Genomic DNA, 60,948 nt, shown 5'->3' on the forward strand with positions numbered 1-60,948 from the left:
CCGGTGGAGTATTCGTATACGGGGTTGTAGATTATGGGGAGGAGGGTGATTCCGTTCATTTCTTCCTAATTGCCGTAGAAAACGGGCCGGAAGATACGGCTTCGAGCGTTCCGGCGCATTATTTTCTACAAGGAGTTGGATTGGAGCGCGCCAGCCTTGTGCGGCGCCGCATCTTCCGGGCCGTTTTTTTACGGCAATTATGAAGAAATGAAGGGAATCACCCCCTCTCCATAATCTCCCATCCTGTATACGAATACTCCACCTGAAATCCGTACCACCTCAGATTCGTGGGGTGATGAATTTAATCAACAGTCCTGGTGGTTCTAGTCCGACCGTAATTTTTTTTCGTTGGCGCCCGCCACCTGCTACTACTTTTTTCAAGAGAGGAAAGCACATGTACGCGCGTTCCCTCGCGTGCGTTACACGTGGTTGGACGTAGTTTCACGTGGGAGACGGAAACGAAGGGACCAAAGTCGGAGAGATGACCACCACTTTCCTCCTTCTTTACGAATAGATGGGCTTTGGGTTAATAATACGTTAGGATAAGAGTTATATTGAGGACCATGAAGAGAATGCCGTGACAGCATTTCAGAAGCAAAACCGTTTTTTTTTTCCTCAACAAATCCTGAACAAGAAGTATCGCATGGTTCAACGAAAGGAATTAGAGCTGGCTCACCTTCGCCAGTCACCTTCTCGGCAGCAGTTTCTTTTTCACCTGATTCCTCCTCGCTACCCCACTCAGATATCAACTCGCAGTCAAACAGGAACTAAATATTCTTATGCTAGATGTGAAAATTATACCATATAGGAATTTATAGTGACGACTCCACCTTAGTGCACCTTTCATAATCAAATTGTCTTCGAAATGGATCGCAGATCACTTTGGGTAGATTGAATAAATGCATACACCTGAGCAGAAAACTTTGAAAATGTGCAAGTGTTAAAATATAAACGAAAATAGGAACCTATAGTGGATTCTTACGGCATCCTGCATCAAAGCTATCAGCTCGTTCGCCTTATTCCGACGTTCTTTTTCATTGCAGAACAGCTCGTATCTTTGACACCATATGGCTGTGTTATATCCACCTCTGGAATAGAAAATGTGTGACAGCTCAGTGGTTTATTTGAGAGTGGAGAAGCTCTTATCGGTTCACGGTCCCTAAAATTTTCTCTGTTACATTCAAGTTCACGGAGAAATTTTCCTGTCACTTCAAGACACTTTAAGACTGCTAGTAGATGCGGAGCCTCTCTTTTTTCTGTGTACCTATTAATCGAGACGTTTTCAGTTTTGCCGTGTCGCATCACAGGCGAAGGGTACAGAGCGGCAACACAAAGCAACAAATGCGAGTTCTGACTCCCAAACGACGCGGATTCGGTTTTCTTGCCGCGAGCCCTCTACCCGCGTCGTATTGCGATCTCGTGTGGAAAATTAAACGCGTCAAATTGACTCTCTTCATACGATTTCTCACGTACAAATATAGAAGTTTTGGAAGGATTATGGATCCTCAGTGAGGTGATAAGTGTCTGACAATCCCTGTTTAAATTTGAAAGCAATAGAGAGGTCAGAATGGTGTTGAGAATTTAAAAAGCTCTCTAAAGGAAGGTAAGCTGTGCTTTGATGTCATGTGTTTCTTATAAATCATGATTTTTCAATGAACCAAGCAGAACTGAAGATATCTGTTTGGTGATTGGAAGACAAAGTTGTAGACCTTGTGCATAGCAGAGTCAAAACGACATGAAGTACGCTGCAGTTGCGTAAGGCTTCCCCTCGAAGATGTGCGGTGAAGGCGAAGCATATCGGTCGAGATAACGGTTAGGATCGAGGGAGGACCCCGTTACCACCGTAGATTGCTGCAATTCGCTATGGTCCCATCTCGATCCCTACTGTTATCTCGACCGCCCTGCCTCGAGCGCAACCGCTTTCGCGACCGCAGCGACCGCTTCATGTCGTTTTGACCCGACCATAATACCACATCTTGCGGAAAAATTAGAAAGCCGCAAGATAAAAGAGGCGGTTTTGGGACCAATGAACTACAAAAATGAAGCTGTGATGGAAATATCTTCTAAGTGTAACTCTATTGCTAAGTTTTAACAGAGGTGTTCCATATCTGAACTACATCGTGCTGAGAATTTTTAATTTAATGTTTCCACAGCAAACACACATTTCAATACTTCAAAGGCATAACCCCACGAATCTGTAGTGGTACGAATTTCCGGTGGAGTATTCGTAACGGGATCGTAAATTATGGAGAGAGGGATGATCCCGCCCATTTCTTCTTAATTGCTGTAAAAAAAACGGCTCGGAAGATACGGCTTCGGACGTTTCGGCGCGCTATTTTCTACAGGGAGTTCGACTGGAGCGCGCCAGCCTTGTGCACGCGCCACATCTTCCGGGACTTTTTTGCGGCAATTAGAAGGAAAGGAACGGAATCACCCTTTTCTCAATACCCTACGATCCCGTATATGAATACTCCACCTGAGATCCGTACCACCTCAGATTCGGTGGGTGATGCCTTTAAGCCGCACGACGGCAGAGGTAATATAATAGATGAATTTGTTTCACCACATTGCTACGGTTCATCCTATGGCATTGACGAAAAATAACGACATTAAGGAACTAAGATATTATATTTTGAAGCAGAACTGGGTCATCAACGGGCAAACGTTCATGTTTTACATGTGACAATCTATCGAATCTATTACAAATCTCATAATTTTAGCTCACCTTCTCCATAAACACTCGTACGGTTCACATTGGCAGCTTAAATCATATGAACATGATTTGCATTTATTTATTTTGGTTCTTGTGCAGAAATCATCGTATCGGTCAAATTCTCGAGAGCACCAGTCGTCATCCGGATAGCTTATCATCGAACAATGTCGCTGAATGTGCAAATTTTGTCGTTTTCTCCTTTCTGAGAGGAACTCAATTTAATCTCTAATTATAAGATCTACAAGAGCATACCTTGAATACGAGGCAGAATGGTACGAGATGTAATGGAGGAGTGTCGTCAGCGCATGCTAACGCGTAAGCATCTACTTGTCCGAAACAGATCCGATCACGCATCAACTCATTTCTGGAACAAAAAACATGATCATAACACTTTCTCCTAACAACATCAATCCCGGTTTGTGGAATACAGATTTTTCAATCAAAAAAATTTGAAATTGACATGTATAAGAACAGGGTCAAGCGTGCGTTGAGAATCTTTTAAAGGCAGCATACCACGAATCTGGGGTGGTACGGATTTCAGTTGGGGTATCCATATACGGGGTCGTAGATTATGGAGACCAGGATGGTTCCGCTCATCTCTCTCTGAATCACTGTAAGCAGCCGGCCCCTGAGTGCTGTTTTATGCGATGCCTTCTATCGCAGCGCGCCACCTCTGTACGCATAGCGTCCCTCACTGCCTATCGGGGCAGTCCGAATTGATTTTCGAAGATATTCGTTACAAGGTGCTGCGAGGCGGCGCAAGGCAGGTGGAGTATTCGTATACGGCATAGTAGATTATGGAGGGGGCGGGGGGATTCCTTCCATTTCTTCCTAATTGCCGTAAAAACCGATCCGGAAGATGCGGCGCATGCACAAGGCTGGCGCGCTCAAGTCGAACTCGTTGTAGGAAATAGTGCGCCAGAACGCCTGAAACCGTATCTTCCAGGCCGTTTTTTTACGGCAGTTAGGAGAAATGGACGGAATCACCTCCTCTCCATAATCTACTATCCCGCATACGAATACTCCACCTGAAATCTGTACCGCCTCAGATTCGTGGGATGCTGCCTTTAACAAGGGGTCACAAGAGGAGTCGAAGGAGGATGGGGTTTTAATGCTTGTCAGAAGAGGAGAAAAAAGAAGAAAGCAAGGAGAGAAAGGCAAATGAGTAGTCGATGTGAAATAAACACATATGAAGGGATGCAAAAAACCAGAAAAATAGATGGCGTGAAGTATTTCTCGAAGATTTTGCTGGCATAATTTCACATCTTTTGCTCCGGAATTATTTTGGTAAAATACTAAGCAAATGAAGGACATCGAGATTAGGATAAATGCAAGGGGTCATGAGAGGCAGAAAATGCAAGTTCTTAAAAAATAATAAAACAAAAATTCAAAAAAATTCACCAAGAAAATGGAAAATATTGAGTCATGTCAGTCATAAAACGAGTGAGTATTATTCACAGTCAGCTGTTAATTTGAGGACAAAGCATCAAATAACGAAGTAAATATAGTGCATTACAAATACATCATACATTTACAAATAACCAGTCTGAACGTACGGCAAAAGCAGGACTTCAGACTTTCTCTGGTTTTCCCTTCGCTCGCCATCACTTATCAATAAGAAGTAATAGCAGAGGCATTTTCTGCAGAACTAGGATTGCGTTTTTTTTAACAACATCTTCGTTTCTTTTTTTAAAAAATAAATTTACGCGAAAAATTGTGTAAAATCAGGATTCTGTTTTTCTAGCAACGTCTTCTTCTTTCTTTTTTTATTATGAATAAAGGCGTAAGATTTCATAGTTTTCTTTATAAACGCGTCAGTTCTACATTTTGAGAATATTCAAACTTTAGCTTCAAACCCTCCTTCGGTTCCTATATAACAATTTAAAAGCACTACCGAAGTATGTGTTTTCTTCCTGTTTTCCCTCAACAGTTATCACAGAATGATGTTTTAGCGTAAAATGACGTGAACGACATCAACGTACTGATGAAGATAACGTTCCACGTCAGATCACATAAACATCTTGCTACTATTTAAGCATCCGTTTGCATGCGTGTTTCCACTTTCTGAAGAAGGCATGTTACCAAAGGCAAAGGTGCAAGAAAATAGACACGAGGAGTAAAAGGAGGTGAAAAGCAGCGAGCGCAGTGGCCACGTTTATGAAACCGTTCCAACATTCCATTTACCTTTTGCGAGATGCACACGAAATTACTGCAGGAAAATATTGCAGTATGGCACAACAATTACGCCCTGTTGGGCCCGTTGCACTCAATTTTATAACTATCCTGCGCCGGCGCACCACTTCGATGCCGAGGGACCCGTCCCACACACCACACACACCACGTCCACCACACACACACACACCCTCATCGTATTGATTACAAAATGTTCGACCAAATTCTGTTAGGGTTACATTGAAGCATTGTTACATGTATGTATAAGCATGTATAAGCCTGTATAATGTCCCTGTTGGTGCAAACTTTTGCGTTTCTCCTCAAAAATTATTGGATTTGAATGGTTGGTTAGATTTTTCTTTCGTAGCTTTTTTGAACCATTTTAGCTCTGGACGAACTAAAATGCTCGACTACATCCTGCTCGGCCTCTTACACTGGAGCACCAATGGTGTAGCGGTATCATTGTACCCTCCCACGGTACAGACCCGGGTTCAACTCCCGGTTGGTGCAAACTTTTGCGTTTCTCCTCTAAAATTATTGAATTTGAATGACAATGTCATGAAAACGTTCCTTTCTGCGTAGCTGTCACAGTTCTATCGTACGAACCCGAAATTATAGCTCGCAGAACTTTAGAAGCGTTTTGGATAAATGCAAAAGGTCCAAAAATGAATAGAAAGGAAGAGTGCTTAGCCGTGACCAACGAGCTGGCTCTTTATCAAGACCGTTTCGTTTAAACATTATGTGGTCTGATCTACGGGTCATATGCGGGTCGCATCAACTCATCTTTCCATTTAAAAATTAATTTGAATTTAGTATTTTCAGCGGAGCTGACAACTAAAAGCTCGACCACACCTGCTGGGCTGCTTACACTGGAGCACCAATGGTGTAGCGGTATCATTGTACCCTCCCACGGTACAGACCCGGGTTCAACTCCCGGTGGTGCAAACTTTTGCGGTTCTCCACTAAGGTAGTTTAAAATCATTGATTTGGGCTTTATTTTCGGTGTATTTTCTTTAACTTTGTTCATTCTAGCTTTGAAGAAAATGCTACCACATCCTAGCTGGGCTGCTTACACTGTTGCACCAATGGATGTAGCGGCATCATTGTAGCCTCCCACGGATACAGACGTTCAACCGGTTGGTGCAAATGCTCTTACGTTTCTCCAGGCTCTGACGAAGGCGACAACGCCGAAACGTTAGCCGTAATAAATTTTGTTAACAATCTTGACTGTTGCTTAAATTCGACTATCAACAAGTTGCTATCTCTATGCCAAGATTCAAGGAAAGTTGAACTTTCGCACTTCTGAATTTGAATGGTTGGTTAGATTTTTCTTTCGTAGCTTTTTTGAACCATTCTAGCTCTGGACGAACTAAAATGCTCGACCACATCCTGCTGGGCTGCTTACATTGGAGCACCAATGGTGTAGCGGTATCATTGTACCCTCCCACGGTACAGACCCGGGTTCAACTCCCGGTTGGTGCAAACTTTTGCGTTTCTCCACTATGGTCGTTTAAAATTATTGAATTTGAATGGTTGGTTGGATTTTTCTTTCGTAGCTTTTTTGAACCATTCTAGCTCTGGACGAACTAAAATGCTCGACCACATCCTGCTGGGCTGCTTACACTGGAGCACCAATGGTGTAGCGGTATCATTGTACCCTCCCACGGTACAGACCCGGGTTCAACTCCCGGTTGGTGCAAACTTTTGCGTTTCTCCACTATGGTCGTTTAAAATCATTGAATTTGAATGGTTGGTTGGATTTTTCTTTCGTAGCTTTTTTGAACCTTTCTAGCTCTGGACGAACTAAAATGCTCGACTACATCCTGCTCGGCCTCTTACACTGGAGCACCAATGGTGTAGCGGTATCATTGTACCCTCCCACGGTACAGACCCGGGTTCAACTCCCGGTTGGTGCAAACTTTTGCGTTTCTCCACTATGGTCGTTTAAAATCATTAATTTAAGTATTTGATTTTTCGGTGTATTTCTCTTTCACAGCCTCTGCGAGCCATTCTACCTTTGAACGAACTAAAATGCTCGACCACATCCTGCTGGGCTGCTTACACTGGAGCACCAATGGTGTAGCGGTATCATTGTACCCTCCCACGGTACAGACCCGGGTTCAACTCCCGGTTGGTGCAAACTTTTGCGTTTCTCCACTATGGTCGTTTAAAATCATTGAATTTGAATGGTTGGTTGGATTTTTCTTTCGTAGCTTTTTTGAACCTTTCTAGCTCTGGACGAACTAAAATGCTCGACTACATCCTGCTCGGCCTCTTACACTGGAGCACCAATGGTGTAGCGGTATCATTGTACCCTCCCACGGTACAGACCCGGGTTCAACTCCCGGTTGGTGCAAACTTTTGCGTTTCTCCACTATGGTCGTTTAAAATCATTGAATTTGAATGGTTGGTTGGATTTTTCTTTCGTAGCTTTTCTGAACCATTCTAGCTCTGGACGAACTAAAATGCTCGACCACATCCTGCTGGGCTGCTTACACTGGAGCACCAATGGTGTAGCGGTATCATTGTACCCTCCCACGGTACAGACCCGGGTTCAACTCCCGGTTGGTGCAAACTTTTGCGTTTCTCCACTATGGTCGTTTAAAATCATTGAATTTGAATGGTTGGTTGGATTTTTCTTTCGTAGCTTTTCTGAACCATTCTAGCTCTGGACGAACTAAAATGCTCGACCACATCCTGCTGGGCTTCTAACAGTGGAGCACCAATGGTGTAGCGGTATCATTGTACCCTCCCACGGTACAGACCCGGGTTCAACTCCCGGTTGGTGCAAACCTTATCGTTTCTCTATTATGATCGTTAAAAATGATTGAATTTGAATAACCCATGTGCCTTTAAAAAGAACTATCACGAGTGGTAGTGAGGGCCTCACGGATAGAATTTCGTGGCTGCTCAACAGAATCCTAAATCAGTTACTGAGATATGTTTCTGTCCATCTCAATGATTCCAACAGCTTTCTCAGACAACTTCGCAGTACTACGTTCAAACTTGAATGCGTCGTAGTGCCTTTTAACGTTACGTCGCTCTATGCGAACGTTTCAAACGGCGTTGCGATGCAGGCTGTTTACGAATTGATCACGTAAATCGCTTAGTATCCCAATGTGCTCCTTTCTCCTTAACCATATCTCTAAAATGGTGATCTAAACCCTGACTTGTAGATAAATAGACCGATTTTAAGCGTTCTGGATTGGGGAGTAGATATCATAAGAGAATTCTTCAATTTCTGGCGCAGGAGAACGAAATGTTTGACGTGTTATCCGCAACGTAAAAGACTGCGCCAGATTTCACTGACAATATCTTGCCGATTTTTGTTTTTTTAATTCAATATTTAGACCCAGACAAATGTGTTTTGTTTTGTTGTTCTCTTGGTGCACCATTGGTGTGTGAATAAATGGCGAGGGTCTTGTTAGTGAAAGTGGTAAACAAATGATGGACATAGAGATTAGGATGAATGCAACGGTTCATGAGTACGAAGACAGAAAAGAGAATGTAAAATATACAATGCGTTCTGAATTAAGCCTTGCGGCCTTGCTTTGAAGGCAGCTCACCACGAATCTGACGTAGTGAAAGAATCAATGGCAAAACCTAGAGAAGGAGTTGTAGATTCAGGGGTGGTTCCGCTCACTTCTCCATAATCCTCGTAATTCTTACGACGATTTCAGTTGCTGCGTACTACCGTTGGGCATGCGCCGCACACAATTGCGAATAGTCGAAGATTCATTATCTTTTCACCAGCCTATTCAAGTAAAATCAATGAATAGGTTTGGAAGTTCTCCAGTTCCTACGTGGAAGGTTAGAATGCTCCTCTATGTATACGTTCCGGTCCCCTCAGCTGCGAAGCCTATTCATACGCTTCCCTCGAATGTGAAGTTCAGAAGACCTAATTAATCTTCAACCGCTCGCACGTGGATGCTGCGCGTGCACAAATGTGGAGCGTTGCAACTGGGATCGTCGTGAAAAATGGAGTCTTTCACGCCGTTTTCTTTCACTACGAATAGGGAAAGATGAGTGGAACAACTCCTGATCCCACAATCCACGACTCCGTATAGAGTTTGTCCATCGGAAATCCATACCGTGTCAGATCCGTTTAATGACTTTAAAGCGAGTTGTTTCAAAAAATTACACCAATAAAATGGAAAACATTGAGTATGAGAGAAGAAATCAAAACGAACAAGTATCCGGTATCCGCAGTTAGCGGCAATTTGAGGAGAAAACATCAAGTAACGAAGTAAATGTAGCGCAGCGTAAATAACAAAAAGGAGACGTGGAGACAATGAAATGGGAAAACAATGTGTTCTAAATGGGTGTTGCTGAATGAAAATTTTGATCCTCCTGATAATTTTACTCGCTATGAAAACCACTAAATCTAATAATGTAATTTTATATAAAAGAAGAAGTAACTAGAGGTAACTTCGAAGTGAGCACTATGATGTCGTAGGAGGCAAATCTCATTTCTGTCATAGCTTGAAAATTTCTCCGGCACTCCTTCATAACAACCATTTAAATATATTACGCACTCGACTGTAGGGCTTTTGATGCACTGCCAGCCGATGGGCTACGTTGGTGTATTGTCGTTTTTATTGCGATGGTAAGGGATCTATCTGACAGAGATGTCTGAGTTTAGGAGTTTAAAAAGCACATTTCTCATCCAACAATGACAAATTTTGTTATTATCACCCAAAAAAGGAATTTCTATGCTGTAATTGATCGAAAAAAAGACATCTGCAAGTGGTATTAGCGATAAAATTATCATCTTATGCAACCGCCGCACTTTTATGGCACCGAAATTTCAACCGTGGTACCGTAATCTCGCAACGACAAAAGTGCGAAATTTCAGATTTTCGGCTGCGCGCCAAAATCTGCATGAGTTCGAACAAAGACCAATAACTCAAGTCTAGAAAATGAATCCGTTTCGGAGTCTTATGTAGAAAAGGGTTTTTGCTATTTGAATTCATTATCACTTCCTTCTAAGCGGTTGCCGTTTTCTCGAAACCTAGTCCAGAAGAGGAAAAATTAACTGAAATTCTCAACTTCTTCTCAAATAGGTTTCATAGCGCGAATGTTCTTCTACAAAGAGCCGATACCCAGCGTCCTCCTCCACGTTTTCTTTAGTCCATATTATTCTTTTTTTGCTTAACCTAAGAAAATCCGACCAGTGCAGCAGTGATTTCCAATCATAGTCTAGGCTTATCGCTAAAATAGCATCAAAATAACACCTACATGCGGAGAAAAGTGCTTCCGTATAATTTCAGGAAAATGCTGGTGAAATGTTCTTATCAGTAACTTTTTTCGGTCCTGCAAAAACCGAGATTCCGTCGTGAATCGAACCATTCCTCGTCTGTTGTTCCAATTTTTTTTCTTCTCTTCAATTCTATTTATTACAACTAATTTTTCACTGCAATATGAGCGGCTATTCTAGAAAGAATAAGATGAGGTCGTTTTCTGGAGGGTTTTTTCCCCAACTATACGTTTGATCCTGACGAACATTCAGGAGAGAGGAAGAATTTGTCCCGTTCGTTTTTTCCCTTAGGATCGAAAGCAGATAACAGTTGTCATATTTGTTCCGTAATTTACTCAAACATTCACCTAGGATTGCAGAAGTAATTAAGATCCTTCGGGAATCTGTTCGCTATCACAATAATGTCGTTCTCGTAATGTTCTTCGTCACTGTCTCCTTCCTTTTCACCCTCTCCTCCAAAATGTACGTCATCTAAACAACGAATATATTAAAGTGCATATTAAGATTATGGATGGGAATAGGAAAACATGAAGCAGATGAAGGTAAAAAAAAACTTTGAAATCATGCAAATTATGTGTCCAAATAAAAAAGGAGGTAAAAGCAACACTCTAGTAGAAGAAAATTTGCTTTGGCCTACCAAGACCTCCGGCGGTAAGCTGCTGTCCCAAAATAATTGTCGGAAACAATAGTGAAATAAGAAGCGCAGTGGATTTGATCATGTGAATGCTTTCGGACGCCGACGTGAAAAGAAACGGGTTTGCGCTGCGGAAATGGATTCAATAGAATCTGTTGTCTAAGAGGTCTCAAGGACATAATGCTCAGGACATAATTGGTTTCCGAAATTCTAATCCTAGTTAACAACTGAGATAGATTAAAGTATGCTATCCGAAAAAATTAAATGAAAAATTTCGGTTTCATTCATTGATTTTCATTCCTGCGAAATCCATTTCTTACGATTTTTGCGTTTTCCGTATTTATAAAGCGGGAGTAGACCGGGCTATTAAGGGCAATATTCGTAATGCTTTTAACGGATTTGAATCGATCACAATAAAGGCTGCGTAAAGAAATGATGTAAGAAAAGACGTCACAAAACGTTTCCTTCTTAAGTTTGATAAACATTACAGAAGATCACGCTTCGGAATGAAAAAATAGTGAAATATTTGTCATAGTATTCTGATTGCAAAAAATTACAGAAGAAAACAAAAGTGATCTATGTTAACCGGATTCTGGTGAAGGCCGACCATCTTTGTGTCAATGGGCCAATGTGAAGGAAGAAATGCTTCAAATTTCTGATTTTTCCTGCTTCTTCTGGCAATTAGGATGTGGATGATTGAATTCAAAGCTTACTGTCAACTCGGATGAATTGCTCTCTGTTTATTTTCGCTAAACTCGCCCTAAGGAATTCCATTTCATTACGTTCTTTTCCCATTGTTTTTTTATAATTCAAAAAGGATTGTCCTGAACTGAGGTTGCCTCAATATAACTTCAACGATTTTTACACCTAGATGGTTTGATTTGGATTGCACTGTTGATAGTGCATAAAATATCATGTCGTACTTTATTTCTCCTCGTCGTGTTGTAATCAAAGAGGGAAATGAGGGCGCATAAATAAACAATAATTCAACACACGAAGATAGCGAGTTAAGCTTTATCATGCGAATTACCTACAACGGCTTCTGTTGCAATGCGCAACCTTTGCACCCCACCCCACATGCAATTCGTCGAAAACCCATTCGGACGAATCGCAGGCGGGGCACGGCGCAAAGATTGCGCATTGCAACAGAAGCCGTCGTGAGGAACAGCTCCGGGGTCGTTCGTTTCCACTGATACAGGGGGAAATGGACGGGATCACCCCCTTCCCCACAATCTACGACCCCGTATTGGCATTGCCCTCCTGAAACCCGTACCACCCCAGATTCGTGGGGTGATGCCTTTAAAGCCGCCGTACTATGTTCCTTACATTCTCCTCCATCCAAACTTGCTGTGTTCTCGTCTTTTTCAAAGATAAACACGTTATCAACATCCTGGAGATAAAGTCCAGTGTTGGGCCTTTGTCTTATTTCCCCCAAAGAATTTCCTACTCTCCGTGGAGAGTTAATTCATGATACTGTTCTAGCTGTCACATGGCTCCGTCTTGACTAAAATTCAAGCAAACCAAAGAATAGGCTGTTATGGGCACCGGAACGTGTACATAGGAAAGCGCTACAACGTATTTTATAGGACCCAAAGCGGTTCCCACGCTGGTTTTTAAAGACCATTAGGGAGTTAAGGAGAGATGCACGGAACCATCCCGGATCCCGCAATCCAACAACCCCGTCTCTAGCTTTTCTGGCGGATTCCCTCACCTCAAAATTTATCCTACTAATCCAGACAAAATCCCATGAATTGACATTTAATGCATTGTACAATTTTGTATGACACTAATCGAGGTATATATAAGTGTGGCAAACACATATATTTGGAGAGAACCAAAAACAAATAAGCAAAGCAAGTGTGAAGTGTTTTGCCCACAAAGATGACCCCAAAAGCTTCCGTTGGATCTCAGAACAGCAGCGTACGTCTTATAATAGCTAGCGCTTTGCACCACGTTCAACGTCTTTCACTCCTAATTTACACCTTTGGTTTACTTTCTAATTCTCCACAAAAGAGGATTTTTCATTTCAAAAGGGACCGAAGAGAGCAACCATCACGGCCACACAAAGCGAGGAGTGCTGCTCCTCAAGCTCAAAATAAAGCCCCTTAGAAACACACGACCTGCGACATCAAGAATGAACACCAACGTGTATGAACAAAATCCACCGCAGGAAATAATTCCAAATACCGCTGTTTTCGTCAACCATCAACGTAGCATCGCCAGTGTACGCATCCTGGTCGGACAAGCTCAGCTGCTCAACCTTTCTGTAACCGTGCAGAATAATGACTATAGAATTCCATCAAATGCCGCTTCTCGCACATGTTAGAAAATTCTTCAATTGAATCATTGCTCTATGAGAAATATCATAGTTGAAATGTCTGGCCTATGTTATGTCTGTAGCATTCCTCTCTCACAAAAATTGAAATTTGTTGTCCCTTTGTCCGTATATATACTGCGTGTATCGATGTAATGGTTCTCTTGTCGCAATAAACGTTGGACCATCCGCGAGGGCCAAATCACAACCACGGACTCATTCACCAAAAACCGTCCATGTCATGCTCGACACTGGAACCGATTGTACATTAATTAGTAACGATCTAGCCACCCATCCCCACCTGCAGGACATCAATTCCCTCAAACTGGCCATCAACACATTCGGGTCACAAGAGCCAATGAAACAGATCTGCGAGGTCACCTGACTACAGATTTCGGACGCACAAGGAACAGCCAATAAGATCACAACAACCAAGATCGACACTGCCACGGAACCGATGTTGCAAAACAGCCTGAGTCAGATAGACAAAAAGTTCTTCTACGACAAGAGGATTCAGTTGTCAATCACTTTTGATGTTCTGGAAACACGACCACAAATTCTGCTTGGATGCGTCGTCTTGCACCTATTTCTTGAATGGGGATTAGGACTTCAGAAAACGCTCATTTCGGAACAGAAGCTTATCTCTTCGAAACTGGGACACCTCGCGTCAGGGCAAAACTCCATTCACGGGGAGGAAGTAACACGGTTTCTAACATTGCGGTGAAACCAATGATGAATCGCTCGGAATCATGATGATCCGCAGTGGTGAGAAGACTTTCTCACGTTCGAATCATCAGAAGTTCACAAGTTCATGGGACCGTGCACCGAAGAGCGCAAAAAACTTGACCCAAAGGTTTGGCATTCTTCTGAACTATTCAAAAAAGGAAGATAGATGGCCTTTCTCCAACTAAGGTTGCATCCATGGGACAGAGATGCCGCACGATTTTTGTTCGTACGAGACATTACACAATCAATTTCACCAGCGAATACTGTCACTTACATGTTTTTTTACAGGTTTACACGAACTCGGGTGACTTGGCCTGTAGATAACTATGTGATGATTTCTGAAGCTGTAGCAATTTGCTTTGAGTTTTTCTTCACGTTCCTTCTACTGCGAATAGGAGTCACCTAGCGCCACTGTTCTCCATCGTTGTTCGCCCAGCAAAATTGGTCTGAAAGCGATGTGGTGTAGCGCCGCAGGGAGCCAAATCTCGCCACTATTGAACAATAAGACAAATACACAAATAAATTTTCTTCTTTTTTTTGAACGAGTGCGAGGAAAAAATCTATGTTTTTTTTTCTTCCTATAATAATTTTATTTCCGTTTGTTTGTTGTTTTAAAATTCCGAGCAGGCTAAAATTTTCTTTTAAAAAAACATTTTCTTTTTTTTTTTTTCTTTTTTTTTCTTTCTTTTTTTTTTTTTTAAATTTCCAAAAACATGTAGGCCGGACACGAAAAAATCCTTGCTTTTGGCAGTTGATTGACAAAACATCTAGAGAGAGAAGAGAATCGCTGGAAGTGGAAAAACGCTCGTGTTGAAGAGTATTTGCCCTGCACACATCTTTGGGCTTGATGTGGATTTTGCGAGTTGGTCTGCATCAAAAAAGTTGTATTTGGTTAAAGTAGTGAGACCCGTTGTTATTTTTTTTCAATGAAAAGACATTGCTGGAGACGAATATGTTTGTTTCACATGTCGCTGCTTTAGTACGAAAGGACTTGCGTGAAGACTGATTGTATAGTGAAGGTATGAGTGTAGTCGTAAATATTTCATCTCGAAATCTAGGAGAGAAAAAATCTAGCTCATGGCTAGCTACGCAGTTAATTTATGACACCTTTGAAACTTAACAGACACTGCCAATTTTGGAGTGGAGGACCTACATCTGTCTGTTCGTAGCACACTCGAGGAAACATGTGCCCTGATTGGATTGATTTGTTCTAATGGTAAACTGGTGACAGGATTTTCCGCTGTCCTCCTCGGCTGTAATTTTTGTATACTTTTTGTATTTTTATTCTTCTTTCTTATTTCTTTGTACTTTTAAGGTACGAAGAATTATTATTGGTGAGAATTGTAGTAATTGTGATATAGTGCGCCGGACGATTTCTGCGGGAGATTTAGGCTCGAAGACTTGAAGACCGCGCCAACGACTCCTCACGCTAATGATGCACCAACAGGTATCACGACAATCCTCCGAAGGAAGAATCTTGCCGCCAGCCCCACACGACCCTCGGTGAACGAATTCTTCTTTTTTTTTCTCTTGTTTCAGTATATCTTATCCATTGATAAACGTTGGTTTAATGTGAGAACATCGAACTCAAATCTAACACTGTGTATGTGATTATTTTAAACATTCGGTTGCTATTTTGTTGCTGCTATTTTTTAAAGTTTTTTTTTAAACATTTTCTATATCCACCAATAATTTCAATCTAGCAGAATGAGCCAACTATCCAACGTTATAGGTCAAAAATAGAGGGATTCGCTCAGTGATTGGATATCGTACAATACTATCATGTTACACGTAACACTACTACATTGCACCCAAATTTTTCTTACCTAACACTGGAAAAAAAACAAAAGAATTTTTGTAAGTCTCATAAGCCTAAAACATGACGGTCGGCACCGATTTCCTCTCTATGGACAACGAAATAGGTTTTTTCAACGAGTGTAGTTTCTCTAGCTCAACGAATTTCAGAAGTCTCGCAGAAACGCTGTCTGGAAGAATTATGAATTAAATTTCTCTCTCATACTTATTATACTCGTATCTCAGAGACACTGATTGGCAAAATTCCAGCACGGATGTTCCAATTGAGTTCTATGCCCATCTTAAAAATCCTCTCATTAAAAAGAATAACTTTAATGTTTCCAAGACAGGTAGGTGAAAAAACGTGATTTCTTTTTTCGCTGAACAGTATTCCATAGTTAGATACTCTTGTTATGGTCACTCATCCGTCCCTCTACAATTAATTAGAAAGGTTGGACATGATTCTATTTGACTGTATGGCCCCACAAAACGGACTAAAATTTTAATGACGCCCTTATAACTAGCTATACGCAACTCTCTTAATTTTTTCATCAGATTCGTAAATTTTCGTTAGAACCTTTAAAATAAGACCTGCACGATGTTACAAAGATTTACCAAGAGGAACTAACTTGTGGTTTACAAAGATTAAGAACCCCCAATTTTTGAAATACAAATGAAAATTCAAAACAGCAACTAGAGTTTTCTTCGTTGAGTAGCAAAGAAAACCACGAGTTTCTGAAATGGTAGACTAAAGAATAATTGATGGCTTTTTTCAAAACTAAAAATACAGACAAAAGTAAGAAGCGCTGTCAAATTTATTTATTTGATTATTTACTTATTTATTTATTCTCATTAGCCAATGCACCAGAAGAAAAAAAAACACACTTTTTCAGTCAGAACATTTTCAAAAAATCGGCAACGTTGTTGTTAGTGGAACCTTACGCAGTTTTTTTTTCGTGTTGGTTGCACAAAAAAGAGGTCGTTCTCCTGCTTCAGAAAGTGAAGAATCCTAACATGACATCCAATCCAGAGTGCTTAAAATCGGTCTATTTACCAATCGCTTAGACAATTATTGCTCGGAAATCAATATTCAAACACTGGCATATGTTAAATTTCTTCAGTTTCATCCTGAATATTCTGCTGTGTCCGCCTCTAACAACATCACGAGGTAAGAGCTCTAGATGTCGTGCAGTTCTATAGAAGAAGTTATTGAACATTAGGGGAAAATTTGTATTTTGAATTTTTGCGTAATGTAAGTTAAAACTACCAGTTATTTCGCTAGTAGGTCTGAAGCATCAATATTTGCTGGGCTCATTTGAAAACTTGTTTTCGATTCTGGCGGCTTTAAAACCGAAGATCAAGTCAGCGTGTATACGTCTCTTCCTCAAGCTACTCCTACCTAAATTCTTGAGACGGTCACTGAACTAGCCACCTTCAGGTCTGCTGGGATTTTTCAGAACAACATACGAGTAAAGTTCCCCGCACTTTTTCAAGCCTTGCTATGCGGTTCTTCTTTGAAGGGCTCCAAATATGAGAACCATATTTAAGATGGGGTAAAACGAACGATTTCTATAAACGAGTAAGAATGATTGGATTAGAGGTATGAACAATCCGGATTAGCCGAGAAAAGAAAGAGTATGTTTTCCGTACAGTTCGATGAATATGTTTCGAGATACTGAGATCACAATCGGCTCAAATTCTTACGTCTTTTAGGGATTCGCAAGGTTTAAGAGCCACTTCATTCATACTATGCTGAGCCACATTCCCTTCACCTACATTCATAACCAGAAACTTGTCGTACTTGATATGAAGATCCCGTCCGGAAGCCCAAACAGACATTTTAGCTAGTGGTGTCTGAAGTGCAGAACGTATTTTGTGATGATTCTCATTATAATAGATGCCGTAAATCTCGATTTCGTCAGCGTACATTTGGACCCTCACGTGCGAAGAAGTTGTGAGCATATTTGGTACGTTCATTGTGTAGATAAGAAACAAGAAATGGGACAAAGCTCCACCTCGTGAAACTCCACTTGTGCAATGGAATTTGGCTGAATATTTGTGGCCGGCTTCGAACATCATACTTATCATGTTAAGATAAGAGATCATCCTTTCTAAAATATGGCCCCGTATTCCAAGGTACTGGAATTTTGCTATTAGTTTTGAGTGAAATACTTTACCAAAGGTTTTTGACAGACCAATGTATATCATATCTATCGATCTACTTTGGCTGCGAGCTAGTAACCAGTCAAGACACTATCAGTGAAGTTAGTAGAAGTCGTATCTCCTGGGATAAACCCATGTTTTTGAATGAGAATAAGACGAAATTCTTAAAGGTAGCATACCACGAATCTGAGGAGGTACGGATTTCAGATAGAGTATCCGCATACGGGGTCACAGATTATGGAGACGGGGGTGGTTCCGCTCATCTCTCCCTGAATCACTGCAAGCAGCCGGGCCCTTAATGCTGTTTTGTACGATTCCTTCTATTGCAGCGCGCCACCTTTGCACGCGTAGCGACCCTTACTGCCTATCGGGGCAGTCCGAATTGATTTTCGACGAATCGCAGGGCGGAGGCGGGGCAAGGAATGGTGCGTTGCAATAGATGGCGTCTTACAAAACAGCATTCTAGAAGCGGCTGTTTACGGTGATGCAGGGAGAGATGAGCTGAACTACCCCACTCTCCATAACCTACGACCCGTATACGTATACTCCACCTGAAATCTGCATCACCTCAGATTCGTGGTATGCTGCCTTTAACCAGTTAGTTTATCAATGATTATTTTTTTGCATAACTTTTACCGGCGATGTTTATAAGCTAATAGGACGGTAACAGTTTAGCAAATTGGTACCTGGGGTTTTTGGAATGGTTTTGACAATTGGCATTTTCCATACCTCGGAAACTTCAACTATTGAGATATTACAGATATGACCAAGAGGAGAAGATAAAGTAGCAGCACACTGCTTGCACACAATCGGTGGGATTCCATCATACGTTTCACTAACCGACGGCTTAAGAGATTCGAAGAGATTCGAGGTATTTGTAGATATCATAAGGACGAAAAAACAAGTTACTCTACAGTTGTTGGACGGAAGCAACGTCAACAATTTCGGGGTGATATCACTGCAGTCTGAAGAAAAGATAATGACAAAATGCATAGCTAGAGAATTAGCTTTGTCGGCATCTCTAGCATAAGTAGCTCCTGTCTGATCCAGGAAACTTGCATTCGCTTCCATTTCGTGCCTTACGTATAAAAAGGGCTTCAGGAATTCTCTGCGCGGTAAGTAGCATTCCCAATAAGCAAAATGTCTTCTCATAGAAAGGTCAAAGTCACAACATACTTTCTTGTTATAGGATTCACTGATATATCATTATATGCATGTAACGGGCGCATTTCTCACTACTCGAATGATCATTATTCTGTTTTGACTCCTTAAATCTCTTGGTTTTTGTTCCCTTATATGACTAAATGAAGTGTTAAAGGCATCACTCCACGAATCTGAGGTGGTACGGATTTAAAGGCATCACCCCACGAATCTGAGGTGGTGCAGATTTCAGGTGGAGTATTCGTATACGGGATGGGAGACTACGGAAAGGGGGGTGATTCCGATTATTTCTTCCTAATTACCGTAAAAAACGGCTCGGAAGATACGACTTCATTCGTTTTGGCGCACTATTTTGTACAAGAGGTTCGATTGGAGCGCGCTAGTCCTTCATTTTGCGGCGCCCCTTTTTCCGGCCGTTTTTCGGCAATATGGAAGAAAGGACGGAATCACCTCCCTCTTCGTAGTCTCCCATTTCTACTCCACTTGAAATCTGCACCACCCAGATTGTGGGATTTTTTTATTTATTTTTTTTATTTTTATATATATATATATATATATATATATATATATATATATAAATATCGGCCCAGAAAGTAGATTATGGAGTATCGAGCGTTCCGGGGCGCTATTTTCTACAGAGTTCGACTGGAGCGCGCCAGCCTTGTGCACGCGCCGCATCTTCCGTACCACCTCAAGTTCGTGGGGTGATGCCTTTAAGAGGGTTACATGGAGCATCAAGGATGTTGTGTAATGCATGCAAAAGAAATGTAGAAAAAAGAATGTGAAAGGGCAACATCATCCTTGTTCTAGAATGCATAAGCAGAATTGCAGTCACTCCTATTTCTTCTTCTTCTATCTGAGGTTTACCTTTAGGTATATTATATCATTATTATACAACGAATAATTATAAAAGTTTTGATATTAGGTAAAGAATCAAAATTCAGGAAGCTAGAAAGGAAGTGGTCTTTATTGTAGGTCATCTAGCCGTTCCAAACACTTGCCACACACTTTTTGCTGTACGAAAAGCTTTAATCTTCAGGATAGGCGACCGTCGCGAATGAACGTATGTTCATGCTTGAGCAGAAAGGGCCCGTTATTATCTACCATGCTACGATGTATGATAGATGATGGAAAAATCGTCATCATATCTGAGCGCACGCGCTCTCCTGCCGTGGTATCCACGGTTCGTAACAAAAGATAGGATAAAGGGTAACGTCTCTGGCGTTAATCAATCCGCTTGGGATGCGCCCCCACGTTCACTTCAATTCAGAATCGTTTGAGGTTTTTTACGAGCGTGTAACTGGCCTATACAATGACTTGTGGTGGCCAGCCGATGTGTAAAGTCAGTGTTTTTTTTTCTTTCCAGGACAAGTCTGGTACCAATTCATCGACCCCGGAGGGATGAAAGGCTTGATGAGCACTAGGGCGGATTCGAACCTCCGATCGATCGTGCAGGAAGCGGAACCTCTAACCGCTACATTAAAAACGCCCTAAAGAAAAGATATATATATATATATATATATATATATATAGAAGATAATTGTGTAAAAGGTGAAAGAAATCTTTATAGTTCCTTCCGACACATTGCTCCTGAGTCAATGTTTCCAAAAACCCTTAACCAATGTCTTTTCATCACTGAATCAGACCCGTTGAAGCAGGTTTGTGAATCAGAATTACTGCATAATTACATATCTGTCTCAAGTCTTTTCTTTTTCTCTGAATCACATTTCGACAGGTTCCGTGATGCTGAATTTCAGTGCAGATCGACAATGTGAGTAACGTACGGAGCATGATATGGAGTTCATTTGGGATGTCATCTATTGGATCTAGCATAAACTACCTGATCCCACAGTCGGTCGCAGCAAGTAAGCGTAGTTAAGTTTTTTGGAGAAAAAACTTCCCCTTCTGAAGAATCCAAAGAGGTGGATTTCTAATTGCAGTATCTCACTTTTTTTCATTGGCGTTATGAAGACATTATATTCGTAGCATGTGATTTGTGCCCGAGACCAGGCTCACTCGTCGCTGGACCCCCCTCAATTTCAAGCCGTTGTGGATTACTCACCAACTTTAACGCAGTGATGTTTCTGAAAATTCGCCTCTTAATGAGTTTGGAAGAGAATTGGAGTTTGAGAGTATCATTTAGAGATCCGTACCAGTACAACGCATAGAGACTGAATTTTTAGATACTGAGATGCTATTCCTGATATCTGAGAAAAAAAAAAACGAAGCGTGTTATTTTGTTCATTTAATTCAATGGCCTGAAAGATGCGTCAAACCCGAAAAAAAACAGAAAAACTTCAAAACCTACTGCTAATCCGTTCTGGTTTGCAAAGCAAGGATAACGTCTTTTAAAGACATTTCGCTGTGAAAGAAAGAAAGAAAGAAAGAAAGAAAGAAAGAAAGAAAGAAAGAAAGAAAGAATGCTTTGGCGGTCGGTTACGGTGTTTTCTCAGTTTTTCTGAGTCTTAACATGACGAAAAAGGGATTTCGTGTAGGAAAACACACGTCGCTGGAAGCGATGTCCTTTTTTGTGATTACTGGAGTTTATTTTTAAAATATCTTTGTTGAACTCCCCAAATTAAGAAGTGCCCTCCGTCCTCTCATGACAAGAAAGAGGAACGCATATTTTATTACTGAACGTTTCTAAAATCACGCTGCACAAATGAATCATTGCAGCAGAAAAAGAAAAACAATCCGAGAAATGTGTGCACAGAATTTCAAACAGGTTCTGGAATTGTAATGACTATGCGACAGCCATCACCTGGTCATTTGTCACTGAAATTAGAACCGCAACTACAATAACCATTTCTAGATAGTTTTATGTGATAAAACTTATCAAAAACAGACATTTGTGGGTTCTATATTTCTTGCACATGTATCGTATGCTAAACCTAGGCAGCCTATATTAGAGCTGCTGGATTATGCAGGAACCGGTCCAACACGGCTAGGCGCTTGATTTGCATACTACGATGAATAGTGCCATTGAACTTTGTACACGATTTGTACCACATCCTAATTCCATCCATCTGTAAAGAGCACCGCAAAATCCCCTGGAACAGCAGCGGTCGGCTGGATTATTCCTGTATCGAGCGTAACGCAGTTTTGTTGCGCTGTTGCGGCTCTTACGTTGAGCAGTTTAGAAGTGCAGTTTTGTTTGCATACGCGCTCCATCTCTATCAACAATCAACTTCAGCTTGTACATTGTGTGTGTCTTTCGTCTTCAGCGACGCATTAATGCTCGTAACTTCCCGGATTTCCGTTGATTAAACAATGAGCCTATCATTCCAATTTTTTTTTGCAACCATTTATAATTTCTTTAAAAAGCAAAAAAAAACAAAAGACAGAGTTCTACAAGACATTCTAGAAGCCATAATTTCATTTCGTTTAAGAGAAAAATCTTTCCCTTCTCCTGCGAAATCTCTGAGTAATATCTTTTTTTTTGATATTGTAATGAGTAATGCTTTCTCAACCTTTCCTGTCGCACCGAAAAAAAAAAATCCGTAAATGCTTTTTGCGTATGTGCTTGTTCAATTTTTCCTTTCCCGGAGGGAAATCTGAGGAAAAAAGAATGAAAATGCTCTCTTTCTCTCTCTTTTTCTCTCTTTTTTTCAAAACAAAAGCGTATAGAAGCCCGAAATTAATGGGTACTGTAATGGAACATTGTTTTTCAATGTTTCGACTCATTGGTATATTTATGTAATTGAAAACAACGAAATCATCTTGAGGAGAACAATTACAAAAGTGGTTGCAAGGATTTTTGTTTTTGTCTAACTTCTTGAAGAAAGAAAATTTGCCGAGATGCGGTGCTTTCTACGCAGAGAGTTCAACTACTGCGGTACCCGATTTATGCAAACTTCTTATATAAATGAAAACATTTTGGTTTGCAAAAGTCCGTTCTTCTCGTTCTATTGCAGTTCCACCATTCTGGATGTGGCGGATTCAAAACTAGTTTCGATCGTTAAAATTACGAGTGACCGATCACATAAGCATAGGCACTCACCTCAGTCATTTTCTGAAATAGGTTCCCAAAATCTCCCATTAAAACATTTTGTCAGCCTATAAATAATAAATAAAATAGTAAAATAACAGTAATAATAAATAACAATGAATGACTTAAATTCGGGACGGGTGTGGCGCAGTCGGTTAGAGGTCGTGTCGTCGTGGGTTCGAAACCGCCCTAGTGCAAACCAAGCCTTTCATCCCTCCGGGGTCGATAAATTGGTACCAGACTTGTCTGGGAGGATAGAAACACTGACTTGATCGTCGGCTGGCCCCCGCAGGTCACTGTATAGGCCAACACGCGTTACAAAACCTCAACGATTACGAATTCCAGTAAAACGCGTTGGCGCATCCCAAGTGGATTGATACGCCAGTGACTTTCTTTTTCTTTAACTTAAATTTAGTATTCTATACCTTGCTTACTTTTTAAAATTGAAGCAAACAAGATCCTGTGGGAAAATATGCTCCCGGTCATTTTTTTTTGAATTTATTGCATTATTCTAGTACTTTTTAATGCCCTCTTCCATATTCACCCGTCCTTGACGAACAATATTCCTCCAGTGCAATTGAAAAACCTCATTATTTGTGGAATGAGCTACCGTCTTGCATATGCTGGATTGAAAGTGCAACTGTTTCAGAAAACCTCGGATAGTTTTGCAAACGTTGCACATGTTCTGCAAACGGAGGTCCTAAACTGATTTTCTTCCGCAGATTTCCTATTTACATTTACACAATACTTTCATAAATCAAGTAAAAATACGTATGCACAAAATCTGAAAATATTCTAAGTATAAGATTATCGTATTAATATAGGTTCACTGTTTAATCAAGAAATCATGAAGTGTTGTCAATGATGACGAACGTGTTGACACATTTGTAGGACCTTTCACCGTACACGGACACGTCGACTGTAAATTTTCTCTCGTTTTCTTATCGAAGAACTCCTACAAATGTGTCAACACATTTGTCATCATCGACACCGTTCTATGAATTCTCGAACAGTGAACCAATATTAGTACTATAATCTTGTAGTTGAACTTTTTTTTTGAACATCACCTTCGTTTCGAAAACATCCTGAAACGTTCTCCATTAAAATATATTCGCTTGAAGGCATCACCCCACGAATCTTGGGTGGTACGGATTTCCGGTGGAGTATTCGTATACGGGATCGTAGATTATAGAGAGATGGGTGATTCCGTCCATTTCTTCCTAATTGGCGTAGAAAACAGCCCGGAAGATACGGCTTCGAGCGTTCCGGCGCACTTTTTCCACAATGAGTTCGATTGGAGCGCGCCAGCCTTGTGCACGCGCGCATCTTTCGGGCCGTTTTTTACTCCAATTAGGAAAAAAAATGAACAGAATCACACCCCTCTCTATAATCTACTATCCCGTATTCGAATACTCCACCTGAAATCTGCACCACCTCAGATTCGTGGGGTGATGCCTTTAATGACTGACCGGCTAGCTAACTAGCTCAATACCGAGTTCGTTGACCTACTTACCGGGTTGTGTGCTAGACTGTTGCGAGCGCACTTAAGAAAAAAAGTGCACCTCCTCATTTAATTTATTCTCGAAAGTCTGGAACACTACCTCCAAAGATCTATTCTAGCTAGAATAATCTTCAAAGTTTCTCTAATTTCGAAGTTTTCTGATACAAAGGCGTCGTTTAGAAGCAAAATAGCAAAAATAACAATAATTACCGGGATATTTCCCTTTTAACTTCTATTAATTTTTGGCACCATTCATCGATCTTCAATTCTTTTCAAGTTCCAGATTTACCGCTATTTTATTTCAGGTCACAGGCATATTATCACAATTTTCATAATTCCTTGCAATGTCTTGCAATGTTTAACGAATTTTTTTTCATATTATGGACAACTATTGGTTCCGTGAATTTCTAATACTTTTTGCTGTTTAATTATTTTCTCAACGCTCTCCTCATTCGTTCAAACTGCTCCTCACAAAATTTCTTTCTGTTCTCAATGGATTTTAGTGGAGAATTCCCTTCGTTGCATATCTCTTCGGTACATTTTTAGTAAATGATTTTTACTGCAGCGCAGAAGTATTCTCACCCACTTATTTTCTGTCACCTGTTTGCATATTCACAGTTAATTTTTATTTATTGAAAATGCATTCCAGTACCCATCGATGTTGGGTTTTCGTGAGTCGGGGAGAAAAGTGGGTGTCAGACAGAGAGAGGGCTGAAATTCCAGCGTAAGCTGCGCTCCTGGCTTCTTCAACACAGAAAACTCCCAGTTCCCTCATTGTTTTCTTTTTTATGCAAATAATGAATTACATTATTATTATAAGAAGAATTGAATTATTATTAGATGTGGACATGCTATTAACTGTAACGTCATAACAAGAATAGAATTGTTTTTTCTCTTAAATTCACCAATTGATATTTTGACAAACCCCTGCATAGCAGAAGTTATTGTTTAGAAAAACAGATATACAAAGGAAAAAGAAGGAAACTAAAGGGAGAATTTTCTGGAAAGAATCTATTCTGTCACAGTTCTCCTTAAATTAAGCACTAATTTTGACTACAGATTTTTTCTGGAAGTGTTAGATTTGTTCTCATGTGACAAATCGTCAAACTTCCAGTGAGATCGGAGATCTTCCATGTTCATTGAGCGGAGCCTAGGAGACTAACGGCCTGAAGTGCTCTCGACTCTGTTTACATTCTATGAACTCCCTCTTGAAAGTGTTACTGTTACACTGGCACACGCTAACTTTTCACGCCTTTTGACATAGGAAAACCAAACTTTTTTTTAAATTCCTTTATTAATATGGTGTCTTCGTCACATTTCTTTATGAATATCCAGCATTGTCACATGAACTATACTGAATGCAGCTGTTCTTCTTTGAAAAGTCAAGAAAAATTCCTGCAACAACTCTAAACCTGGATTGAAACTCATGATACGACTAGTAGTCAGTTTACGGTTCACAAGGTTCGTTCAGACGTCTAAGCATTAAAGGTAGCGTATAACGATTATGAAGAAGTGCGGATCTCGCAGCAAAGGGGTAGAGTTCGGGTTGTACATTACGAAAACGAACGTGGATCCGTTCTTTCTTCCCTAATCGTCGTGAAAAATGATAAAAACGGAATTTTTTTTCTTTCCGTTCGCTCGTTCCTACGATTTCAATTGCAACCCGTCACCTTACCGCACGCACCGCGTCCAAGTGCTAGCGGTCGAGGATCAATGATGTCTTCACACCAGCCTATTCAGATAGAGCGAATGAATAAACTGCTGAGGAGACCAGAACGTGTACATAGAGGCGCGTTCTAACGTATCTAGTAGGGAACGAAGCGGTTCCTACGCCGTTTTTTTTTAGAGGACAATTAGGGAAAGATGACCACGCTGCGTTCCGCAATCTACCATTCGACCTCTACGCTTTCGTGGTGGATTCAACATCACTTTAAAATCGTTACACGCTTCATTTAATTCATTGAATAGAATTTGGGCACGCAGCTACAAAATAAAGTCATATTCTCCATGTCACGAATTGTCCTTGACCCATAATAACGTCATCTGCAAAGGAAAAATTTTGCGATTCGAATCAAAGACAGCACATTCCCTGTTTCTTTAAAAGACTGTTGCTGAGAAACAATTGCGTAGTTTTAGAAAGATATTTGAGTAGATTTTGTTTATGCGACGGTTATGATTTTTTCGAAGGCAAAAAGGCATCATATGAAATTTGAAAACTATGAATTTTTTGCAAGCTTTTGCTTCAATGGAATTGTTAATTTTTCCCTCATTTTTTCATGTGTATATGAATCAAAGAAGTGAAGTTAATGCAACTTATCGGAAGGTAACGTGCAAAATTCCCAAGTTACCGGTTTGATGAAATATTACGCCCTTGTACCGTCGTTGACGTTTTGATGAATGAGTAAGAACAAGTTACAGTTAGACCTACAACGAATCTAAGAGTGTTCAGCCATGATTTGTTCGTACATATGTTTCGCTATTTTTATATTTATTTACTTATATTAACCGTTTCTCCATAGTTATATATCTTTCCTGGAATACTTACTACTCTTTTCTTCACGAACTGATACAGACACTTCGCGTCTACATGAAATCGTGAAGTTGAAATGGGATCGTAATGAAAAGTTTCAGATCCCAGAGAAGAAAACTCCGACTTACTCTCTTCTTTCACGGCTAATTATTTCCTGATTCAGTCATAATCTCAAAGAAAGGCATCAGAACTAATCGATACCTCCATGCGGTCGCACTTTTTATGTGAACCATTAGATAGAGAATTCCGTGAGACTTTGTACAAGTACTAGTCACACCCAACTGTCAGAAGGAACGCTTTTTTTTTAAAAGAAAAACCGCAGTGCTATTGTTGATTTATATACATGATTACTGTCTTTGTTTTGGATGGCAAAGTCGCCAGTGCATCAAACTAACTAATTAAAACAAATGAACAATCTAATGAATCAACAGCGGCTAACTGACGCTGAAATGTTCAAGAAAGAGAGCTAGACCACTTATTTTTTCGAATATTCACCAGTTCTAAGATTCACAAAATTTCTAAGATTCTAAGATTCACTGGTTCACAATGAATTAATCAACATGAATGAGTTGTTCCTTTGGTTCGGGTTCTCCAATGAGTGCACAAACTGACCACAACGATGTCTTCATTGGAAGAAGTGAGACCAATTGAGGTCCACTTGAAATTCCGTAGACAAACCATGCATTAGTGCAGACTGCAGGAAACGCTAAGATATGAGATTAAAAAAAAACGAGAGAATTACTACGGAAGTTAGATTGTGTGCTACTTTTTAAGCAGAACCAAGATTAAAAAGATTAAAAAGTAGTACGCAATCAAACTCTACGATACCAAGATTCAAAGAAGGTCGAACTTGGAACTTACTACGGAAGCGTTCTTTCCCAGAACCCTTGATGAACAGGTCATTCAGAGACCTTACAATAGTCAACTTGGCGTACTATTACCCACCATATCATTCTTTACTGGAAAGCGCACCAATATTAATAGGCGTGCAGCAGTATATGTAGCACATGTGTAGCGTCCCAACCACCCATTGAGTAACAGCAGTCAATAATAATCAATTGGATGTATTTGTTCGCGTGCCTTACCGGAGCTGGTGGAACGCTACAGACAGACTAGTGGCAAGTAACCGAGAAGTGTCGCATCCTTTATTTTGGGTTGCTGAAGTCTTCTTTCTGACGAAAATGTAGGTCCAGTGTTGCGAAATCTGGTTGAGAATAGTAGGGAAGAGGGGCATTTACCAGTGCTCTAATAGAACTGTGGTTGTAGCGCAAAAAACGTCCAGAAAGCACAAGGACCGCTCCCAGCTGTCAAATACGGATTGCGAAGAAGGCATATCCCAGGTTATTTTTGGTTTCGCTGCAAGTAAACATAATATAACATAGCCATTTACTTTCAGTAAGCCTTTGGAAAGCTTGGTAACGTTAAAACAATCGCGCTTCTATCCTTTTTTCTTTTGGTAGCTCTCTTCCTTCTTTCTAGCCTACAACTTACGGATCTTCGAAGACTAATGCTTAGACTCTAGCGCGCTGACTGGGTTAGCTATTCACTTCCAGTGATGACCAGTCGATTCATAAACTATCGCCTTCTCAAAGGGGAAAAATATATTTTACTTCAGGACGGTTTTAGTGCTCTACGAAGGTTTTTGCACTCAAAAGTACAGTTCAATTAGAGCAGTGTTGAGTGTCCCCTCCCCCTGCTACACTTTACCCGGTCCAATGAGTAAATGACTCCTTCTGTTCCGTTAGATCCTTTTAATTTTAGAGGACCTCTATCATATAATGCATTTCTACATTTCACATCACTATTGTGTAATGAACACGTGAGTGTTCATGTGAAATATAAAAAGAGATTACAAAAAGAGGAGCCCGCGAAGTTGTGCACATTCAACGAACAATAATAAATACGAGTAAAAAATCAAGAAAAGAAATAGAATAATAAGTTCGATGAATACATGAAAGTAGCGAATAAAAAAAACGGATTTGAAACCTAGAAGAATTAATTGACGAGTGGTGGTCAATTACCAACCATGTAAACGTTGCAAAGTGTTAAGGAAAAGGAAAAAGATAGTTGGAAGGAACAGATTGCGCAGCAGCTGTGTTCGCACATGGTTTTTACTTCCGTTGAGGGGTTGCCCTCATCCGCTCATTTCACATTGCGGAAAGGAATCTGTGTTGAGTTTCGTGCGATTTGTTGTTTTTATCTCACGTTTTCATCTGTTCATGGCACGCACACGAAGCGACCGCGATCGTAATGATTCCCACCGAACTATCCCCGGTCTTGTCGCTCTTCCAAACTAACTATTTCGTCTGCTCTGTAACCGTATAGGCCGAGATCTTCCTTTCTTTTAAGTCAGAAGTTCACAGAAATCAACCACCTCAACCACAATAACTAGTATGTCTTGTCCATGTGGATTTCGCTCATATCGTACAATTCAGTCAGTGAGGATTCCTTGTCTGGATGTTGGCTCGCTCTAGATGTTATACTCAATTTGAAAATTGTGTGTATGTTGTGCATTTGCAGGATCAGCCTCTCCGTAATTAGTGACGCTGCAAATTGGCAATACTCCTTCGAATGACGATGACTCGGTTCAAAGTTAACTGTAATCCTCCATTTCAATTTCCCCCTTGACGGTAGCTATTGCGCAGCAGACAGATACTTATGTTGAACGCAAACAGCGTAATAGCTACCGCTTCTACTAGAGTCCAAAAGTAACCCAACGTTCGAAATGTTGTGGAAACATGGCAGATTTGTGCGCATTCAGCCACGTTAAATCACTTTGTGAACAACAATAGCTAGCAGAATGTCTTAAAGGCATCACCCCACGAATCTGAGGTGGTACGGATTTCAAGTGGAGTATTCGTATACGGAATAGTAGATTATGGAGAGGAGTGTGATTCCATCCCTTTCTTCCTAATTGCAGTAAAAAAAAACGGCCCGGAAAATGCGGCGCGTGCACAAGGCTGGCGAAGCCGTAACTTCCGGGCCGTTTTCTACGGCAATTAGGAAGACATGCACGGAATCACCCTTCTCTCAATAATCTACGATCCCGTATACGAATACTCCACCGGAAATCCGTACCACTCCAGTTTCGTGGGATGATATCTTTAACAATGGATTTTGCTTATGGTATATAGTTCAATATGTGAGGTTTCCTTGTCCGGATGATGATGCCGCCCCCAATATATCATCTAGATCTAAAAATTCTGGACATATTGTGTATTTGCACGATCAAGCTCGCGCGTGTGGCCGCTAGTTTGGAAACGCCTTGATACTGATTGTACATAAGTGCACTCCAATCATAAATCAGTCAGTAATCTTTCCATTAAACACAATAGTTAGCTCGTCCCGAATACAATGAGGGTCTTAATCTGTTGAATTTATTTGTCTCAACGAAACTCATATGCTAATTATAGCGCATGAATAATGTGGGCAGAGCGATTTGCACATCTGTCCACAAATACTTTTGTGAAAGATACGACACGTATAATTGAAACTGAATATGTTCTATTGGCGATGCTCCTCAGATAGAAGTAGGGAAGAGAGAAGAAAGAAAGAGAAACAGCGTATAGTCGGGTCAAAACGACATGAAGCACGGACAGTCGCGTAACCGGCTGCGCTCGAAGCGGTGCGGTGGAGACAGCGGTTGGAATCGAGGTGGGACCATGGCGAACTGCAGAGATGGATTGTTGCAGCGGGATCCTTACGCGATCGCAACTGCTACCCTCCACCACAACGATCCAAGCGCAGCCGCTTGCGCAGCTGCCATGCTTCATGTCGTTTTGACCCAACTATAGAATGCGACATACGCGCCGTTTACACCCGCTTGAACAAATCTGGCTCCAAATATGAGATAGTAGAAATATCCACTGGGTTTTTCTTCTCGACTAAGTCATTCATTTTCCTGTCTATTCTTTTCTTCACAACCAATAGTTCTTCCGTATAAGAAGCGTGCACAAACGAACTAATAAAGAATTAAAATAAAAGATCACATAAACGAATATTAAATGCAGAATCATCACTGGACCGTACGTGCCATCGGACTGCTGAAGTTGAGGACTGAGGCGATTGTCGAACACTTGTTCATTCAGTATCTGGAAATAATTGTCCCCGCCCGCTGACACCACCACACAACAACATTCGACAGAAGGTAAACATAACAACATCAATCCATGGAGGTCGACGAACTGCAACGAATTTCTTCTAGTTCCGAATTTACAGACTGCTTAGGCTCGCTGTTTAGTCAGAATTTGATCTGTGCATCACGTGAAACCGACAGACCTCGGGCGGGCGAATCGCGCGCCCGAGGTCTGTCGGTTTCAGCACTCGGGAGGTGTTGCCATCCAGGTTCTCATGTCTTCATGTGGATTACTACTCTCTTCTCAAGTCAGTTATGTTTGGATTGTTTGTGGCAGTGTTCTTTAATAAGTACCTACACCTTGACCTTGATCCAGGAAGTCTGCGTAGTTTGCAGAATTTCTTGACATGTGCAGCCATTTCCTCACCTCCAAAATAAGTAAATGAATCAAAGGTTGGGATATCTCGAGCGGATTTTCAAGTGTATGAAGGATTTTCTTGGTTCTATCCCGAGAAATTGTCTAGACCACTGGGAAATCCATTTGCTCTTTTCCTAACTCTTACGCTGAGGATATTGCACGATTTGTGAAGTTGGTCCTGCATATCACATAGATACATGTTAAATGCTGTTCTTCTTATTTTTTCCTAATAATTTCAGTTATAAAAGTGTGTTGTATAGAAATTGATGCTACAACCATCGTTTTTCTACAAAATAGCTATTTTTAGATTGGAAGGGAATTGTCACCAGTTCACTTTGGTGCTACTGATGCCCATAACTGCCTGTAAATCTTAGATGGTTGTCAGTTGATCGGCATTTATATTAATTTCTAATTAATTCTTGGGAGTTGCCCTTTATAAAGTAGTTCCATCACACATTGCAGCCTCCGTAACTGGTTTTGATTTCTCCTCCAGCAATTAGTTGTGTTGCTGTGTTCGTTATAATCCCGCGGTTATTTATACTAACAGTTCTTTTATGTGTGTTCTACTCGTAGGAAATGAATGACGATCTCTTACGCAAAAATGTCATTGACGAGCTACGCAAGGCGCAAGGAGAACCGCTAACCGGAGAAGAATTGTTCGAACGATGCGGTGGAACTAAAGCAACTAATCTGAGCGTTGATTCATTCAGGTTCAGTTATCTACTGCTTTTATTATTCGTCTCTTCATAGTTTTTACACTACCTTGATTCCTACGATGCGAAATTCGATGTTTCCTGTATTTGACCAGGTAATAAAGGAAGGAGTTTCTAAAAAAAGTTTCAGGATGTGGTGTGGAGGTAATTGGAGTTGCATGGGTACACTCGTTGAGCTTACCGTAGTGCCAGCTTTGAGCTAGTGCTCAAATCGACCTAAGAATGACAAGAAGTATCTAAATGGAAGGCAGCGAGTAGTGTTTTTGGGCAGTGCAGCTGTGTGTGCGTGTTTTTTAATCTCTGTGGAGAAAAAACATCGCAGCTACTCCATTCATCGTTTGTTATAATCAAAACGGGCAGAGTTTGTGCTTTAAGTATGGGCGATTCACAAAAAACGATGGTATCATGATCGATGGTATATTCGAATTTCATTCACTTATCTGAAACCTTCAACCTGTTGCAGTGTTCTTTTAGAGGAGTTTGGTCATCTACAGAGTCGAGTCAAGTGTAGCGTCTAGGGAATGCCAGATTCTCTACAGTAATAGTAAATGGTGGCGTAGTTTACACACATCTCAGCGAAAATGCTACAAATCCAGAAATCATATGGGTCGAAAACACAAGGATGATCAGTTTCTCCAATGAAAGTGACTGTTTACACATCTGTATGTGTGATTAGATGATGGCGTGCAAGGTGATCTCACTCACTCATGAGTGTAAGCTTCATCTGGTAAACTGACCAGTCTTGTTTTTCTGATCGTATGACTCAGAAATTTGTACTGTTTCACGTTTCGCTGTTTCTACTAACGAACTATTTCCCGAACCTCTCCACTATTAGAGGGGATCCAACATCAAGAATTTTCGTGATTGTTACCTGTAAAGCATATTTAGTTCAGTTTCTTTCAATAGAACACTCCTGTTGATTCAGATCTTTCATTGGACAACACTGTTCCCGCGCTGTGAAAGCTGTTCATGACATGGGAGACGAGAACAGTCTTCCCAGGCTAGTGTTTAAATAGTTTTTTTTTCATTTTTTCGGTGATAGTCATGCCTTGAGGTTGCTCAGTATCTTCTAGTTATCCAAACGAATCTCATCCTTGAACTGATACTTGTTTGGATCGCAGTTGTAAAGCAAAGGTGTTACGTCAGCGAAGATACTTTCAAGATCGTTTTCAATGACCGCTTTTTTCAACGACGTATTTGTCCTCATATCAATAGCATTATGTAGAATACATTTAAAATGTAGTTGGGGGCACTCAACCATGCTTTTACCGAAGTGTACTCGACCTCCAGTTAGAGTGCAAAGACCATTTTTAACTGACAAACGGCTTTCCTATCTGAGCATTTGAGAAGGCGGCAGCTTATCAATCGACAGGTCGCCACTGGAGCTGAACAGTTGAGACAGTCAGGACCCTAAAACTTAGGTATTGGTCTTCAAGGACCTAGGACAGAGAGACTAAAGCTACAAAAGAAAAAAAGGGAAGATGGAAGTGGAACTACTAGTGCTTTAACATCACAAAACTCTCCAAACAGGCTTATTGGGAAAGAATAACCATGTAGTACTTTCGCCGAAACCGAAGATGGCCTGAGACATGTCTTCTCCGTAATCCGCATTTGATAGTTAAGAACGGTCTTTGTGCTCTAGGAACGTTTTTTTTTTGCGCTAAATTGCAGGTCGAGTAAAGTTCAATAAGAGGATGGTTGAACCCCTTTTCCCAACTACACTTTACCTGTAGAATACTATACCAGAATAATTAAATATTGATCAGATGTGTGCAGTACTAGCTAAATCTATAATTTTTCCATTATGTAAATAGATCCTTTATTAACGAAAGTGTTTTGTAGATATGCACTTCATGTTGATCATGCTCGTAAAACAGGTACGCTGAAAAGAAGAACTGCGAGATCAAAAAGTCAATCTAGCTCACGAGGTGGAACACCGGAAGGGAACAATATGCGGTTCAATCCGAGAACTGTAGGCGCTCCCCAGAGTTTTGTGTTTACTCGATAACAGTGCAACTGATACCTTTATTTTGCGTTAGGATGGCTTTTCCACCTTCTGCCACATTGTGCGAAAACTCTCTGCTGCATCGCAAGATGGATCTGTTAATTGGAATGCGATCAGAAACCAATACAGGTATTTCTTTACCTTGTTATGTTTCCAGTTATGGATTAGCTTATATGGTTTGTATGTCAACAATTTAGAAAAGAGACCGGTCGCCATTTACTTACTGAGGAGCTGAATTCTATGTGCGGCACTATCAATTTGACGAAGTTGGGATAATTTTCTCACGTTACTGAATTAGGTAAAAGGTTTAGATCTAATTTAGGCATGAACTTCTGGTAACATACCTTTCAAATGTTGTGGAGATTATCGACACCCGAGGACAAATCGTTCGCCCAGCTTCGCCTTTCAGTGATAAGACTCCGAGTCCGATTGCATCTCAGTCACCGCCTCGAGGTACGTTCTATGGAATCACATTACGGCGACGGAAGGTGAGAGCGCCAGGTGTGAAATACTCGGAAGAAAGCATATCTTTACGATAAAGTGCACCCTTGGTAGTGCATTCAGTTACTGCTACCAACCTGCAGGAGTCTGGTCCATTTCGAATTAATTTTTGGAAGAATGTTATGGAAGTATCAATGGATGATCAGGCATAAGATGAAGTGTGATTTAATAAAATTATCTATTCGATTCACTTCACTTTTCCTGCCAGTCGCCCACTGTAGTAACATCCATGCAACGAGAGAGGTTTTTTACACTTAAAAGATAGTTTCGTAATTAATAGTAATTTGTTTCAAGAACATGTGGATTCATGAGAATTTTTTCAATTGAAACATTTATTTTCTGAGTTTCATGGGGAGAAAAATGAGGCGTCTCAATCAATTCTAAGTACATCTTTTGGTTTTTCCTCAGAAGTATACCATCCTTTCAGTGTTCCATCAGGAGAGGGACTCAAATAGTAATCGTGTGGAACCAGATTTAGATAATACGTTTGGTACCAGTGAACATTGTTTCACGACTTGAGCAATATGTGTCGTTGCGAATTTATGGAGAAGAATCATTTTTTGCTGATTTGCGGTTGTGAATTCTTGTTTTTGCATAAAATCGTTAGTCACAACATCTTTCTGATCGTCCTCTTTTTTTCATGGCTAGAGTGCGTGGTCCCTCCCGTTTTGATGGATTTTTGATGTAGAGTGTTAAGCTCAACTGGCGCTTATTACTTCAATAACTTTATATTAATGACTGTTCAAACGCTTAGACAAGGTTGCACTCAGAAATAAAGAAGCTATCAAGGCAGATATCATATTAAATCTACGTCCCTGTGCAATGTTTCAGCCCCTAATCTCGCTTGATGCATCACTTGGTCAGTAAGTACATGAAAGACCTCGAAGTCTATTGCTCGGAATATTTTGAATGCACCAGTCGTTTCCGATAACGTTTTGACGATAACGACTCAAATCGAAGTATTATAGAAGAGCAAAGTGGAAGAGCAAATTTGTGGATGTATTTTGATTGGGTTATAGTATTTATGTAGATAAAGAGAAGCCAGATGACTGAATTGGTATAGGAAACGTTAGCATTTGAAAAAGTGTCAAAGGGCGTCTTTCTCTATTTCCAGCAGTCACTGCTGAAGCCATCTACAACGGCGATTTCCAATACGGTTTCTTTGTAAAATGACGCGTTAACAATATCGTGCTCTATGCTCGCGCTTCTTATTGGTTTTTACCCTTTTGTTTCTCGGAATCGACTAGAAAGTGTATCTCTAAACATTGGGGATTGAAAAGATGATCACTTACATATTTACAGATCAGCTGCTTTCCCCAACGCCTGTTGTTCCTGAAGATGTGGAGGCCGAAATTGTTCAGGTTTTTTTTCTCGTTATTTTTTAAAACCGCATAGGTAAATCTGTCAAGTGTCTCTTATTGTTAGGACAACATTCGCCGTCAATATGTTGTGGAACAGTTGAAGAAGAATGGAGTTTTCATAGATGAAAGCAGCAGAACTTCTGTTGAGGAGCGCTTGCTGCTTCCAAGTCAGAACTCAGAATTTATTGAAAATGATGTTGAGAAGGTAATGTTCTGCTTCCATAATCAACTATTAAAAGAGATTTCCACACATTCGTTTGTTCCAGGAACTTACTTCAACCAAAGTACCATCAGAAGAAGAGCTCAGCTCTCCGAGGAGCGATCAGCAGAGAGTGAGCCAATTAGTTCTTATCATTTACTGTGGATTTGATAAAAGGAACCGCATAGTTATGTCATTAAAAGATGGCTGGTTACTGTCTATAATTCGCGTATATTTGTGAAAGTATAAATACATATATGCACTTTATTTGTACATATATTTATATTTATTTATCTAGACATTTGTGAATATATTGAATAAGACTAGCTGTCGACTGCGTGGTGTGCGTGTGGTTCGGAATTTAAAGGTCGTTTTTTTCAATTAAAGTGTATATGAGCCACAGTTTGTGGAAACTGCTGTTTTCCTTTAACATTTTCTTTTGAATTTTTCATTATTCCTTAGCGAATTGATTGCAAACATTTCAAATCATCTTATTCTTCTAGTATTATTACTATTATTGTTATTATTATTACTATTACTATTATTATTTCATGAGTAGGTGACATTTTTTCGACTTCTTAATATCTCTTAATGTTAAATGAGGAATGTTTCATTTGGAGTTCAAGCGTTCTTTCCACCAAGACTAGTGTTTATTTTATACGATATTTTGGCTATTCAGATGTCATCTCGTGAAGTGTTGGAAACGCCAGAGTCAGAGCATGCGTCATTCATGTCGGCTGATCAGATTCTTGAGACAAGTGGGGAAATAGGATATACTACTGGAGATGATGCGATGATGGCGAGTGTTTGTTTTATGCTTCGAGCAACCTAAATCGTATAGTATTGGTAGAATTACTTGTGACATTAACAAAATTTGTACTTAAGACACCAGATAGTGAGGTTTCGCTTGATCTTACTGCTGATCATTCGGCTCTCGGTAGTACTCCACGTCATACTCATGAGATCACTCTTTGCACTGCAGACGACTCCGTTATACAAAACGGAGCAGACGAAGATGTAAGCCAGTGACTTGCATTTCCTTTTTCCAAAGCAAATTCGAATGATACACCTTGCTTCAGATATGCATGAAGAAGGACGTTGAGGACGAATTTGACCACTCAGCAGAAAAATACGAAGTTAGCTACGTAAATTCGTTGCAGAACGGTGAAGTAGAGGAAGTCGAGCCTGGAGTTCCGTTAGGGTCCAGAGAAAGTGATATAGTTCTTGAAGAAATGGAACTCGACGAGCCTGAAGAAGTTGTTCTCGAGGAACTGCCAACGAAAGATGTGCCAGAAATGGCGGAACCGTCAGCAGAAAGGAAGGAAAGAGATGTACCTTCTATACTTGTCACTGGACCTCTTGAAGAAATTTCCACAAAGAAGGAAGGATCATACATAACAGACGAGCATGATTTAAAGCAAAGTATCGACGACGAGGAATATCATGGCAATCCGTCAGGTTCAGACGTAGAGCGGGATTATCTTGTTGAAAGTCACAGAGAGGTTAAGGGCAAAATTCCTTCCGTTTTGGATCCAAATATTGAGGAATCTGCTGAAGAAACCAACAGTGAGGTGTTTATCCCCGAAACCACTCATGTTAAAGAGAGAAAACTGCTGTTCGAAACAAAAGATGAAGACGCAAAAGAACTATCGTCTACTGAAGTTCTGCTAAACGTTGAAGTAGCAGTAAAAGAGCAAGTCGAGAAATTTGAGCACCTGTTGAAAGAGGATATGGCTGAATCTCCGGTCAATCACTTCAGTGAAACTGATCACCTAGAATCAGTAGATGTTATGGAAATAGTTCACGAACTCGAGCAATCAACGGTCGAGCGTCAGGAAACGTCTGTGAGCCAAGAAAATGAAGCGGTGCTGGCGGCTACCCATGTTTTAGAGACCGTTCATAAACTAGAGCACGAATTTGATAGATCGCTACCCATTTGTGAGGAGTACGTCAACATTGCTGAACACGCTAAAGAGATGGAAGCAGCTGGTGATATGTTGTCAAGTGATAGTGCCAGTAGTGAGGTGGGTTCTAGAGCGATCTTGAAGCAGTTTACTTTACAGTTTTTCTCCTTTATGATTTTTTTTTTCGCAATTCCAGAGTACGCAGGTAGGACCAGCTGGTGATTTCGGATTTTACGATATGGAAGTTCTACAACAAGGTATGTATGTGATGTAAATCTTGATGTCAGTTGTGGACTGTGGTTGTTGTTCATTCTCCAAGTATTACATTTATTTTCGCGCTATCTAGGGATTTTACACCATAAGTCTAGAAGCTTCCTGTTTGCCCTGGTGTCCTTTCTTTTATACACGGTCGGGTCAAAATGAAGTAAAGTCTGATGCAACTGCGCAGCGGTTCAAAATGATGCGCGTGTAGACGAAACTCACGGTTGCGATCGTGGTGGGACCCTCACTTGCTGCAGCGGGAGTACAAAAATGGTAAGGGTCCACCTTGACCGTAGCCAGCTACGGAACTACAGCAGTGTTAAAGACGTTTTCATCTGACTGTACTATTTCCAAACCCGTGTTTGATTCTTATTTTCGCAATTTATTTATTCGTTTCTGCTACGATAATGTTGACATTTTACATCAGTTTGAACCTTGATAACCTCTATAACTTATTATTTGCAGCACCTACAGTTGGAGACACCGTTACTGTTACTATAGACAACACCGCAATTGATCGTAGCCGAACCTTTGCTCAGGTAAATCAGTTGATTTTGTGTGTGTGGTGGTTAAATTCTTGACCTACCTCTCCTATCGTTTGCAACATTTTTCTGACTTTCTTAGATTGATGCTAAAATTCCTGATACCACTAACACCGCTGTTACCCGCACAATTGTTGTTGATGTGATCCCGCGCACAGAGGAGAAACCGAAGCTATCGGTGTGTTTATTCATTCTTAAAAAAACTAAAAATTACATTTGTGTGATTTAAATCTTTTATTTTCCGAGTACGAGTTTACAAAGTAGTATTCAATCTTAGTTTGAGTGTTCTGTTCTACGTTTCCTTGTTTTGTGCTTCCCGAATTTCTCCGTTTAGACCAGCGACTCCTGGGAGAAGGCATTTGTGGTTGCAAGTGGGTCCTCCCCAGTGGAACTCTCTAGTTCTCGAATTGCGACAAGCGTAGGGTCAGATGTAACAGCAGCACGTGATTTCTTGCGTGAAGTAGATAAACTTGAAGAAAGATCGGAGGTAATAAGTGATAGTACGTTCTTGGAAATATTGTATGACTCTCGTAACTTTTTTTCCCAACAGAATTATTAAAAGTGAAAGTAAACAAAAGTAGTAAGTGAAATGAATGCAACAGTAAGGACCAAAATTTAGTGATAGTAGGCTGTTTACAAAGATTGCGTTGATATATTCGATTTTTCTACCATTTGGGAGTAATTACCTTGAGAAAAAAAGAACTTCTCAAAATCTTTTCTGCAAGCGGTTTAAATTTCTCAACAAGTCCTAAGCACACCTGAGTCAATTTTAGGTTTTTGAGGACTTGATTTTTTTGATTTTTGAGGGTTTTTGATTTTGAGGACTTCAAAAGATGAGGATGTATAATCATTCTATCTTTATTTCCCCACTCATTTTCAATGTTCTTACTTCCTTACTTACTTTCTTTCTTTTTCACTAACATGTGGCAAATTTTGAGGATGACCTTTCTGTAAAAGAAGAGGATGATGCAAAAATTGAGGAATTGCCGACCACAGAGCAGTTGCCTTCTCTACCGGATGCTGCCGCTGAAGGTGACAACGAGGTTCGGAAATTCAGGAGTTCCAGCCTTATTCTGATAGCGTTAACGATTATGCTTATGAATGTACTCTTTCAGGCGAAGAAGTTGCAACTTTCAAAGAAACGCGGACATGCTCTTGCTCGCCGACGTCGATTGATGGACTGCTGCACAGTACTGTAGACTTTGTACTACTTCCAGAAATTTACAAATCATCTGGTCTCCACTTGGTTTTCATGTATTGTGCTGCCTGCCGGTGCCTTTAAATCACCGTTCGTGATTTACTACACTTCGCTGCAATCCTCAATGCCATGACATTTCAAGTTCCAATATTTAGTTACTTCTGTTTACCATACCCGCATAGCTTTAAAGATCATCTTGTGCATAGTGTTTTATATGTGTTCCGAAGAGTTTCAGTGATATCAAAACTAAATGCCTGCGCATGTAAATACGTCGAAGAAAGCCTGAACATCTACCGTCTATAGTGTTTATGGTGCTGAAATGTTCTGTTACATGCAATTGTTCCACTTAAATTGAAGTTTCATTTCTTTTTCAGATGTTTGAAGTTTACTGTTATTTGAAGTAAAAAATACAACATTATACTATTTCGGTGAAAAAAACTGAGAATCAAGTCACTCAATTAGCATTAATGCATATCTGCTTTTCTGTAGATGCATTCAACGTGTTTCTTCACGCCTCGTTATAGTAGAGAAGTGCAGCTGCACCGTTTCATCCACTGTTGCGAAAATTAACTTCTGAAGAAATGAGGACGTATTTGTTAGAGTTCTTGAATCAAATAACAAAGAAGACTGAACATTTACATTTTTTCTGTTTATGAGTTAAGGTGTTTTCAGAGAAGAGTTTTTTTTTGAAGGACACCGAGAAAAATGGTGGTAGTCTCATGGACTCAAATTCAAGCAGGTGAAGCTCGAACGTCATTCGAAAATTCGGACTCATGCTTGCGTGTCCACGATTTCAAATCCGAGTAGCTTGATGACAACTGGAGAGGAGCGGTGTCCATTGTTTCCGCTACTATGTTGCCGTTAAATAGTTAAGAGAAGTTAAGCTACGGAACGATAAAAATTGTACGAAAAAAAATGGTGTTGTGATCTCAATACGAATAAATAGCGGTGGAGGTGTAGCAGTCCATAGATTGTTCCTTAGCCGTTCATGCAGCCACGCTGAGCTTCAAGTCGTTTTGGTCAGACCATAGCAAACATTTCAGTATATTTTTAGCTCTCATTTTGATTTTGTTGCATCTCATAAACCCTTCTACTTGGATGAATTTGCAGGACCATGTTCGACATTTTCATGTTTGCAAGACTGCACTGTCAAGTGTACCAGTCATTTCAAGGTCCCCTCATGCACTCCCATTATAGTCCAGCGATTGTTCCCGCAATAGGAGTACGAAAATGTGATGATGTGCTTCAATGTCGTTTAGTTCTCTAACAATTTCTTTATTTGAGAACAGGAACTTATTCAAGTACTCTCGAGGGTGACTTGAATTTAAAAAAGTACAAAATCCGTCTGTAACTAGAACAGCACTAAAGAGATTATTTGCCTGCGGTGCTAACACACAAATATGTTGGTAGTCAAGAAAGCTGGAAATGTTTTGACATAATGGTAAGCTTTCGCGAGTGTAGTGTAGCTGTTGGAGGTTCCGCACGCTTCCTGCACGATCGATCGGGGGTTCGGGTCCGTCCTAGTGCTCACCGGGCCTTTCATCCCACCGTGGTCGGTAAATTGGTATAGGTCTTTTTATCCTCCGCAAGTCATTGTGTAGGCCAGTTACACGTTCGTAAACCTCAAACGATTCTGAATTGAGGTGAACGTGGGGGCGCATTGGTTTGGAAACTATCAGCCGTTGTCCCGCACTGAGGATTCTAGATTCTGCGTGTGAGGAGCGAAGATAATAGCTCCGACGAAATTTATTTTTGTACATTTGGTACATCTCCTCAGTGTCGGTACATAACTACCAACACTGAAAATGTAATGCTGTAAAATTGAACAGCTCTGTAACACAATTCTTTCATAATTCTTTGCGTAACGACTGCTGTTCTGTTTTCGAAGATGGAAAATTAGGTCCCACACAGTGTTGGAGCCGTAGAGATGTTAACTATGTTAGTCATGTAGTTGTATATCTTGTGTTATTGCCATTGTATGTTATTTCCATGTGTTGAGAGGTTCTTATTAACCAGCTCAATGTAAGTAGCAATGTTTGGTACAGTTGCCCGATTTTGCTTTTTTTTTTGTCTCGAGTTGTGAAGACGGTTTATCGGACCGGGTAGTTGTATATCTTGTGTTATTGCCATTGTATGTTATTTCCATGTGTTGAGAGTCTATAACCAGCTCAATGTCAATTTTGCTTGCCCGATTTTGCTTTTTTTTTGTCTCGAGTTGTGAAGACGGTTTATCGGACCGGGTAAAGCAAAATCGGGCAACTGTACCAAACATTGCTACTTACATTGAGCTGGTTAATAAGAACCTCTCAACACATGGAAATAACATACAATGGCAATAACACAAGATATACAACTACATGACTAACATAGTTAACATCTCTACGGCTCCAACACTGTGTGGGACCTAATTTTCCATCTTCGAAAACAGAACAGCAGTCGTTACGCAAAGAATTATGAAAGAATTGTGTTACAGAGCTGTTCAATTTTACAGCATTACATTTTCAGTGTTGGTAGTTATGTACCGACACTGAGGAGATGTACCAAATGTACAAAAATAAATTTCGTCGGAGCTATTATCTTCGCTCCTCACACGCAGAATCTAGAATCCTCAGTGCGGGACAACGGCTGATAGTTTCCAAACCATCCTAGTCATGAACACGATAGTCGGAGCCGGTGCTTCGACCCTTCCACTTTTGTGCGGTTGGCGAACGGATCCTCATCACTTAAGCTGTAGCCCATGAGCTGGACCACCTTCACCTGAGAACGGTGCGGCTTCTCCCTAGCACTCCTATAATCCTAGTTTTAGGCGACCCAAAGGTCTCTTCTACGTCCTGTTAGCCTTGGAGCGTTATCGAAGCACCTACTGGCATCATAGAACCGTCCACGGTACAGATCTTGTTTTAAATCCCGGTAGATGCAAAATATTGCGGTTTCTTACTACCAAGTACTTGATTTATGCGAGGGTGGTAACTGCGGCATGACGCGGCTATCCACATCTTGGCCAAGTGTGTCGTCTTACAGCATCCTGTTCTATCTTCAGATTCGGATTCGCATTGAATCCTTCCATCCGCTCCTCCATAATCTGCAAAACATTACGTCTCGATTGAACTGCTCATCAGTGTCAAGTGTCCTCAGAGCTTCCTTTTCCACCTTTGTCCAAAACTTTCATTTATGACCAGCAGGCCTTTTCTAGTTTGAAACCGGGAGATTCTTTAGCACAGCTTGAACAAGATGATCACTGTCTCCTCATAACGCGACCAAAAAAGAGAAGACGATCTTCCGCGACCATTTCACGGTAGAAGTTACGTTTCGCTTCGTTCATGACGGGCGAAATGTTGATATTTTCCATGTGGCATCCTCCGGTACACTACATCCACTTCCAGGTAAAGTTCTTTATTATGGCACATCTTCGGCAAAGAACAGCCTAATAGTCGTTTAAGCGGCATCCTCTCTATGCAGTCAAACTTCTATATTACGGTTGCTGGTGCTGCCCATGTCTCCGATCCGTACATCATGATAGGCCGAATTGAGGATAGGTAGGCTCGTAGGTTTACTTCCTTGAGGTTGGGGCACAGGCGTTTGCTCAAGGTGTTGAATGTCGAAGTGGTTTAAGCGCATCTCTGTTACTGCAAATTAGCGTTCCTTAAAGCGAGTATGACCATATCGTCGGTGCATTCCACATTCACCAAGGGATGTACCGGTGGCGCTTAAACAACATCAACGGGACACTACTCAACTTTTCATCGCATGATGTCGTCGGCGGCAAAGTTGAACAGATGGCCTCTCACTACAGTCCCATGTCTCACTTCAGTTTCCACTTCGAACAATGATGTGCATCCGGCTAGTGCGCAAACGTCAGAAATTCGATTATCGCGGGCACAGCTCAATCACTCACCTCAGAATGAACACCTGGTGAAAAGTAGGTCGACCAGAGAGGAAGTCTGCCTGTTCATCCCGGGCAGTTTCTTCGTTGTGACTAACTACCCGATCTTGGATGATCCGCTCCAAAACCTTGTACGTTACACGCAGCAGTGATATTCCTAACTAACTCTTGGATTCCGTGGCAAAGAATTTCTTGTGGAGTGGAATTATAATATGATAACGTATCTCCAGCAAGCATCCTTTCGTGAATCGATATTGATTGGATGATCTTCGTCATCTCACGAACCCCATCTCTACTATCGAACCGAAGTTTCAAATTACTGAATTCAAATAGTTGGGTATCCCTGGATTTATCACATCTACATGCCAGTAGGCTTTCTAAATCAACATAATTGTAGACGAACTGAAGTGGTCGGCCACATTTCCTTAGGGATTACATACTGAAGCACCAATGGTGTAGCGGTATCATTGCACCCTCCCACGGTACAGACCCGGGTTCAACTCCAGGTTGGTGCAAACCTTTGCGTTTCTTTACTATGGTCGTTTAAAATGATTGGATTTGGATACTTAGTTACTTAGATACTTAGATGGCCCGTCTTCACTGGAAGTGCGGGCCCCAGCATCTCTTCCACTCGTTTCGTTTCGTTCCCTCGCCATTGTCATCCAAGATGTTCTCAAGTTTCGTGAGTGACGTTCACGAGGTCGTTGAGCCGTATCCAGCTGAGCTCTCAGCTGTTCCATCCGTGTAGCGAACACATCACCCCATCTCGTTGGCGCTCCCTCGAGGGCGTTTAGCATCTCTTGGGATCCACTATATCGTTCTATTAGTCCACCTATCGTCGATTCTTCTCATGATGTGACCGGCCCATCTATGTTTTGCTTTCGATACATATTCCGCTGGGTCGCGAAGACGGGACATTCCTCTTAAGTTGGAGCTGCGAAGACCGATTTAAGTGTTGTGTGCGCCGGTTAAACTTCAGAAGATATCTCTCAAGAGCTCTGTGGGTAGTAAGTAGCTTTCTAGACGTGGCAGCGGTGTCTGCCCACGTCCGCTGCGTAACAGATGTAAGTTATCGAATACGATGATTCCGAGTACGACAATTTATTTGGACAAAAACATTGATTAGAAGAGTGAAAGGACTGTTAGGATCTCTTCTTACTTCCGTCAGACTTGAACTCAAGTATACTGATTAGTTTTTGAACTGTGGTTTTACAAAAATAAGCAGTGAACTACTGCTCAACCACCAAATGGAGGATCCATTCATGCTGAAAACAATTTTCTTTCGGTCTGTCTTCAACGATCTCTTCCTAAAAGACGTGAGTTAGAACCTCATTGTAGCCGGTAGAACACATCATCGATGAAAATCGGCTCGAGACCATTTCTACTCTTCCGAATTGATGCAATGACCACGTTTTAATCACTTAGGAATTATTGGGATATCTCCTAGATATATATGGGATATGGCATTCTATATCTTTATTCTATATTCTATATACATTCAAAATTAAGAAAACCTTTTACAAATGTAAAGCGTACTCTCTTTCGTTTTGAATAATCTCTTGGCAGAATTGCGGATGTCAGAAATATACGAATATGCACAATATATGAATCAGCGCAGTGACATCTCGAATGCAGTGAAAGAATATCTAATTTTTGAATGGCACCTTGTTATGAATACTTCAAAGAGTAGCAGACACAGACATCAGAGGCATGCAGCATTTCTCACTTACTACTCGACGAAAACATTCAGGGGATCTCACCTGGTCCTCAGTCTTGAACATTTTTCATCCAGAAAACAGTGCAACTGGCTGAAAAGCTTTTAGTCAGAGGATGCGAGGTCCGGCCATTAAACAAGCTGGTACAAGCCTACCAAATAGCCAAAGTTTTGCAGCTCGGGATGGGCCAAGTTTGTGTAGTCAGTCGGTGTTGTCGTGACGAAAAGCAGTTTTTGCTGCCCGTTTTTTCCTGTTTTTTTTTTCTAGTTTTTGCATGCACGATCGACGTTTTCCTTCGGCTTCTGCAATTGGGCAACGTGGGTGCGTTCTTTAGTAACTGCTCCTTTGGACACGAGTTCCTAATGATTTTGACTTACTTGACTTAATCGGCGGGGTGATGTCATCGCCTGACGCAATTAGTCGCATCTTCGCCGAGGTTTAGGTTTTTTAGGTTTTTTTCTTTTTCTTTTCATCTTGCCGCCATGTTGTTTTAGTAAAGGCTTTCCGCGGGTTCTTGTCCTCCTTCGTTTTTTCAAACTCCTTCGCTCTTGACCTTCATTCATTTTCGCGGTCTTTCTGCAGTTGACGCAGCTTCCTTCTCAGACGCTTTTCCTGACTGAAATACCCAGAGCTGCAGGTGGGGCATCCAGAATTATACGTGGATTCTGTTTCCGCAGCTGCAAAAGCAAATTTCTTGCGCGACATTAAAATCAGAAGCGTTTCTCTTTGTGGACTCTGGATACACTTCGTGAAGAAGTCTGGATCGCAGAGCTTTTTCCTGGTCCGTACTTTAACATGAACTTGTTAGCGTAATTTCTTTCTGCAGTTTTCATCTTTCATATTTCCCATGTCAATCTTCGATCAAGGAGGAACTTCTATGTTTCTCATGTTTACCCGTATCGTGAAGTTGAGAAGAACTGGACTCAGAATCGAATGTAACGTCTCAAATAGCTCTTGACTTTTGGATATCTGATTGAGAGATGTTCCTCGTCAGAACGTAGTCGGGCTGAAGTTTGAGAGTGCTCATCTTCCTCTTGCGCTGCTCTTCAGACGTTGAAATGGTCGAACCTTGCCAGGTGAGCTGATAGCGTCGATGATTCCTCTTAAACGTGGAAGCGATGATGAGGCCTGTAGGTTCCCATAAGTCTATCAGACAGCCACCGTTCTCCGACGTGCGCTAAGTTGAATAATACCTTTTTCCTAGTGCATCGGATCGTTGTTCAAGAACCATCTTTGCACCGACAATGATCACGTGCTGGCTGGGCATTTCAGACATCAACACAATGATTTCGTTGTAGAAGGCGTCATTACTGCTGATCTCAGTGATTTCGGTAGGTGCGTGGGCGCTTACGATCCAGAGTTTACGTCCTCTGCGATCCCGCAGTCGTACAAAGGCGTATCTGGACGACGATGAGCCTTCACCAGGTTGTTGTAATCCTTCCTCACAACTATCGCGCAATCATCTACGTTCCTCTCTTCAGCATCACCGTAGTATGTGGTGTAATTTTCGGTGCTGATCACGGGCCGATCTCTCATGCGTCTTTTCTGCACCGAAAGATATTCCAGAAGCCCAGGAAGGGCGGTTTGTCGGAGCTCAATCGACCATGTTCGGCAGTTCAGCATGACGAAACGAGCGGTTGTTGCCAAAGATTCCATGCTCCTTTCAGGCAGCTGTCGTTTCAGGTTGTGGGCTTTGGTGATGTGCTCGACGACAGCACGTTGTTGTAATGTATGGGATCCTTCCGCCATATAACAGTGCAAATTATATAACTCGTTCCCAATGGGTACACTCAAATGTCTCACTACGTCTAGTGAAAGCAAGGCCACCACGAGCAAATATGTATCAGAGCTGTACACGCGGTCCCACGAGCTTCTAATACTATATGTTATTCCCAAATCACCATCAGCAGGAGAGTACCTTTTTAGGAGGACGTGGAGATATCTTGAGACCTCATCCTGATAAATCCATCGTGAAAAGTTTTTGTGCAAGACTCACATTCCATCTTTAGCGATGAGCGTCCAAAGAAAGCCGAGTCTCCTTTTGAAGGAGAGAATGAAGAGGGCTTCTGATCCTCCCTTTTTCAACTAAAAGTGTCGATAGCGCTAAGGGTTTCTTTTGCTTCTGCGTTTCTGGGCAGTACCAATATTCGCTAAGCTACACGCAAGAGTGGAATGATGGAGCTGCTGGATCGCTAACTCCCAAGTAGGAGGATCCACAGCATCCCATAGGTTGTCGACGCTCATTTTTAGTGGTCGATCTAACCGCTCAGAATCATTTAACGAGTAGTCGTAATTTTCGAATCTGGTTGACCATGTACAAAGAGAGATGACACCATCATCACACCATTGGACTAAATTCGCGTGGGTCTTTGTTCCCTAAAACTAGAATTCTGATAGAAAAGAAGAATGCAACGAGTGTGTGGGTCTGGTTTAGATGGTGCTTGTCTGCCATACTAGCATGTAAGGTGCAAACCGATGAGTAGCAGTGAGTGTGGCCAATACCGGAGGAGTCCGGAGCATTCACAACATCCTGTGAATCATACTTAGATACTTAGATGGGCCGCCTTAACTAGATTTCCAGACCCAAACATCTTTTCCACTCTTTTCGTTTGCTCGTCATTGTCATCCTAGATGTTCTCAAGTTTCGTGAGTGACGTTGATGAGGTCTTTTAGCCTTATCCAGCTGTGCTCTCAGCTGGTGCAGTGAATACATCACCCCAACTCGTTGGCCTTGAGGTCTCCCTTGAGAGCATTTAGCATCTCTTAGGATCCACTCTAGCGTTCTTTTAGTAGATCTATCATCGATTCTTCTCGTAATGTGACCAGCCCATCTATGCTTTGCTTCCGATATATTCCGCTGGTTCCCAAAGGCGGGACACTGCTCGTAAGTCGGAGCTACGAAGACCGGCTAAGTGTTGCATACCTCGGTTAAACTTCAGGAGGCTTCTCTCAAGGCTTTGTGGATAGTTAGAAGCTTACTAGACGTGACAGCGGTGCCACTCTACGTCTCCATTGCATAACAAAGAAAAAGTGTCGAGTCGAACAAATGGTCACGGAGATCATGGTCCGTCAGTTGGTCCGTAGCTCCCTTGGCGGGTGCTGTCCACATTGCTCTCATCCTTCTATTCAATTCTCGTTTCAAGTCGTTCTCCATATTCATAAAAAGTCCGAGGTGTACCTATGGCAAAGTTTTCACGATCTGGGACCCTTCAAGTTGTATTCCTCCGTCTTCGCAGTAAGCGTTCCTCATCAACTGTGCATTTTTTCTGTTTATTTGATGGTCTATAGACTTACAGAATAATCTATAGGAGGACTCTTCTGTGACTTTATACTTAAGTACCCGATAAACACATTTGCTTTCTCTATTGGTATCTGTACTTGGAAAATAACGTTGCCAACACGAAAGGCTGGCGAAGCCAGCGGTTTGCCCTAGTGCTCAATAAGGTAGTTACAAAGACGGAAAAAAGGGTTGGAGTTGCATAGTAACCAAATCATATGGAACCTAAGCAATTAACGACCAAAAGATATTAAACATTTTGCCAACGCGTTCTTTTCCTATCTACAATTTTAGGTTTGAGAACAAACGCTCAGAGCATATCTCTCAAACATAAGATGAATAAATTTACTAATACGACAGTAATACTACTAATTCCTTTGAAAAAAGATAAATTGTCTGGCGTTAATCATTCCGCTTCACAATTTTTCGGTGCTGACATTGTTCGAAAGAATCATAGGGCAAATGTTTGCGTTTTTGTCCTCTCTCCGTTAGCAGAGCATGCATCAGATATCTATCTAATTAGGTACAGCAAAGTTCCCTTTAGTCAGAGTCAAGCGTCTGATCGGATTTTCCCACTGGGGGTCTTAAAAGGAGGCGCTTAAAAGGGAGTGTACAATGGAAGGAGTGAATGAAGGTTATCATGTGAACCAGGACAAAATATTATGTAGCATTGGATGATCACGCACATTATAAAATGTTATATTAATATAATATTAAACAACTACATAAATTGGAGAATATTATATTTAGTTTCATGCGTAGGACGAGATGGAAGCCCCAACATTATGTTTTGAAAATGTAAAACGAGTTGACAGTGTAACAAAGACCTCGTAGGTTCGACACTTGACTGAGTCAAATTTTTGTAAAAGAATTCGAAAATTGGCACCACTTCTAAAAGATGAAGAATTTAATTATGCGTAGTGATTAGAAGTTTAAAAGTGGGTTAAACGGAGCTTAGTGACCAAAAAAGCTCAGATTCTGTGCATGTGGTTAGGCCTGGAGGATCGCCCATAACTTCGTGGTAAAAGGACCGAGAGAAATATTTCAGGTAATTTTCAAGAGAGGAAGGATTATCCTACAAAACGGTCACATCGCTGTCTTTTTCCACCTTCTAGCCCTCCTGCAATTTGGACGGAACAAAGGTGGGAAAAATTGAATTTTTTCCATCTTTGTCCCATCAAAAATTTGGAAAAACGGCGAGGCTATCGAAATATGTACGTAGATTGATGCAGCATGTGATAGATGAAATCCTCGGCTATAAATCTTGGAAAATGACTGCTTCGCGCTAATTTCCTCCGAGTTTTTGAATTTTATTCAGGAATTTTATTCAGGTACTTTTCGACCCACCAGCAAAAATTGGGATTTCGGCAAGTTTCCCTACTCCAAAGAAGCGGTACGCCTTCTTGAAAATCACCCAGATATTCGGATAGAGGGACCTGCAAAATCTTAGTGTGCAAGCCTTCTCCTTTGAGGACTCTCTGGTTCTCTCAAACTTTAGATGTGAAAAATCCGAAGAAAAGCCGAAAAATCTGAAATCTTTCCATCTTAATTCCAAAATGACTAGGAGGTGGGAAAAGGCAGCGTTATGACTGTTTTATAGGGTAAACCTTCTTCTCTGAAAAACCACCTGAAATGATTCTTTTGGTCCTCTTATGACGAAGTTATTTGCGATCTCCCAGACAACAATGTGTACAGAATCTGAGCTTTTTTGGTTATTGAATTTTATTGAATTCACGTCTAAACTGCTAAAAACTACTTATAATCAAATTCTTCATCTTTGAGGAGTACTTTCTAGTTTCTAACTGTTTTACAAAAATTTGACTCAGCCGGGTGTCGGACCTACTACTGTCGAACCAAGCGCTCACTGTTATGATGTCAACACGTTCTACATTTTCAGAACAATGCTGGAGGTTCCATATTGTCCTACGCCTGAAACTAAACATAATATGTAATCTAATAATAATTAATATATAGTTAATTGTAATTGTTTAATATTACTTTTTGCAATATTTTATAATGTATGTACATACCTAATACTACGTAGTGTTATGTCCTGGTTATCATGTTAACCTTGCAACCTCCTCCCTTCTACTCCCCCCATCTCCCGCTTGAACCTGTGCATAGGTTGGCAGGTGCATCAAGTCGACACTGTGCAACCAGTCCATCTTTAAGTATATGAGAAAAAAGCTGTGAGAGGTAAACACAACATTTAGACATGATCAAGTCTGTTTTGTACGCCTGGCGGACGTTATCGATAAAAGTTAAGCCACAAAGTAACAGCATAGCTCAAAGTAACTCCTATTTGAGGTAACGTGTGCAGTGGTGAACGGTTAATCCTACACATATAATCTGTATGGCCTCGCCAACAGATCCCAGCGACAGTGCGAGCGGAATTCCTCTAAAGTACAAAATTGGAGTACCACTCGCTATTGTGTTTCTCTCTCTCTGTGCTGTTGGAATAGGTAGGTTTGTTCAATTCTCTTCAATAAATCCACAGTGCTACTTCCATTGAGTCAGATGTTCAGCTTTCCTGGCAGTTCGATACGGTCAGAATTCCGTCGGAGTAATCAAATCAACAGGAGGATCAACAATGTATCAAGCAACAACAGCGAAGAACGAGCAAACAACAGGAGCACCGAAGAACAAACAAACAACAGGAGCACCGAAGAAAGGGCAAACAACAGGAGCAGCGAAGAACAAACAAACAACAGGAGCACCGAAGAAAGGGCAAACAACAGGAGCAGCGAAGAACAAGAAAACAACAGGAGCACCGAAGAACGGGCAAACAACAGGAGCAGCGAAGAACAAGGAAACAACAGGAGCAGCGAAGAACAAGAAAACAACAGGAGCACCGAAGAACGGGCAAACAACAGGAGCAGCGAAGAACAAGCAAACAACAGTAGCAGCGAATTCCGAACCCTCAGATTGTGGAACAGTAATGTCAATGAAATCCAGGCAGAATTTACTACATTGGCATAACAAATATCGATCAATTGCTGCTAAAGGAGAGTATGAAATTACCACGGAAAAAGGGAAATTTAGAAAGCTCCCGCCAGCAAAGAAAATGTACCAGCTGGTCAAACCTTTTTCTATGTATTCTATCATAGTGTCATTCTATCATATTGTCATCACTATGGTTGCTGAATTTTAGAAATACAACTGTTCGCTTGAAAAGTCATCCCTAAAGTGGGCGAACACCGTTCAATGCGAAATGAAGCACTCTGATTACCCCGTGGGCGAGAATCTGTTTGCTACAACCGGAAAAGTTACTCAAGAAGAAGCCGCTGATGTAAGCGGAGTATCCGATGTTTAGGTTGCCACAAAAGTGATCGTGACAGTTTTTGGTCTTTATCTAAAGGATTAAGGGTCGGGTAGGAATCTAACTTCATCGATTAAGCTAAAAACAACAAGCATCAACGCACTTCTTCGGAAATCCAGTTTTCGAAAAATTCGCTCGATAAAGGCACCTAGAGCATTCCTTTGTTTTTTTTTAAGAATCGGGACAGCTGGAAGTTGTAGAGATGCTTGAAGTAGGAATAGTCCGTAGATTGAAGGCTGGCAAGTAAAAGAGGATAGGACGAGCAGTGTTTTGTATTACAAATTTCCTAACTTAAAGGCAGCATACCACGAATCTGGGGTGGTACAGATTGCAGGTGGAGTATCCGTATACGAGATCGTAGATAATGGAGACCGGGGTGGCTCCGCTTTCCCCTGGATCACTGCAAGCACCTGGCCCCTGAATGCTGTTTTGTACGATGCCTTCTATTGCAGCGCGCCACCCTTGCACGCGTAGCATCCCTTACTCCCTATCAGGGCAGTCCGAATTGATTTTTAACGAATCGCAGGAAGGGGGCGGCGTAAGGGGTGGAGCAGTGCAATAGATACCGTCGTACAAAACAGCATTCTGGAGGGGGTTGTTCCCAGTGATGCAGGGAGAGATGAGCGGAACTACCCCCGTCTCCATAATCTACGGCCCCGCATACGGATACTCCACCTGAAATCCGCACCACCTCAGAACGCTGCCTTTAAGCAACACCAGCAGTTTTGTGGGTGGAATTTATTGCGCAAAAATCGACTTTTTTACAAACGATTATCTGACACTACATACGCTAACATTTTTACGATTTACCTAATACGCTGAATACATTTTCATGAGAAGTTCCGGTGATCGCCACTTTACAGATGGCTACAAAGCCATTGGCTGATGAGATAGCAGAGTATGGAATGTCAGCATTGAACGAATATAGAGATGAAATAGGACATGCAACACAGGTGAGTGAAGCGAATGCTGAGACATGCAATTTCAATATGAAATTGACCTGAACATTTGGACATACTTTGACAACGAAAACACCTCAAATGTGGCAATACGCAGAGTTGTCAATAATTATCCTGCACCGGGTAATCAGAGACGATCCTCAAACCAATAACGCGAACAGAGTAAACGAAAAGATTCAATGGTTGACAATAACGCCAAAGTCGCTTCCCACCAACTGTTTTGAGCTCTACGCTAGAAAAATGCTCCATTTTCAACTTTAAGAAACCGTGAGACTTTTCACAGGTATTATGGGCGGAGACACTGACAATGGGTTGTGGAATCGAGCAGTGCAGCAATGGTTGGACTATGGTTGTGTGCCAATACTATCCACCGTAAGTAGGAAATGTGAAACCTGGATACAGGTAACGAAACGATTATTTTCCAATTCCAGAGGAAACTACATTGGTTCACCGATGTACAAAGCAGGGAAGACATTGTCTGAGTGCGGTTTAGAAAGAAGAAACGAGGTCCCTCATTTCGAAACTGGACTATGTGAACTGTTGTGAGGGAATGAAAACGGAATATTAAGTAAAGATCTAGCGAATATCTGGTTATTTATGTCGAGTAATAAAGAAGTGCACGTCATCGAATAGCTCATAGTTATGCCCTTACGCGTTCTACTTAAATTCAGGATCACTTGAGGCTTATAAACAAGGGTGCGGCCTTGCAATAAATCGGTCGATGTTGTAGATTTGTAGATCTCTGTTTTTATCCTCCCAGACCTCTCTTGCACCTGTTTTTCGATGGAGGAGCGTTAAAGAACCTGGTTGGGTTCATGACTGTTTCCAGTCATCGATCGAGTAGTATCGACCTAATCTCTTACCAACAGCGTTACTTATCCGTCCTAAAAAATGGTTCCTGTAATCAGCGTCTCAGTGCAAGTTCGCAGTAGCTCATGGCTTACAAAGCAAAGGCTTATTTTAAAGCCATCATACCGAAACGAAATTGACTTGATGAAAGAATCCACGGCAAAAGCTAGAGATGGAGTTGTAGATTGCGGGATCAGGGTGGTTCCGCTCACCTCTCCTTAACCGTCCTGAAAAACGGTGTGGGAACCGCTTTGGTTCCTGCGAGGAACTTTAGAATGCTCCTCTACGTATATGTCCTGGTCCCCACCCCCCAGCAACCTACTCATAGGTTTCGCGTGAATAGGCAAGCGAGAAGAACTCACTAGCTTTCGACCGCTGCGCAGCTGGTTGCGACACCCTTACGTGTGTGGACCGTTGCAACTGAAATCATCGTGAAAAGCGGAGCCCTTAGGAGTCTCTTTAAGAGTCTACGATTAGGGAGATATGAATATCATATGATGGATATGAATATCATATGATGTAATATGATAGAGGAATCGTTCCCGGTCCTGGTATCTGCGACCCAGTGTGCGGTTTGTCCATGGTAAATCCATACCACGTCAGATTTGTGGAGTGATGCCTTTAAGAAAGGAAAAGAGAGTAATCGTCGGGATTGAAGCAAGCGAAAAGAAAGTATAAGAAGATCAATGATATCGGTTACGACTCTTTCGAATAGATGGCAGAGTCTCTATATCTTGTAATACGATTGTGAACTAAGTAATCTAGAAAAACTGAAGTATAAATGCTCCCAGTAAAATAGAATGATCTAGGTCGAAACACAGCATGTGGATGAGGTCGCACGATTTTACACTGAATATGTAAAGAAATATGTAAAGGGAAACAGTAAGTGGAAAACTACTGCGGATAGAACCTATGCAGGTATACTGACTGAAACCAACGCAGAAGAGAAATTCTTGAAGAATGGAGCTGATCATGAAACAAAACGCACTCTGAGCCTCTCCGCTCTCGGTTCCCCCGGATGTGTTTTCCTTACGATTGTCAATTGAATGGTGATCAAAACTGAATTGCAGACATTTAGTTGTCGAGAGGTTTGGTCGTCTAAATTGTAAATTGAATCGCTAATTTCAGGCTCTGAAGAAGGCGATTCTGCCGATACGTAAGCCAATAAAATTATTTAACAACATCGTGTACAGCTTATCAAAGTCAATATGACAAAACATATTTTAAGAAACACTAATCAAAGAATTCTTCCTCGACAGAGTAATCATGAGGTGATTTGATTGAATAACGCGTAGTTTTGAAAATCTCTCGGCTTTTCCAGACCAGAAGTTATCAGAATTGCTTCGTTTGCTTTCGGTTCGGAGCGGTAGTCACGAAGTTGTGGTTTTTCTTCAAATTGCTGTAATCAGGTCATAACGACATGAAGTTCCGTGCAGTTGCGTAAGCGGTTGCACACGAAGTTTCTGCTATTTCTAATCTTTAACTTTTGAATTTTTCTGGGGATAACATCTCTTTAAAGAGCGCCAGGTAAGGCTAATCTGGAGCAGAAGCGGAAGCTAGCGAAGTTTTGCAGAAAAACAGCAATTTCTATGATAGTGTGATGATCTCAGCTGCATTCACACAGGGAATACTGGACTAATGTCAATATGAAAAAAAAACAAAAATAGACCTGTGAACTAACATGAACGAAGGATAAATTCTTTGATGAAATAAAAAACAGGAATTAAGAAAAACATCTAAATTGACTGGTAAACAGTATGGTACAAGTTTGAATGCGTATCTTCTTCATCTTCTTCACTACATTTATAGACTCGCCTATCAAATAATAATTTTGTATATCTAAAAATATTCTTTCAGTGTGAAAGGTAGTTCAAAAACCTACTGTACTTGAAGAAGGTGGATTAAAATTTTCCTTATGCTCTTCTACTCCATATACGATTTCGTTAGAACATAGAAAATCGAATATAACTCTGCTCTACTCTTCCAAACACCTTGATCTGGACCCTATCCAGAACATCAAAAAAGAACACAAAGCAGACTCGCACTTTTCTGCCCATTTCTTGGATTTTCCGTAATTCCGCGCTGCTTAAGACTCTGTGCAAGTCAAAGTTTCGAGTTTTTAGGATAGAGTAGAGGTAAGGATTCGCAGCGTATTGTTGCCATCGAATTTGTCTGTGATGAGTTCCTCACAAATCAGGTAAATAAGAAAGTAAAACAGGTTACTTCAGAGTCCGTAGCCAATATATTTGGCTTTGGGAGGACAAATGTGAACAACCATAAACCATCGGTGGCTCCTTTATAAGTCCTGCAATGCGACGTCGTTTGTTTAGTTTGTTTGCGCGAACTCGGTCCAACGCCTCTTCGCTGCGAGACCTAGCCGCTTGTTGCAGAAACATTTACAGTGCTAAAATGAGTCAAGACGTATTCTCGCTGGTCGATGTGTTTGTCCGCGGACAGATTTTCATTCTATCCAACCACATTGTCCCGCTGGAGCTCGTTCACCTCACTGCAAATTCTGCTGGATACAGGCCCTGTTATTCTGTTGTTCACGTCTCTGACCAAAGATAAGTACGGCAGTTCCACCTTCGAAAAGAAGTCGTTCTGGATATTATTGGAAAAAAAGAATGATGTCGAGAAAGGGCATTGCTGAAAGGCTTGACATTAGCAATGAAAAATGTGTTACAGCAAAGAATTTCAAAAAGAAATTGAATTTCGATTTTCAAATTACAACTGATTGCATATTTCTATGATAGCGAATACCTTTAATGGATTTGAAACATAACAACGTTTTGAATGGTATAACCAGCAATATTTTCAGAAACACATAGGCGCTAAACTGATTACATACTTACTTACTTAGATACTTAGATGGCCCGTCTTCACTGGACATCATATCTTTTCCACTCGTTTCGTTTCCTCGTCATTGTCATCCAAGATGTTTTCAACCTTCGTGAGTGACATTGACGAGGTCCTTGAGCCGTATCCAGCTGAGGTCTTAGCTGGTCCATCCGTGTAGCGAACACGTCACCCCATCTCGTTGAAGGTCTCTCTCGGGGGCGTTTAGCGTCCTTTGGGTTAAACGTGACGTGGCCGCGGTGTCTGCCCATGTCTACACTGCGTAACAGAGCGCTGGAAGACTGTCGAGTCGAACAGATGGGCACAAAGATCTTGGTCCGTCAGGTGGTCCGTGGCTTCCCTGACGGCTGCGAATGCTGCCCATGCCGCTCTCATTCTTCCATTCAGTTCTTCCTTCAAGTCGTTTTCTATGTTCATAGAACGTCCGAGGTATACGTATGACGGAGTTTCAAGATTTGGGAGCCTTCAAGTTTTATTCCTCCGTCCTTGCAGTGAGCGTTCTTTATGAACTGTGTCTTCTTTCTGTTTATTCGTAGTCCTATTCTCTTCTCTGCTTCGTTCAATTCGTTGAGCATAGTTTCTGCTTCATTGGTACTGCTCGAAAAGAGAACGATGTCGTTCGCGAAACGAAGGTTCGAAAGAAATCTTCCATCAACACGTATGCCCCTTTCTTCCTAGAATAGTGATTTCGTTATCCATTGCAATGCAACCGTGAACAGCTTCGGCGATATAGTATCGCCTTGTCGTACCACCTTTCCAATGGGTATGGTGAGAGGGCGGTGGAAAAGCTGTATCCTAGTCGTGCATCGATTGGCTAATGCCCTCACATACGACGCGTCCACACCTTTATCGACCAGTGCTGACAGTATTGCATTCGTTTCTAGGCTGTCAAAGGCTTTCTCATAGTCGACGAAGGTTAGAACAAGGTATTCCCAGCAAACCTCAATACCTCGACACGGTCTGGATGTGGTCCAAGCAGCTGAACCCCTGGCGGAATTCAGCTTGTTGTTGAGGCTGGGCTTCATCCAGCGTCCTAGATATGCGCGTGAGGATGATCTTGGTGAATACTTTGTATGACACGCTCAGCAAGCATATCGGACGGTAATTTCGAAGGTCCTCTCGGTCACTTTTCTTATGGATAAGGACGGTTCGTGAGGTCTTCCACTGGTCTGGGATCTTTTCTTTCTGAAGGTAGGATGTCATGTGCACTGCTAAGATTACATGAAGCGGATGGCCACCAGCCTGAAGAAAGTCTGCTGATATAAAATCGGGTCCGGGGGCTGTGCCATGTTTCATGTAATCTTAGCAGCGCTCTAATGCTCTTGATAGCAACTCGTACTTTCGAAGGGAGAATCCGTGGTGGAGCTTCGCCAGTGGGGATGATCGGGCTCGACACAGGAGTTGATGAACGAAAAAGGTTCGAGTAGAACCTCTCCGTAATGATTTTCATCTCACGACGAGAAGACGTGCGAGTCCCGTCTTCGCTCAGCAAGGTTGCTAGCGGAATATTATATTCGCGGAGATCCTTGCGGCACTTCTTTAGACTCGTTCTTCTTTGTGCTGCTTCCAGAATCTTCTTCTGCCTGTATTTCAAAAGATCCTTCTGCAACGCTTTTCTGCAGCTAGTGTTTGCTACTAATCGCTCAATGTGCGATGCATTCGGATGAAGCCTCAAAGCCCTTCTTCTTTCCAACAATTCCTTGATGGTCTTCGAAATTCGATCCAAGTTTTTCGTGCGCGGCTTCGAGGCGCGTTCAGCACAGGCTCGTAATCTTCTGTGCAGCATCTCGTAGTCCACGTTTGGGTCCTCCTCGATGTGCCAGTCACCTTGGGACACGGAGTCCTCGAGTACGCAATCGTCGTAGGCGATTGCGTACTTCTTTTCTTTCGTTTCTCCTTCGTTGCCGATGGCAGATGTTCTTTTCCATCGTGTGGCTAAGTCGTATTTTCGCACGAAGGAGACGGTGATCAGAACCACTACAAAAGGATGGTACTACTGAGACGTCAAGTAGACATCACCTCCGGTTGGTGAGTATGTGGTCGATCTCCGCACGAGTCGCGCTATTGGACGATTCCCATGTCCACCGACGACGATCTTTTTTCATGAAAAGAGAGTTCCTATGAAAGAGGCGAGCCGCGAACAACAGCCCGGCGAGACGATTGCCATTTTCGTTCCGGTCCCCTAGTCCAAATCTTCCAATCCTGTACTCGTCTTCTGTGGCCTTTCCTAGTTTTGCGTTGAAGTCTCCGACAACGAATTTGTAGAAGGACTTCTTGTTGCGGACTACTTCTTCCAGCTCCTCGTAAAACGCGTCCAATTCGGATTCATCAGCTGCTGATGTTGGTGAGTAGCAGTTGATGATACTGATGGATTTTTGGTGCAGAGGGCTAAGGCGAAGAATGGCCAGACGAGGTGACAGGATCTCGTGAGAATCGACAAGATGGACGACAAATGGGTGCACAACAAAACCAACACCGCCTACATTTCGCGACGCAACCTTCTCTCCGCGAATGACGAGTGTACCGTTATTCATCTATCAAACGTCGCTCCTTCTGTACTTGGTCTCCTGCAGAGCAATCACGTGAAATTTCATACGCTCTGCAGCTCCGAGAAGGGCATGCAGGTCAGCGTCTGTGGACACTGTTCTCGCGTTATAAGTACACAGTCTCAGACAGTCTCCATGGCGAGTCATGCGTGTGTCGCCTTGGTCCAGACTCAATGACGTCCTGAGCAACCTGAGATTTGATCGCCTCTCTTCGGTCACCATAATGTCCTACGTCTCAGACGCCAGGGCCCAGTGTGCAGGGTACTGAGGCAGTGTATATGCTGGAGTGACAAAAAGACTTTTCCCCAAACCAAGCAGCCATGCCCCGGCGAGCTTAGCTTTCACCACAGGTGGTCGCCCAACCTATATGGATAAGGGAGCCACTTTGCGACATTTTGCCAAGACGGTGGTAAATCTTAACAGCGGTTTACTCTTATCTAGGCTTCCGATTCCCAGAAGTCGGAATGTAGGATGCGTCGAACTCCTTCTCAGCTTGGGAGACCCTGTCGGAGGACGAACCTCCGCTGTGCATCGCAGTTCGACGCCCAGGGTCACCTCTAGGCCACTATGAGGCGGTAAACCGTTGTGGAGGATTTGAATAGTTGGGTGAATTTTTCTTTCATAGCTTTTCCGAATCATTCTAGTTGTGTACGAGATAAAATGTTCGACCACATTCTCTTAGGACTTCGACATTGAAGCACCCATGGTGTAGCGGTATCACTATACCATCCCACGGTACGGACCTGGGTTTAATTCGAGGTGCAAACATTTTTATTTCTCTATTATGGTCGTTCGTCGAACGAAGGTTCTGGAGGAATCTTCCGTCAACACGTGTGGCCTTTTCTTCTTAAGCAATTCCCATTGTGGTGCAGCTGTGAAGAGCTTTGGCGATATATTATTGCTTTGTCGTACCCTCTTTGCAATGGGCATTGTGAGAGATAGTGGAAACGTTGTACCTCACTGGTGTATGGGTCGTGGCAATTATTAACTAATGACCTCACATGCGAGGCGTCTACACCCTGGTCGACCAGCGCAGACAGCACTGCCTTTCTATGCTCTCGAAATGTTTCTCATGTTCGACGTAGGTTAGTGCGAAGAGTCAGACAGTATTCCCGGCAAACTTCTATGACCCTCGACTTAGTCTGGATATGGTCCATGCAGCCGAACTCCTGACAGGATCTAGCTTGCTCCTGAGGTTGAGCTTTACCTAGCGTCCTAGAAATGTGCACGAGGTTGATCTAGGTGAAAATTTTGTATAATACGTTCATCAAGGATACTGGATTAGTTTCTAAGGTCCTCTCGGCCATGGCAATGACAGAGGATGCCCATCTTTTGTTTTTTTTCGTATTTTTGTCATGTTTGTTGTATTTGCTTTTGTAATAGAGATATATATTGTGTCTGTATATTCCTTAAG

The 60,948-nt window shown here is 41.6% G+C and overlaps 7 protein-coding genes across 10 annotated transcripts in view; 2 read left to right on the forward strand and 5 right to left on the reverse strand.

Annotated features, from left to right (window-relative positions):
- The window catches only part of RB195_009334 (uncharacterized protein), a gene marked incomplete at both ends in the record, with an annotated part of 18,927 nt that extends 1,388 nt beyond the window's left edge, over window positions 1–17,539 (reverse strand). Inside the window, 8 exons of one of the 2 annotated variants that reach the window (XM_064189848.1) lie at window positions 677–767; window positions 831–909; window positions 966–1,088; window positions 2,726–2,883; window positions 2,966–3,077; window positions 10,490–10,613; window positions 12,964–13,062; window positions 17,359–17,539. In XM_064189848.1, coding sequence (XP_064047431.1) covers window positions 677–767; window positions 831–909; window positions 966–1,088; window positions 2,726–2,883; window positions 2,966–3,077; window positions 10,490–10,613; window positions 12,964–13,062; window positions 17,359–17,539 — 967 coding nt within the window. The remainder of the gene's footprint in view (window positions 1–676; window positions 768–830; window positions 910–965; window positions 1,089–2,725; window positions 2,884–2,965; window positions 3,078–10,489; window positions 10,614–12,963; window positions 13,063–17,358) is intronic. The other variant, XM_064189847.1, reaches the window with a different exon arrangement.
- Window positions 17,540–31,303: 13,764 nt separating this feature from the next.
- Window positions 31,304–40,131, forward strand: RB195_009335 (uncharacterized protein; the record flags this gene model as incomplete). Of its 2 annotated transcripts, XM_064189850.1 has the most annotated exons (19): window positions 31,304–31,336; window positions 32,020–32,156; window positions 33,085–33,159; window positions 34,002–34,131; window positions 34,199–34,293; window positions 34,362–34,430; window positions 34,487–34,617; window positions 35,968–36,026; window positions 36,091–36,231; window positions 36,293–36,358; window positions 36,905–37,024; window positions 37,111–37,242; window positions 37,305–38,249; window positions 38,326–38,386; window positions 38,856–38,929; window positions 39,015–39,110; window positions 39,267–39,419; window positions 39,871–39,975; window positions 40,048–40,131. In XM_064189850.1, the coding sequence occupies 19 exons, from the start codon at window positions 31,304–31,306 to the stop codon at window positions 40,129–40,131; spliced, it is 2,706 nt and encodes a 901-aa protein (XP_064047432.1). The 2 variants fall into 2 exon arrangements, with proteins under 2 accessions (XP_064047432.1, XP_064047433.1); XM_064189849.1 differs by lacking the exon at window positions 31,304–31,336 and having other exon boundaries at window positions 32,023–32,156.
- A 4,448-nt stretch (window positions 40,132–44,579) lies between these two features.
- RB195_009336 (uncharacterized protein) lies at window positions 44,580–44,810 on the reverse strand (the record flags this gene model as incomplete). Its single annotated transcript, XM_064189851.1, has 1 exon — window positions 44,580–44,810. The coding sequence occupies one exon, from the start codon at window positions 44,808–44,810 to the stop codon at window positions 44,580–44,582; it is 231 nt and encodes a 76-aa protein (XP_064047434.1).
- A 2,265-nt stretch (window positions 44,811–47,075) lies between these two features.
- Window positions 47,076–47,477, reverse strand: RB195_009337 (uncharacterized protein; the record flags this gene model as incomplete). Its single annotated transcript, XM_064189852.1, has 1 exon — window positions 47,076–47,477. The coding sequence occupies one exon, from the start codon at window positions 47,475–47,477 to the stop codon at window positions 47,076–47,078; it is 402 nt and encodes a 133-aa protein (XP_064047435.1).
- A 3,881-nt stretch (window positions 47,478–51,358) lies between these two features.
- RB195_009338 (uncharacterized protein) lies at window positions 51,359–53,829 on the forward strand (the record flags this gene model as incomplete). The annotated part of the gene is made up of 6 exons (XM_064189853.1): window positions 51,359–51,467; window positions 51,531–52,081; window positions 52,157–52,294; window positions 53,188–53,277; window positions 53,567–53,655; window positions 53,715–53,829. The coding sequence occupies 6 exons, from the start codon at window positions 51,359–51,361 to the stop codon at window positions 53,827–53,829; spliced, it is 1,092 nt and encodes a 363-aa protein (XP_064047436.1).
- A 3,182-nt stretch (window positions 53,830–57,011) lies between these two features.
- RB195_009339 (uncharacterized protein) lies at window positions 57,012–59,522 on the reverse strand (the record flags this gene model as incomplete). Of its 2 annotated transcripts, XM_064189855.1 has the most annotated exons (4): window positions 57,012–57,261; window positions 57,938–58,230; window positions 58,328–58,965; window positions 59,042–59,522. In XM_064189855.1, 4 exons carry the CDS (start codon window positions 59,520–59,522, stop codon window positions 57,012–57,014), a joined length of 1,662 nt encoding a protein of 553 aa, XP_064047437.1. The 2 variants fall into 2 exon arrangements, with proteins under 2 accessions (XP_064047437.1, XP_064047439.1); XM_064189854.1 differs by lacking the exon at window positions 57,012–57,261 and having other exon boundaries at window positions 58,121–58,965; window positions 59,078–59,522.
- Window positions 57,663–58,013, reverse strand: RB195_009340 (uncharacterized protein; the record flags this gene model as incomplete). The annotated part of the gene is made up of 1 exon (XM_064189856.1): window positions 57,663–58,013. The coding sequence occupies one exon, from the start codon at window positions 58,011–58,013 to the stop codon at window positions 57,663–57,665; it is 351 nt and encodes a 116-aa protein (XP_064047438.1).
- Window positions 59,523–60,948: the final 1,426 nt, after the last annotated feature.

Source organism: Necator americanus, chromosome III (assembly GCF_031761385.1).
Source record: "Necator americanus strain Aroian chromosome III, whole genome shotgun sequence".
Lineage (NCBI taxonomy): Eukaryota > Metazoa > Nematoda > Chromadorea > Rhabditida > Ancylostomatidae > Necator > Necator americanus.